The sequence below is a fragment of the Abrus precatorius genome, unplaced genomic scaffold (assembly GCF_003935025.1).
Source record: "Abrus precatorius isolate BTA unplaced genomic scaffold, Abrus_2018 Scaffold8, whole genome shotgun sequence".
In the NCBI taxonomy this organism is placed as follows: domain Eukaryota; kingdom Viridiplantae; phylum Streptophyta; class Magnoliopsida; order Fabales; family Fabaceae; genus Abrus; species Abrus precatorius.
Window position 1 is genome coordinate 28,375,873 of NW_020874428.1, and position 61,945 is coordinate 28,437,817.

General features: G+C 33.4%; 9 protein-coding genes across 23 annotated transcripts; 4 read left to right on the forward strand and 5 right to left on the reverse strand.

Annotated features, from left to right (window-relative positions):
• Positions 1-5,753: 5,753 nt before the first annotated feature.
• On the forward strand, positions 5,754-7,073 carry LOC113847737. Its single transcript, XM_027476994.1, has one exon. The coding sequence runs from the start codon at positions 5,843-5,845 to the stop codon at positions 6,746-6,748; it is 906 nt and encodes a 301-aa protein (XP_027332795.1). The 5' UTR covers positions 5,754-5,842; the 3' UTR covers positions 6,749-7,073.
• Positions 7,074-12,553: 5,480 nt separating this feature from the next.
• On the forward strand, positions 12,554-14,914 carry LOC113845918 (F-box/kelch-repeat protein At3g06240-like). The gene has a single exon (XM_027473615.1). It carries the CDS (start codon positions 12,603-12,605, stop codon positions 13,896-13,898), a length of 1,296 nt encoding a protein of 431 aa, XP_027329416.1. The 5' UTR covers positions 12,554-12,602; the 3' UTR covers positions 13,899-14,914.
• Positions 14,915-16,680: 1,766 nt separating this feature from the next.
• Positions 16,681-17,485, reverse strand: LOC113845920 (NADH dehydrogenase [ubiquinone] 1 beta subcomplex subunit 3-B). The gene is made up of 2 exons (XM_027473621.1): positions 17,258-17,485; positions 16,681-16,950 (listed from the first exon to the last, which is right to left on the reverse strand). The coding sequence occupies exons 1-2, from the start codon at positions 17,441-17,443 to the stop codon at positions 16,930-16,932; spliced, it is 207 nt and encodes a 68-aa protein (XP_027329422.1). The 5' UTR covers positions 17,444-17,485; the 3' UTR covers positions 16,681-16,929.
• A 151-nt stretch (positions 17,486-17,636) lies between these two features.
• LOC113845919 (2-C-methyl-D-erythritol 4-phosphate cytidylyltransferase, chloroplastic) lies at positions 17,637-23,677 on the forward strand. Of its 4 annotated transcripts, none has more exons than XM_027473618.1 (11): positions 17,637-17,874; positions 17,949-18,032; positions 18,137-18,192; positions 18,565-18,644; positions 18,730-18,821; positions 19,484-19,561; positions 19,918-19,986; positions 20,716-20,784; positions 20,868-20,914; positions 21,312-21,402; positions 22,268-22,618. In XM_027473618.1, exons 1-11 carry the CDS (start codon positions 17,662-17,664, stop codon positions 22,352-22,354), a joined length of 966 nt encoding a protein of 321 aa, XP_027329419.1. In that variant the 5' UTR covers positions 17,637-17,661; the 3' UTR covers positions 22,355-22,618. The 4 variants fall into 4 exon arrangements, with proteins under 4 accessions (XP_027329419.1, XP_027329418.1, XP_027329417.1 ...); XM_027473617.1 differs by having other exon boundaries at positions 18,730-18,812; positions 22,268-22,615; XM_027473616.1 differs by having other exon boundaries at positions 18,730-18,812; positions 21,312-23,677.
• Positions 23,537-30,854, reverse strand: LOC113845916 (protein STICHEL). 2 transcript variants are annotated; one of them, XM_027473614.1, is made up of 7 exons: positions 30,051-30,854; positions 28,502-29,963; positions 28,016-28,235; positions 26,706-27,257; positions 24,978-25,677; positions 23,941-24,019; positions 23,537-23,839 (listed from the first exon to the last, which is right to left on the reverse strand). In XM_027473614.1, exons 1-7 carry the CDS (start codon positions 30,608-30,610, stop codon positions 23,744-23,746), a joined length of 3,669 nt encoding a protein of 1,222 aa, XP_027329415.1. In that variant the 5' UTR covers positions 30,611-30,854; the 3' UTR covers positions 23,537-23,743. The 2 variants fall into 2 exon arrangements, with proteins under 2 accessions (XP_027329415.1, XP_027329414.1); XM_027473613.1 differs by having other exon boundaries at positions 28,502-30,854.
• A 4,105-nt stretch (positions 30,855-34,959) lies between these two features.
• Positions 34,960-40,943, reverse strand: LOC113847208 (PHD finger protein Alfin1). Of its 8 annotated transcripts, XR_003501763.1 has the most exons (7): positions 40,502-40,943; positions 40,389-40,421; positions 39,593-39,821; positions 36,589-36,715; positions 35,813-36,486; positions 35,493-35,643; positions 34,960-35,392 (listed from the first exon to the last, which is right to left on the reverse strand). XR_003501763.1 is itself a non-coding variant. In XM_027476169.1 (5 exons), the coding sequence occupies exons 1-5, from the start codon at positions 40,596-40,598 to the stop codon at positions 36,217-36,219; spliced, it is 741 nt and encodes a 246-aa protein (XP_027331970.1). In that variant the 5' UTR covers positions 40,599-40,930; the 3' UTR covers positions 35,289-36,216. The 8 variants fall into 8 exon arrangements, 6 of the variants coding, with proteins under 6 accessions (XP_027331970.1, XP_027331968.1, XP_027331969.1 ...); XR_003501762.1 differs by having other exon boundaries at positions 35,294-35,392; positions 35,493-36,486; positions 36,586-36,715; positions 40,502-40,930; XM_027476169.1 differs by having other exon boundaries at positions 35,289-36,471; positions 40,502-40,930.
• Positions 40,944-41,883: 940 nt separating this feature from the next.
• Positions 41,884-47,445, forward strand: LOC113847204 (GTPase Der). 3 transcript variants are annotated; one of them, XM_027476159.1, is made up of 10 exons: positions 41,884-41,948; positions 43,141-43,249; positions 43,370-43,508; positions 43,603-43,827; positions 44,053-44,312; positions 44,575-44,801; positions 45,364-45,489; positions 46,224-46,409; positions 46,694-46,831; positions 46,928-47,406. In XM_027476159.1, exons 2-10 carry the CDS (start codon positions 43,195-43,197, stop codon positions 47,237-47,239), a joined length of 1,668 nt encoding a protein of 555 aa, XP_027331960.1. In that variant the 5' UTR covers positions 41,884-41,948; positions 43,141-43,194; the 3' UTR covers positions 47,240-47,406. The 3 variants fall into 3 exon arrangements, with proteins under 3 accessions (XP_027331960.1, XP_027331959.1, XP_027331958.1); XM_027476158.1 differs by having other exon boundaries at positions 41,887-41,948; positions 43,138-43,249; positions 46,928-47,445; XM_027476157.1 differs by having other exon boundaries at positions 41,918-41,948; positions 43,138-43,249; positions 43,364-43,508; positions 46,928-47,262.
• Positions 47,446-48,661: 1,216 nt separating this feature from the next.
• Positions 48,662-60,214, reverse strand: LOC113847206 (UDP-glucose 4-epimerase GEPI42). 2 transcript variants are annotated; one of them, XM_027476162.1, is made up of 8 exons: positions 60,197-60,214; positions 50,015-50,265; positions 49,796-49,931; positions 49,607-49,708; positions 49,297-49,524; positions 49,143-49,224; positions 48,979-49,061; positions 48,662-48,902 (listed from the first exon to the last, which is right to left on the reverse strand). In XM_027476162.1, the coding sequence occupies exons 2-8, from the start codon at positions 50,257-50,259 to the stop codon at positions 48,720-48,722; spliced, it is 1,059 nt and encodes a 352-aa protein (XP_027331963.1). In that variant the 5' UTR covers positions 50,260-50,265; positions 60,197-60,214; the 3' UTR covers positions 48,662-48,719. The 2 variants fall into 2 exon arrangements, with proteins under 2 accessions (XP_027331963.1, XP_027331962.1); XM_027476161.1 differs by lacking the exon at positions 60,197-60,214 and having other exon boundaries at positions 48,663-48,902; positions 50,015-50,296.
• LOC113847205 (NAC domain-containing protein 35) lies at positions 56,965-59,542 on the reverse strand. The gene is made up of 3 exons (XM_027476160.1): positions 59,043-59,542; positions 58,466-58,734; positions 56,965-57,796 (listed from the first exon to the last, which is right to left on the reverse strand). Exons 1-3 carry the CDS (start codon positions 59,311-59,313, stop codon positions 57,158-57,160), a joined length of 1,179 nt encoding a protein of 392 aa, XP_027331961.1. The 5' UTR covers positions 59,314-59,542; the 3' UTR covers positions 56,965-57,157.
• Positions 60,215-61,945: the final 1,731 nt, after the last annotated feature.

Sequence of the window (61,945 nt, forward strand, 5' to 3'; positions counted from 1 at the left end):
GAAAAGCAAATTATTCTTGGTCAACTTGATTTGATCCTCTTGATAATTTCCAAAGATTTCTTGCACTTTGCTTTTTGATAAGATGCTGTTTCTTCTAATCATCCTACTCTACCCCAACCTGTTTTCCTAGGTGCCTTGTCTTAGGAAACAAGTGCTAACTTTGTTAAGCCAATCATTTTCTATTAACGAATCAAATTACTTAAATTGGTTTCGTTTTTTCCGTTCCCCTTTGGATCATTTGCTTTGGACATGCTTGTAATGATGAAGACAAGTTATAATAATTCCTTTCCGTTTAAAGGTAGAAACACATGTGTTTTAAATCATAGACTAGTGTTTGCTCGTTTGGAGTTTTTTCATTAAAACTTCTTAACGGAATTAGTGGTGGGAAGCACTCAAGAAAATGCATGTGTTTCTGCAGCACATATGAAATGTAGCAGAGCACTCTCTACAAGTGACCACCACCAAATATATTGGTATCATTCTTGCTATCTTCCTACTCATGGACAACTTTTCTCTTTCAGTGTCATAAGGGGAAAGGATCATTTTACACTCTTTCAAAAGCATATGCAGACTTCAAACCCTTTGCTTCCTTAACTTTTAATTGTTCAGAGTAACCAATTTCTTTCCTTCAAATCTTCCACTACCATCTCTAACCGCCAGACTGGACTATCATTTTACCTCTGCCTCTACTCATTCTCTATAAAATATAATTACTTTTCTCATTCTTCTTTCATACTACTTTTTTTTTAATTATTATTTTTAAAACAAAATATCTGATTATCATGTTGAATTGATTTGAAAAAAACTAGGAGTGGGTAGTTGTTTTGAAGCTGAGCCATGTCTCTATCACGTCCATATAACTCGTTGATTTGGACTCAAGGTAGGGTGTGCTTTCTGTCGTTTGGGGCCTCTGCCTCTGCCTCTGAGCTTATGATAGAATCTGGATGTGTTTCTTTTTGTTTTAAAAAACGACTGAAAAGCAAGGACTAGCCGTTGGGAACATTCCCACTGCTTTTAATTTTTGTCTCAAGTAGGAGAGTAAGACCCAAATGCCACACACAACACAAGTATGGGGCAAAATTGCAAAAGGACACTCACCCAACTTTCTACGTGGCCAAACAGTGGGCAAGGCATGAGATTCAAAGTAAAGCCATGGCCAATCAAGAATTTAAAATTTTAAGGAAAAGAAAAATAAGGCAATGCTTTTCCTTGTACACGGCTCTTTTATATCCCTTCCACTTTAATTTCCTATCCAACCACCAACCACCATCTTCCAGCTAACGTGGTGGAGAATGTGACTAGTGAAATTGAAGGAGAATATTAGGAAAGAAAGCCTCCAATCCATGTCGTTACAACTTTATTTGCTTATCGATATTCCATATTTATGTATCATCCTTTCGCATAAACTTTTCTTCAAATTAGAATTTTAATTTCTCTAATAATACCATCAACCCAGTTAATGCAGTTTCTCTTCTCATATTCCCGGATTCAATATGACAAGTTCATTTCCCAGGATTGAATTAGAGGGTGGATTTTGAATGCATATGCTGACGAAAAGTGGATAGAATTATCTTATCTAGACTTAATGATAAGCTCGAGTTTTGCATGAGAGAGAGAGAGAGAGAGAGGGTGATGGGTTTGAGACACTGACGATCTTGATTGAGTTGGGGGACCATAAACTACTCAAATCCCAATACTTGAATAATCTCATTATTGCATTTATGCTAAATGAAGAAAAACATGAACAAATTTATGTATACATATGAAGTCATTTACTGAGAATGAACTAGAGTAGAGCCTCCCTCAGACCATCGCCATTTACTTCATATCCTTACACTCTCTCAGTATACTCACAAATCCATCCAGGTTAGTCATTAATGCCTGATCAGTTCCCTTGTCCTTTTTCTTCTGAGTACGTCTATTTTTTTATTTTATTCTTCTAATGTTTCTCCAATCATATGTTTAAAAATTTTAAAAATAATTTTTTTTATTAAAAAATACAATATTTAATATCAGTAATATATTATATTTTGTGATGCTTTATTTTTTATATATAATTTTTTACTTATGTACACACAAATAAATGAATATAATTTTATAAATATTTTTAATGTTAGTTTTCCACTAAAATTAAAACTTTATCTTAATAATTTATGTAACAAATATCACTTTATCAATATAAAATTTTAATATTACAACAAGACTGAAAAACATTTATAATTCTTCACCTAAATTTGGTTCGTTAAAAAAGTCATTTCTTATTTAATACAATCACGTAATGACGGGGGACTCTACTGCATGCTTCCCAGTGCTAATTGGTGTTTATATAATAAACACGAATTAAATTCTTAATTTGAATTAATCGAACAAAGTAACAAAACGCCACCCTGGTTACGAGTCACTCGTTAAATTGATTATGTCATCAACTAACAAAGATTGAGTTAGTTATGTGACATTTAATATTAAAAAGGTGGATTTGAAGAAACAAGAGCATAAAATGATAGGGATTAGGGAGAAGTGGGAACGGGATCCAAGAACGCATGCGAAATGTGGCATGATCTACGAGCGAAAAAGCTTGTCTCTCTGTATTAATCTTTTTCATTCAAGTGTGCATGTTGGAGGGTCCCACCAGCTTGTAATATCTCTTTTCAATTTCAATATGTGCATTTCTTTTTCTTAACTAAAGATGGTGATTCAGTCACAGATATTCCTTCAATTTATTTATTTTTCAACACCACCCAACACTGAGTAACCTCACTGTCTTCATGTCCATAATATATATAACACTGTAGTACGTATTTACTTATTGTTCTTCGACTTTGCCAACACAATTACTTGATTGCATGCGGATCCAAGAACCCATTTTATTTTGAGCCCTCTTAACTTAACCGGCCCTTTTTAGATATTCATCATCATTATTCATTATCATGTTTCTTTTAAGAAACTATTGCAAATCACCACAATTGTAACTTCTTACTAAATTTAATTATTTGGAAACCAAGCATATTTTCTTGAACCATATTAATTAAATGAACCTTCAGGGATGAATTTTTTATCATCTATTTCTCATATGGGCATATACTGATTGCTCAAGTAACGTTTTCCTTCTGGCAAAAAAAACGCTTAAGACTCATCATCTTAGGCCAAATGAGTATGATAGACGTCATGTTATAATGCAGTTCAATTTTATTACTCAACTAACAAAAAAAGAAATCTGCATCAAGTGCTTAGCACTTAAGAGTGTGTAATTAAATTGAGTGAAGCATAATGACCAAAACCATAACAGGACCTAAGATTTTTGGCATGAAGCAATAATTAGCAACCGCGAGATCCGGCGGGCCATAACTATGAATTAGGCACTGCTGACTTTTTTAATGTATTGGCGATGGTGGTGATATATGAATGTTGATGTATGCAGAAAAAGGAGGGGTTCTACGTCTGCTGCTGTAGTACTTGCAATAAATTAAACAAATACAAAATCCAATTCCCTATGAACGATAACCCATCTCTACAATTAAGCAAACCCCGCAATTGAATGGGAAGAAAGGTTGTCTGAGTATGGCCACAAGGCACAAGGGCTTGTCATTGTAGCTAGGCAGAAGCAGAAATGAACATGACAGTAGTAGTGTTACCATAATGGGAATCTCATGCAATCATTTACTTAAAGGGTCTGAAAATTTTATGAGGTGGATGTAGCGTGTAAGAAAACCCCCCCAGACAAATGAGTGTGACAACAAAGTACATCTGTTTAAATTTCAGGCACTTTTGCATGCATATATATGTTTGTGGATGCATGCCTGTAATGTGGCTTTTTTCCATTGCTCTCTCTCTCTCTCTCATAAGTCATAAGCGAGCAAAGATCTCATAGTATTACACAACAGCTACATGACTTTGCACTTTGCAGTTGCATTAACATCAAAAAGTTGCCTCTAACGTATCCTGCCAACCTGCTCCTCACAGCAGAGTTTGGTAGCCAAAGCTATCAGAGCCGCAGACTTTTGACAAGTGAAATGGTAAAACACAAATTATTGCAATAGCAAGCTCCGTTGATTTTTCATTTCATGCATCTTATTTTATAAAAAGTTCAGTTTGATTTCGTTTCATGTCTGTTTAGATTGATTAAAATTAATCGAATTATTTTATTTAAATAATTCGGTTGATAAATTCAATTAACTTCTATTTTTACCTTATCAATGTTAAAAACTAATACTTTCGTGATATTTTATTTTAATTTTTTATGTTTCATTTAATAACATGTTTCAATTTCATTTACATTAATGATATTAACATAACACGACAAATGAGATGAATTTGAGCCTAGTTTAATTTGTGGTTTTTTAGAACTTCTATTACTTTAGCCGATGGAATAATAAATTTAATGAAATAATTAAAAAATAACAAGACTCGAATTAAATGAAAAGGCCTTTTCAGCGTGAGCTATGTATTAACTATTAACTTTTACTATTAAATTATCAATATAAAAAGAAAAAAACACTTGTGTGACCTTTTAAGTTCTCTAACTTTTTAAAATGGTGATATACCTTTAAGTAATTTTTAATATTAATAATATGTATATGATTATATGGTCAAATTAAATAATATTTTTTATGTGACACTAAAAAGAATAAATATTAATTACTAAATTTTGTAATAAATAATTAAAAATACACAAAAGTAATAGCATGCATAATATAAATATGTTCTATGCCAATTTCTTATATATGTTTTGAATGATAAAATGCATGTAGCTATATATTCATAAGATTATATTTGTGTTTTGTGGAATATGGTGGATGTTTAGGTCAAAAATCGATTTATAGTGAAGCTTTAGAAAGGAAAAAGCATGATTACGAACATGGAAAACTTTGTAAGAAGTAAATGAAGAAACTCTAAGAATTAGGCGTGCCCACTAGAGATGATAATATATATGGTTTGAGCAGGATTCTGTATTATTCTGTCTTATTATACTCATTTTTATACTAGTGAATAACAATATTGATCCTCATTTTTTATCTTTAAAATATTTAAATCACCATACGCTTTTTCACTAAATGAGAAATTAATGATTTTTTTTTCATTTTTTTATACGTGTTCATGCAAGATATTAAAAAAAAGAATGTTTTTATACATAAAAAAATATAAAAAATTAAATTTTACTATAAATGGATAAATAAAATATAAAAATCATCTGATAATTTTTAAAAATTTATGTAACCTTTAAAAGTAATCGTATGATTTAAATTTTTTTTAAAAAATTTACTATTTATATATTGTTGCGCACACAATTCAAATTTACATGGTATACTTTTTTGTGTAATTTACATGGATAAAATTATACATACACATACATATGAGGAATGTATCTAGTTAGAATACTTTTTAACATGAAAGGAATAAATAATAAAATGATTTGTACAATCATAACAAAACATTAAATGTCTTATAAAGTGAAGAGTAGCGTGTTATAGTATATTAAAATTAAAATCATATTAATATTATAAATTACAATACTATTTATCTAAAATTAAAAGTAAAATATTAAAAATAAGCTTTGACTGGGCTAATTGGTTCCAAGTCCAACAAAGGAGAGGAAGATGAGACTGAATAGTGAGTCTAAAACAGTGGGAAAGAATGTCCAGCGGCCCATTATGGTGAGTGAAGTTCTTTTTTAGAAAAAAAAAAAAAAAGAAGAGGAAGGTGACGAGTCGTGCACGGGTTGGGAGGGGGCATTATTGATTCAACGTTTGGAAGAAGCTTCCTCATTGGAAGATGCATTTAATGTTTGACCCAACCAAACCAAAGTCGATCTCTTCTTCCATCCAAATTTGGCGAGCAATCGGCAATGGGACTCGTCTTGTTCGCGTTCGCAGGCGTTGGCTTCATTCTCATCGGCACACACGAAGCCATTAATCAGTCAAAGAAAAGGCCTTCCGCACTCTTCTTCATCTCTCTCGTAACATTCTCTTCCTTCTTCATCATTAACTCCGCCGTGTCACTCCTCGACGCTCACAACTCAAACGACGCCGTCGGCACGGCCCTTCAGCTGCAGGTTCTATCCATAGCTTTGATTTTCCTCTTCTACTCCGTTCTGCCTCTCCTTCAGACGCTTCCCTCCGCGTTGGTGGGTCTGGTTGCCGCTTTCGCTTTGGCGGAAGAGTTTCTGTTGTTCTATCTTCAGAGAAAAGATTCGAACGGGGTGGAGAACCGTTACTACGACCTCCTGCTCGTCCCCATCGCCATTTGCATCTTCTGCACCCTCCTCCAATTGAAATCTCCCCACTCTAATATTCCCAAGTTGGGCCGTGGGCTGGGCCTCATTCTCCAAGGAACATGGTTTATCCAAATAGGCTTCTCTTTATTCTCGGGCTGGGTGGCTCAGGGATGCTCTTTGCACCGAGCCAGTAGGGGGAACTACACGCTGAGGTGCAAGGGACACCCCGAGTATCACAGGGCTAAGGCTATTGCCACGCTCCAGTTCAATTGCCACCTCGCTCTCTTCGTCCTCCTCCTCGTTGCTTTCTTCTCCTTCTTTTCTCCCACCAACGGAGTCCCTCTCGATCATACCACCAGGTATGCGCCACTCGGAGCTGAATTGCAATCTTTTCAGGATTCAGCCAACTTCACTCTCGATTCTGATGATGGTGATGACGAAGAGCAGATTCATCATGCCAGTGACGCCACCCAGAAGGCAATTGTTGTCCAACATGCTGCCAATGCCAATGGTAATGTTAATGCCTCTCACCACTGAGTCATGTGCTCTCGTTTCATTCAATGCTAGTGCTATTACTCCATGCTGTCATTGCCTTCTCCTGTTTTGTTATGTTAGGAGAACACAAATTTTCACTTTGTATAAAGGGAAATATTGGTCTGGTCCTATTCATTTCTTAGTTTGGTTTTGATTCCTTGTTACCTAAAATTATAATATGCCCTTAAACTGCTTCAAATGGAAAGGAATTATGTGATTCGCTTTAGTTGTAATTCAAAGTTCTTTTTAGATTATTGTGCAATGGTTAGCTACAATATATATAGCCTGTGTGTCTCAGTTGGTTCATATTTCACTTCGAAAATTTCGATTTTGACGCTTCGTTCGCTGCCATCGTTAAACTTATATAAAAATCAACTATACTATTTATTTATTCGTTGTGGAGGGAGAATAAAATTCTAGTTGGGAGACCTACCATATTCTGGGTGCCAACTTGCAAGTTAGTCATCGTAATTGCTCTGCTGATTATTGTTTTCTAGTGTTGGGAACGCTTGGACTGTTTAATTTATTTGTAAAGCTGTTTATCTGCATTAAAATGAATTTTCTGCCCTGTACGCAAGCAAAAATGTAGATGATCTAGATTGTCAATAAAAAGTTTAGGTTCTTGAGTAGGATTTTGGTGATGATGCAATTTTAACCTAACAAAAGGGATAATAAATACATTTTCTGCATTTGGCTGAAATGCATGGCTGGATATCAACAATAGAGGCAAAATGGGTAAACATTGCCGTAGGACATGACTGTGAATTGAAGCATCCAAACACTTGTGAAATTATGACGGAAAAAAAAAATGTTTTTGAATATGAATGGTAGATGGTCGTAATTCGAGTATCCCCTGTAGTAATTAATCAGTATATTTTAGTTAGTTTGTGTAAATATATTATTTTCTACAAGGTGAACTTTGTGGTGCATAAGCTTTTGAAACCTTGGTGAGTTTGCTGAAAAAGCAGAGAATCAAACAGATATTATGGAGCAGTTTGTGCTTCCCAGTTTTAGTCTCGGAGTCCCATGGTCTGTTAAAGGTATCCGTTTTCTGGGATAATCTTTCATCCCCGTAAAGAAAATTTTCTGTAAAACAAGAGTCATGTACATTCAATTCTCCTAGTTATGTAACTTGATCTAAGCTCATGATTATTGGTTTTCAATTATCAACTTGGCTACATGATCTATAACTTAGCAGGATCCATAAAAGCATGCCCGGCAAACTGTACTGTAGTGTCCAAATTCATAATTATTGACGACTCTTTCTTATGATGCTAAATCTCCGGGGGAGTCTTCATTCTAATTATTTTATGGTGTTATAAAATGCATACCTAAATGTTTCATTGACCTTGATTTCCTAGCTATGCTTCTCCGTTGTTTATGCCTCTATTTTGCATTGAATATGTAGGATGAGCTTTAGGTATCTGCAGAACTGATTTGGAGAGTGTTTCCAAATTTATTTGTACATAGTTCAGTTCAAATAATGCAACTTTCTGGGGTATCTACGTTATTCAACGCCTAATTAAAAAAGGGTGTGTTTGGTTTGGAGGGTGGGTAGATGTTATGTGGTTATTTAGCATAACTCACATTGCGATAGCGTTAAGTCTCGATCTTTCTTTTGTCACTGTTACAAGCTATTCATGAGGTGCTGGTGTTGATTTTGGGTAACTTTTCCTTGCTCAATTAGACCTGCTGTAGTGTACAAAGAGTAATCAGTGTGGCTGTTTACACTTGATTGCAAACATTTTTCTGGTTTGTTGTGTTGTTAGTTTGTTACGTGTTCAAGTTTAGCTACTAGACCTAATTTTGGAGTGGATCAAATTGATGAAGGGTGTCCATGCTATAAATCCGGGTTAATATCGTCAGCCATGTACGTGAATGGTAAATATAAAATATTAGTCTATGATATGGATATGAATTAGCTTTTGTTGACTGGTAGTAATTGACTCATGACCAATAGGAAGCTATTTCTCTTATTCCACGTATCAGTTTAAATTCAATCAGTTTCTTAATTAGCACAAGAGAGGACAATCACGTGTTTTAGAAAGTGTTATTTCTTGCCTCGTGTTATAATGCTTTTATATTTATATTGCTGTGAGTAATTACTCTCAAACAATGATAGAAGCCCCTCTTTTATATTGTTCAAGGCTTGTAAGTTTGATGTTCCAGTAATCATTAATTTGTCGTATATATATCATCATAAAGGATTTTATTAATTCTAATCCTAATACCATCCATGGCCAAAATTTCACGAGAAGAGGTCACCAACCGGAGAACATGGCATGTTAAAACTCTACCTTTTACAGTAATGACTAGTGTTGTGTGACTTATGAAGTGATCGATTAATGTACCAAACATGACAGACTATGAACCCATTTTCATAGAGAAAAGGAACATATTGTATTGCATAAACAAATAACCCAGCTAATTGATAATTTTGTTGATAACGAGTATACAATTCAACTTAAATGTTCTAACATGATTTTGTTTCAAAATTGAAGGCTTAGTGATATGTCGAGAATCTTACAAAGATACTTCTATTATTATGCAGATCCAACGAGTGTATATAAATTAGACCATATTTAAAATTTCAGGATGACAACTCTTTTTTGTATTAACACCTTTAAAAAAAGATTACAAAAGATGCCATTCATTAATTGAGTTCCTAAGTATGATGGAATATTCTTTGACGAAAATCTAGTGAGAAAGAAAGATCCGATTGTTTCCATTTCTTTTATATTTAAACCAATTTATCTTTACCTCTTCCTTTTTATTTTTTCGTTCATGACTTCCTTTTTTAACATGTGAAGATGGTTTTTTTAATTGGGGTTGGTCCAATGGGCTGGGCTACAAGGTCTTGACTAATATTTAATTATACTTATGGATCAGTTGTTTTAAGGTTAAAATAATTTTTTGTACTTTTTAATAAAAACGCATGTTTTAATATGTAGTTTAAATCAATTTATATACACGTCTTAACATATTTAACATTTTGAAATTAATTCTGCCTATTCTTATATCAAATAAATGCTTACTAGTTTCATAATTTAAGCAACACTTTGCAAAGTCTCGACACTAAACTTGTGTTTGATCTAATTAATTTTTTCAAATTATTATTAAACATTACATTTTTTTAATTGTAAAGAAAAATATTTTTTTTCAATAATAATGTAGATATTGTGTAGTTGGATAAAGATGCGTTTAAAAAAGAAATTGACTAAGGGTGAGTTTTTATTGGTCAAAACTTATGATGAGGAAGGGAATTAGTGGGATGTGAAAGTTGATGAAGGATTATAGTGTTGTTGATAAGGACCAAGCAGAAGTAAGGATGTGTCCCAAAAAGAGTTTATTGATGAATTTAATGGCCTAATTATTGAGTCTTCTTTTGGATGTTACGGAGCCTATTCATGCAGGATATGATCGAGTTTGATCATAGAAAAGATTCTTTACAAGTGAAACCAGCCTATCCTCTGTAGGGACAGACTTTGCGTGGTAGTCGGAATAAAGACACATTTAATTGTAAATTCAAATATGGTAGATAAGAGAAAATCATATATATGCGTGGCCCAATCAATAGTTCAAGTCACACACTCCCATAATCCATTTCTTCTTCGTAGAATTCCCTTCAAGTATTCGTGTATGTAAATAATAATAATAATAATCCAATTTTGTTAAATTGAAGAAAAATATCCAAATACATGTCTTATTCTTTTAAATAATCCATATTTGTAGCAATGAAATATATTCCTCCCCCAAATAAGAAATGATTAATTACAAATATCTATTATTCATATTTACTATAAAGGACCAGAAATGCCTTGCTTACGTATCATTGGAAAGTGCATTAACATAAGTACGAAAGTAAAAAGAGGTAATACAAAAGTATGCAAACTATAAAAATGAGTCAAGGTGGATTATCCTACACTAGAACTTCCGTGTAATAACTCTACCAAAGAAGATCCTATTACAGGAATAGCTTCGGGCACGCCTGTTACAATTTTGACTGTCCAATAACCAATTTGATCCCAAGGTAAGGAATAACCAGTTACACCAAAAGATGCGGTTAATACAGCTAAAACTACACCGGTAACCCAAGTTAATTCGCGAGATTTTTTAAAGCCACTTGTGAGATAAACGCGAAATACGTGCAGAATCATCATTAAGACCATCATACTTACCGACCATCGATGAACTGATCAGATTAACCAACCAAAGTTAGCCTCCGTCATTATATATTGAACAGAAGCAAAAGCTTCAGTAACAGTCAGACGATAATAAAAAGTCATAGCAAATCCCGTTGCTACTTGGACTAAAAAACAAGTAAGTGTAATTCCTCATAAACAATAAAATATGTTTACATGGGGAGGAACGTATTTACTGGTTATATCATCGACAATCGCGTGAATCTCAAGACGTTCTTCGAATCAATCATAGACTTTATTGAAATAGGTAAACTAAGGTACCCCCGAGAACTGTATATGAGAATTTCATCTCGTACGACTCAAACAAAAATACCCAAATACTGGTTGTAATGAAAACAGATATGTGTAATAGAAAACTTGAAACTTCTTAACTGAATCCTATGATTCCAATCTTTTTTTAAGATAAGAAAAAATAGAAATCCAAGATTAGTTAATCGTGTAATATAAAAAAAAAATTAATCAGTCCACTTTGTGAGGTGAAGAGGAAGAAACATGATTCTAACTCCAATTTATGAGCTCAATTTAAATTTATGAAAAAAAATTTTGTGAAGGAATCAAAACTTGGGCTAAATACTTAAAATATGTATCTTAGAAGTGACTTGCAGTAGGGTTAAGCGATTTAAAATTTTCATATTTATGAGCTCAATTGTGAATTAGATTAACGATCTTTGACATATATTGTTAATTCCTTTTTAAAGTTGTAACATGTTAGAATACTCCTTGTACTCTAAATTTGTCTTTATTAAAATGTTAATATTTAGTAAAATAAAAATAAAAATATTTGTATATTTAAGATAACAAAATGAAACTATAAAAATATTGAAAATTTTGTACCAAAATTGCAAAATTTATTTAACATTTAGTATTTAAAAATGATTTAAAATTTTCAATATAATGCACATTGTACAATGAATTTACAAAATAAACATAAGATGTAAAAAAAATATAAATTTAAGCTGCATTTAAAAAATTATTCATTTATAGTATATGTTCATGTGTATTAAAATATAAAATACATTCATTATAATTTTTAATTTTTTTTAAATATTGTTTTAATTTGAATATCTCATTACAATTAATTTTTTAACAAATCAAATATTAGATAAATTAAGTAAAATTTTTTAAAATTAATTTAATTAATTTAATTAAATAATTACATAAAAATATAAATGCTAGTCAATATTTTCAAAATATTGGTTAAAGAAATTAAAGAAATTAAAGAAATATAAATTAAGGTATTTTAGTGAAAGCAATCCATTTTGTCATAATGATTAAAGAAATTAATAATTTTGTTATATTCCTTCCCCCCTTTTTAAAATTAATCACTCTGAGATATTGATAGAGAAGTGACAAATAAAAGTAATATTTTGATTTTGATTAAAACTATGATATAAATTGAAGAAAGAAAAGGAATGAAAGGAGGAGGCTCCTAGGTGTCCTAGTGTAAAATATAAAAAAAATGACTTTATTAAAATATCTGAAAAGAAGTAAATGAAATAATTTGCAAAAAGATGAATGCAGGGGCGTAAAAAGGGGGGTGGTTGGGGGAGGGGAGGGGATGGGTTAGGCTATATAATAATAATGTGGGTAAAAGCAAAAGAAAAGAAAAGAAAAGAAAAGGGAAAGGAAACACTAATAAATCAAATCGAGAAGAGATGGAGAAGGAGGCATTAGGGTTACCTCAAAATGAAATCCACATGCTCGACTTCCCACTTCACATACTCTCTGACATCATGCTCAAACTTCCACCATACTCCATCATTAGATGCGCCTGCGTCTGCACCACCTTCAGAAACATCGTAACTGACCCTTCCTTCAAACACCTCTACTTCTCACGCGCCCCAACCACCTGCGTCCTACTCTCCGATCACCACCGTCTCTCCACCCTCCACTCCTCCCCCCCTCAGACCTCCCCTTCCTCCGCCTCCTCCTGCCTCGCCCGCATCCATTCCTCCGCCTCCTCCCTCAGCGGCATCGACCCAATTCTCCCCCACCCCAAAAACCCCACCCCCGACACCTCAAGGTTCATCTCCTTCCAGGGACACATGAAATTGGTCAATTCCAGCCACGGCCTCCTGTGCATGCGCTCTCAATATCCCCTCTACATCGTCTGCAATCCCTTGTTCGGCGAGATTCTCTCCCTCCCTCCACCCCCCACCACCTCCAACCAATTCGTCCGATTCTCCGCTTTCGGCTTCGATCCTCTCACCAACCGTTACAAACTCATTCAGATTGTCCCCAGGCACGATCAAGTCGTCGCTGAATTGTACCAATTGGGAGACGACACCTGGAGGACCATCGAGAATGTTCCATCGCCCAGGCCCGACAGCGCCTTTGACCCCTCCCTCAACGGTGCCCTTCACTGGGTCACCGACGCCACCCGAGTCTCCGAATTGATATGCTCCTTTGACCTCCATACGGAGAAGTTCAAATCGGTGCCTCCGCCTTCCCACTTCAATGCGGAGTACGCCAATCACGTGTTTGGCACGTGCGTTGGTGTCTTCAAGGGTCGACTGTGTTTGTGCTATGTGAGTGAGGGTGCGCGCTTCGAGACTTGGCTTATGGAGGAGTACGGCGTGGAGGCCTCTTGGACTCGGGGCTTTGCTATTGACATACAATCTTATTGTGGTCTTAGACTCCACGACAAGCACAGGCCCATTGGGTTCAGCAGCTGTGGGGACATGTGGCTCAAAGCTGACTCTGATTCCGATCCCCATTCCGAGTGTCTCGTCTCCTACACCGCCGACAAGGGTGTTTTCCGCCACATTGATATCGGGGGAATCGCTTCCAACAATGTTGAAGCCGTTCCTCATGTTTTCAGCCTCGTTTCGCTCAGGAACCTAGTTGACGTCAACAACCCGCATCTCACTTTCCAGATTATAAGACCCAAAAAACGCCCCTGTTATGCACCTCTCGATTTAACCATTGGCATTAATCATTATTATGTATGATACTTAGATACAACTATACTGCAATTTTCCAATAAACTTCTTTAAGAGTTGATACTTATTATTATGCGCTGTTCCCTGTTTAGACTGAGCATGGTATGAAGAAATTAGAGTAAATCTTGGGGGGCGTTAGGCCCTATTTCCTGGAACAATATCTACGGAGGCTTCATTTTTTTAATCTGCGAATACACATGACTCGATGCATTTCTTCTGAAATGTCAGATGCTTTCCTTGGGATCAGAGCCTGTTGCTCTGATAAACGGGTCATTCTACAAGTTTCTGCAGAGAGTGATGCCAGATGTATAACATGCAAAATGTCTGTCAAATACCTCTTTCTCATTTTTAGTTTTTTAATACATTTCTTGGACATATACAATCAACTTTGATCAGTGGCGTTATTTTGAGATTGTCCACTGGTGAAAAAAATCATGACGAATCAGTTTCATAAGGAAATTGTGTTCAACTATTCACCCCCATACCAAACCCAGCCTAAGCTGTAAAACATGGCTTCTTTGTGGTACACGCCTGTGCCTTTTTTGTTAGAGAACTCTGAACACTACACTACAGGGCCTTCTTTCATAGCTTTGTCGTACTAGGAGAATGGACCTGCCTTTGCAATTACCTTCTATCCCATCAGGAATCAGGATTGACTGCGGTCAACGGTAAATCATCTCAGTGCTAGAAAATTTCATAGCCATACTCTCCATATCATACCTATTATTGAGGCAATTAGGAAGTCTGTTGTGCAGAAGTTGTTATAACTGTAGGGGATCTATATCCCGACCTCTGGGAATTAGGAAATAACGCGAAAAACGAACTGTATCGCCTACATTAGTACACGGCTTTACTTAGATTAAAAATGCCTAAACTTTTTTGGTTCTGTCACAAGTACAGCATCTGGAACAGACTCGGCAACACTTTGCAAAAAGCTTCTTTTGTACAACTATAGCCAACACTCCCTGCCTTCTTTGATTTTGTAAACGAGTATATAAATTGACGGGTGATGATATACATTTTGTTGACACACATACAAATTAAAAAGTTATATTTTAATTTTTATATAATGATTTTGTTATGTTTTTATTCTTTTAATAAAGAAAGTAATTAAATTATAATAAAATACTTGTATAGAAATTAAAATACAACTAGTTTATAAATATGTATTTCAACTAATTATAATTTAAAAATAATATAATATAATAAATTTACTTATATAATTTAACTTTATATTTATAATACTTTTTTTTTATTGATGAAAAAATTTACTTAATTGTATATTTTATTTTTTTATCTTAATTTTTAAAGAATGAATAAAATATTAATGTTAATATTTTTATTATAATTTTGTAACATGTAACTATATCAATTCATATATAATTTATAATTTTTTTGTCAATTGTTTGGTGCCTAAAGTACTTTAATTAAGAGTTTGCAAAACTTTCTAGAAAAAAATACTTAATTAAATTTATATTTTTATATAATATATCAATATATCAATTTCATAATATATTTAAAAAATATTTTTTATATAAAAAATAAAATGTTTATTATATTTGAAATGTGAAATTATACTACCATTCAAATTTCTAGAGAATCGATTTTATTACACAAATAAATTCATAATTTTTTTTATCATGAATAAATGTTTTTTAACTGTAATAAAAGTCTTTATCACATATAAATTATTCTTAATATTTTATTAATTTATGTATTTACCAAATCAATAAATTTTATCAATAAATATGCATAACCTTAAACCATAAATGATCTTTGACTTAAATATGAATTTTCAATATTTTTAAATTTTATAACTATTTTATATAGTGGCTGATTTATATTTTTTTTTAATAAAATAATATACTTCATATGGTTAACACTTAACTATATGGATCAATTATAAATTTTTTTCAAAAATTTTGATAAGTTTGTCCAGAGAAAATAAAAAAACAGCCACCAAATAAAAAAAAATCATGGAAGTTTAATAATATTAATATGAAATGATTGTTGGTTCTCCCAAGGACCTAGGAGTGCCCCTATAGAAATGAATTGATTCTCTTACATTGTGGTGGTTCCGAACAATAATTTACCAATTACAAACAAACGGTTCTCATATTAATACGATTTACCATTTGTTTAAAAAAATTTGACGTTTGTAAAGTTATGTGGATCGATTCTTTAGAAGCAAATATTTGGAAAGTCTAAAGAACATCAAACAGGAGAAACCAAAATAGTGCCTGACGACCAAGATGCCCCCCTCTCTGTGCTTCTGATAACAAAGCCGAGGAGGCTAAAGACAAAAAAAAAAGAGTTAGAGCCTCAAATTCAACAGCTCAATCAAACAGAGTAAAGAAACCAAGCCCCCCACAGTGGTACTACTCCCCTAGTTTATTTTTTCCTCCACACAAGCCAGAAAGATTTTTGACTGTAACTCTAAACTGAATTTCAAATGTATTGAGCGAAAATGGGATGATACTTCAAATTGATCCCTCAAATTGGCATCACTAAATTTAATCCTCATCAACGTTACAAAAAATAAATTTAATCTCTACCTTCAACATTCGTCTATCAATTCGTCTTAAAAATAAATACCACAAGTCAATTTGATTTCTAATAAATTAGTCACTCAATTCAATCCCTAATGTTAAAGATCAAATTGATAGATACCCAAATTAAAGAGTAAATTTAAGTTACCAACTTAATAGCTTTTTTATAATAAGAAGTAAATTGACTCATAAAGGACTGGATTTACCTTTTTATAAGGTCAAATCAAATTAGCATATGGTGTTAATTTGAAAAGAAACTGATGTTCCACAAGCGAAAAAGGGGCAGATAGTAGGGCACAGTGAAAGACAGGAAACGGTGAGAAAGAAAGAAAACAAGTAAATTGTCAATGTAAGGAGGCATAAAATGTAGCCATAGACGACACACAAAACATAGTCTGAATTTTATACATTCAATACGAACATAAACACAAAGCTTCTTATTATAGGGAACAGTGAAAAAAGGGGAAAGCGATTATGGAGTCGAACAGTTGTCAGTGCTCCCCAGCCTTCACCTGCATAAGGAATTAGCAGAGAGGAAATACTGTGTGTGAGAGAAAGCTGCACCAGTTTCAAAATAATATTATCTCACAGTGCGCAAAAGATAACCATTTTCAAATTTATAAAAAAAAAAGAAGGCATTGAGCAAGTGCGATCCCCAATCCCTCTGATTCACAAGTTATAATGCACGCAAATAACAGTAAGTCGGGCATCCATAGTATAAAATTTGAAGTTAGAAAAACAAATATTGAATAGCGAGAAAGGAAAAAAGGTATAGAAATAGAGAATTGAAAAAAAACCCTAGGGGGGGAGGAAGAGTACATGAGAGGAAGGAGAATGAGCATAGACTCTGTCGTAGATTTGTTCGCCGACGAGATAGATGCCGAAGGCGACAAGAGCGATGCCGAGACCAGGCGTGGCGTGACGCAGCTGATTCGACAGCATCGGATGCTTCCTCCACTCGTCCCTCCTCCTGAAAAACTCCGCTGTGTTCTTTCCCGATCCCATTCTCTCTCTCTCTCTCTCTCTCTCTCTCTCACCCACACACCCACACACACCCACTCACGTACCCTTTGTCTTTTTCTTTCGAGACTTAATGGGCTCGGCCCAATAAACATAAGTCCAGTGGATGAAGCCCAAGCCCAGGGTGAGTGATGAGGTTGTTTGTTCTGGTGGTCTGAGTGTCAGTCACCCCTCGGCGTGCTTATGTGCAGTGGAAGGGAGAGATGGCAGTTATTCAGTTTCAAGCTCTCCCATTTCATGCTCGTTTCTCTTCTTCTCGTTCTCGTTCTCCTTTGGCGTTCCCAAACACAGGCAAGTCTGTGAATGGCTTCTCGAATTTTTCGTCGGGGTCAGGTGGTCATGCATTAACAATCCGATCAAAGAAAAATGCAAAACCAGGTGTCACTCTGTGCTCAGCACAGCCACAATCGGCGCAAGTGAGTTCTTCCATTCGACATAAATCATTATACATTCAATGATGTATGAATATTCAATCATGATTGTTACGCAGGAGGAGAAGGAGGAGCTTGGTATTGTTAGAGAGAGAAGCGTGTCCGTTGTCTTACTGGCTGGAGGGAAGGGCAAGAGGATGGGAGTCTGTTCTATTCTTAACTCTCTTTATTCCAAATTCGACTACTCTTTCCTTCCCAATTCAATTAAATTCAACTCGGTATTTGTTTGTTGTCTTTGTGTAAATAGGCCAACATGCCAAAGCAGTATCTTCCTCTTTTGGGTCAACCCATTGCTTTGTTTAGGTAATCAATCGCAACCTATTCTTTATTTCAACAATGAACACATAACAATTACATATAAATGCTTTCTGCACTCCATCACTACATAATGGAATCGTGACACTATTAGTTTTCCTGATTCCATTTCCCACAACCGTGACTGCAAAAGGGATTGCTGACTTTCTCAAAAAAGGACAGCCTAAATCTTCCTTAGCCTGGAAAATTCTCTATTCTGACTTGCCTGGAAAATTCTCTATTCTGACTTCTAACAAAGTGGATAATTTGGCATTCTGTATTCATTTTACTTTGCGTGTAGCTTTAGTCCCATTATCTGCTCTATATTGTATTTCATTTCTTTCTGACGTAATTAGATACAGAAATGCCAATCCTTTTCAGTTTTTACACTTTTTCTCACATGGTTGAAGTGAAAGAAATCATTGTTGTTTGTGATCCTACTTACAAAGACATCTTTGAAGGTATTTCTCCCCCTTTATTTTAGCTTTGGATTCTGTTCTAAACCATGTATTTGCCTCTTAGTTATTGCGGTTCTTTTTCCCTCAGATGCACAAGGAAATGACCAAGCTGAACTTAAATTTGCACTGCCTGGAAAAGAAAGACAGGATTCTGTTTACAGTGGCCTTCAGGAATGTGCAGTTGTTTTTTTTTTTTTTTTTTGGTTTTAAATCTTCATGATGGACTATCTTTGCGCATTCTATGTCATTTTGTTTATTTCTTAGATATTTATTCCCACATAATGATTGTTGGTTGGGGACGAGTAACCTGACACCATTCCCCGCCCCCCCCTCAAAAAAAAAGAAAACAAAGGCACCTGAAATGTGTCTAAATAACCAAGATCTTGCCAGTAACCAAAACAATTTTCTTGGAAATCTCTTGCGTTAACTATGTAGTCAATTCATTCATAAAATTACTCTATAAAATTTCTGGATCAGGTCATCAGAAGCATTGAGTCACATTGCTGGGTGAATCAATCAGTGATGTAATACGTATAAAATCTAATCAATTTACATATCAACATATCAGTTTTCTAGCCATCCACATTTACAATAAATTTCAAGTTTTCATGCTCTCAAAATAATAAGCTGTTAAAAATCTTTAAGTTGAAATAAGATATTAATTTAACTGTTAACACAGTATGTGGTTTGGATGTTTGATTCTTAGCTGCATAAGTTAAAATTGGGAACTTTCTTTAAGCACTTTGGTAGCTCATCTTAATGTTGTCTTGTTGATCCCTTTAACACCCACAGCTCCTTATATAATCATTAATGCTCCCTTGTTTTGTTTTTCTCTTTTGCAGGCCGTTGATTCAAACTCTGAGCTTGTTTGCATTCATGATTCTGCAAGACCTTTGGTATTATCAGGAGATGTTAAAAAGGTTTGGGTTGAATAAGTGTATCTTGCACAAGTTTAAGTCCATTGCTTTTAATTTTCTTAAAGTTAAATATTCATGAAGACAATTTCAACATTCTTACATTAATCTTGTGAGAGTGAAATACAAAAGAATTCTCGTCCTCCAGCAGTGATATAATCAGGAAGATATCAACTTTACATTTGTGTAAGTCTTAGTGTCAAGGAAGCATGTACACTTCGAGAAGATAGTAGCTGTTTGATGTTGGCCGGTGCCAAATATGTATTCATATTGGACAGTTCGACACTCCTAGATATCAATTTACAATTCAATGGATTCATATAGGAGGATGCTTAGATTACTCATTTGTATTCTGGTTATAGGTCCTTAAAGATGGATTATTGAACGGAGCTGCTGTTCTTGGCGTCCCTGTGAAGGCCACAATCAAAGAGGTATTCACCAGTTGTTAGCATGTGTATGTCATTTTCTTCAATTATGTTAAGTGGTTGATGAATTTTTCTGTATAAAGTGAATTCACCATCCGCAGAAAGAATTATGAGGTAAATTTCAAATTCGAATGTGATAAACCACTTACTACAAGAATCCACATCTCTATATTTCTCTCCTGACAACAGAGCACTGTTCAACAGGGTTGCTGATTGGTGCATATACTTCAGGACCAAAAGCAATTAATCTTAAAATAGTTTCTGCTATGATTTCCAACAATTAATATTTATCTTCAATTTTTTTTTCTTTCCTTTCAAGTAAAGAGTATTTGTCTGGTATTTTTCATGGTTATTTTCTTTCACCACTTCCCTGTTTGTGTTGGATCTGTGTTTTCTTTTCTGGCAGTCAATGCACAAGCTTAATATCTAAATTTCTCCTTCAAAAATTATTATGATTCAAGTTTAGGTTCCAATTTTGAGTAGAGATTGAATTCTTCTGTTCCCTTCGGAGTTATGTAACTGCTGCACAACTATGGACAATTTTATTCTCGGCTGTGCCTCTGTTTACACTTGATAAAAGTGGCAATAACTATAGGCATACTTATGCGATCAATAATGTCTTCTAGTATATACATCGCAATTTTCATTCTAAACAGGCACATATATCTATAAATTGAGTTCCTTTCCTTTAATGGGCTTGAATGTGATGAAATTTGTCTAGCAATCTTTCTGCAGGCAAATAGTGAATCGTTTGTAGTTAGAACACTGGACAGGAAAACGCTATGGGAGATGCAAACCCCACAGGTCACAATTGCAAAACAAAATAATATATATCGTTTTTGTTTGACAACTTGGTCAATTTCTTAGATGCTTATCCATTTTTACAGGTTATCAAGCCAGAGTTGCTGAGGAAAGGCTTTGAGCTTGTAAATAGGTAGTTTCTCATTTTTATGCTTAGTTTAATTGCTACTATTTGTACACATTAAAAGTATCTTATTCTTCGGTTATGCACTGACTCTGAATGAAAAAATGTTGTCCTAGTGTCATACTTTTTTCCATCAAAATTAGAGTTTAACTCAGTGAAAGGTTAATATTTAAGGTTATTACGAGCTCCTGCGGTGAAATTCTAATATTGGTTGAAAAACTAATGTTAAAAAACACTTAATTGCACCCAAGTTATGTCCCTCTATGAACTAGAAAGTAATATAGACACATGTTAGACAGCTCGATGAGTCGCCCACTATTAAATTGGAATATGGAGTAACAAATGCAGATAATTTTGTTTTAATATTCGCATCTAACTCGTATTTTATGCACAACCCTCTATACAGAGAGGGTCTTGAAGTTACAGATGACGTATCCATTGTTGAGCACCTTAAACATCCTGTTTATATCACTGAAGGATCTTATACCAACATCAAGGTAGTCAAACTTCCTATTTCTTCTCTATTGGATGCTACGTTGTTAGCCACTTATTACATAAAACCTTGTTTTGGAAGTTGTAACTCACATCATCTGCTGCCATGAAGAATATTTTAAACACACTCTTTAACACACTTTTATTATTTATTAGTTTTTAGAAAAGTTAAAGTAATATTTTAAAATTAATTAATTTTCGAAGCAAGTGTTTTGACTTAAAAAAAACTAATTAAATACAATAGATTAAAAAGTGTGTTACTACGTTATTTATGCTTCAATATGATGTGCTTCTGATACCATGTTGCTGGCACGCGCTTAGTCTAACTAAGCCAGTCCCAAAACTAGAAGAGAGATGTTTCTTATTAAGAAAGCGAATGAGCATGAATTCACGTGCTTTTATGTTTTTTTCAAATTTCGTTTTGTACCATTTACTATTTTCAAAACTGAAAAAAAAATCCGGGCTTAAAAGAATTTGAGCCGGAAAAACTGGGCTCTTGGGCGTAGGCATAACTTATCTTAGGTAAATAGAAAAGAATTTGGGCTTGGTTTGATCAGTTATAACAAGTTAAATTTGATTTTACTTATTTTATTGTGAATTTTACTCGTTTGTTTTAGACAAAAAGAAGACACATTTTTTTGTTATAAACTTACCTCCTTTGACATATTTGGTATCCCGAATCGCGTGCACTTTAACATATTTGACTTTAAAAATAAAATTAACTAACAACGAAAAATTTTCTTGAATTCATTTTTTCTTTACGTTTGGCTTCGATAAAGAAAATTACTTATTCTAGCAGTTGCATTGAAGCATGTAGGCCCTGTTACAAAATACTAGAGATATAAACTTGTATTGGGAACTGTTTTGCAGGTTACTACGCCTGATGACATGTTACTGGCAGAGAGAATATTGAATCTAAATTCTGGGGAAAATATAGTTTTGCCGTTTCACCTTTAAAGGGAAATCGTTCTCAATTAATTTTTCCATGAAAGAAAAGTTACTTTTGGTCCTGCAAGGTGTAAACCATCTCACAGCACAGAAAACGGTAAAGAAATTTTTGAGTGGCTTTGTATCACTTATTTTGAGATTTGTGAACACACATGGTGCTTGCTTGAAACAAGGAAAATGTCCCCGCATGGGAGCGAATATCCACTTCAATCTTCAAAGCTAGTTTGGCAACACACGTGATGAAGTCACGTTTATCTTGAATTTCTGATTCAATAAGGTTTTTCAAGATGAAGGATTCAAATTATTGCAATAAAACCTTCAAAAATAAAATTATTGCAATGAATAATTTACAAACGAAAACAGAACTTTGTTTAATATGAATTATGATTGATATTTTAATTTTTTAATAAGTTTATACTCAATGAAACAACAAAACAAAACTAAATAAGGAATATTGAATTGTCAATTTGACAAATGCCATCATGCAATTTTTTGCAAAATTTTGGTAGTGCATCAGTTCTAGTGGTGTAAACATTCAATTTACAGTAGTGACACAACACATGACAAGAAAAAATCAATCTGATGGACATTATTTTTTACATTGTTTTGAAAAATAGTTTATAACTTGTTATTATTTTGGTAAAACTGCCTGCCATTCTAGCATAGAGACAACAAAAGGACAAACCATTGGACTTGGTGTGATTGATACCCCCTGGTCGAATCGGCAATGACAAAATTGTGCAAATCACAACAAACGAATAACAAATATTTCTTATTAAATTTTTTTAATTATTTTAAAAACTAACATCAATTATTTAAGTAAATATTCTTAAAATATTGATTAATATTTGGGTTCTCAATAATTCTCTGAATTTACTTACGAGTGGTTTTAAGTAAATTAAACTGTTAGCTGTAAAACACAAGATGCTTGAAGAAAGACCAGCAATTTTACCCGTGCTAGGCGAAGTGCCTTTCTATGCCCGGTCGCGCACGCTCACTAACACCCCGCCAGTTCTTTGCTACTCCAACTCATTTCCATCCTTTTTTTTTTCCCCATTTTACTATATATCCTATACACAGAGTTAGTCCTAAATTTCATTTGTACGAGATGCTTGGGTGCGCTTCAATTTGGAAGTATAGAAGTAGCAAGAATTATAAAAAAGCAAATAAGATTTCGTAGAATGGAAACTAGGAAGGTTTCAATGTTTCTCTTTATTAGTTCTTTAAATAAAGGATGGAGCAAAGGGAACACAGAAGCTGAACCACATAACCTTCACATTTCACACTCGCATCCTTCAAGAATAGCTCAGAGAAAGAAAGAAAAGTAGGAAAATTTTTGGAAAAAAAAAAGAAAAGAAAAAAGAAAATATATATTGGATGAAGGTCCTTAATCCCTCCTTATCTTCTCCGCTCCTTTTTCTTAGGCTTACCGCACTCACCAAACAATGCAAAACGCCCAACTTTACGCCCTCTAACTGGGGTGCCCCCTTTTACCTGCTTACATTACAACAAACAGTGTTACATGTTTCCTTAGAGCCTCAACAAAAACAAGTTATTGAGACAATTTTCAAATTAAGAGTACAGAATTGAATTACCTTTATTATCCTTCTTGGCTTCGACTTATTCCAACATAAAAATCCACAACCTCCAGCTCCCGACCCCGATTCATATCCCCTACAACAGTATGCAACAAATAAAACAAATTCATCTTTTGAACTTGCAATCATTTTCTGTACGCCTCTTTTTTCACTCGCATGCAATATTTTATCATTTCACTTTAAAATATTAAACCAATGGTGCAAATGAGAGGTTTGAGAAAAAAGTTCATGTAATGTAAGTACAAAAAATTTTCATTATATCGACCACTTCAAAACCACACTGCAGGAAGCTTTTGTTTTAGGTTTGAATTAAAATCAAGATTCACACTGAAATTGTCTAGATTAAGGAATACAAACATGTTAATATCCTCATGATATAATTTATAGCTAATTTCTAAAAGAGCCTCTAAAAGCAGTTTAAAATATACAATCTATAATCTCGATAATGGAATGAGTGCATGAGTGCAATCATTTCCAGATATATAAAGAGAATTAGAAAAATATTAACACTGAATTAACAGTTATCAGGTCAGATGTCAGAGTCAGACACCATATATGGGGTCCATTCCAGATGGATGCCATGTTAAGTGGCAAAGTGCAAAGGCTCCAGACAGAGCTAACATGTGTGAGAGAGTGTATGTGTATGTATTGACTGCACAAATCACATGATAAAGTACAATTTAAAATACTATAATCATGTATGTCAACCACAATAATTTTCAACTAGGCATACATACCACAGAATCAACTAGATACAATCCAAAAAGTCCAAACAAATATTAGTAATTTTACCCCAATATTACCATTCAAATTCCAATTTCTATAACCACATAACTTGTTAAGAGACAAGTTTCAATAGCAACAGTGAAAAGCTTTTCCTATGCAGGCAATGTAATCCATCCAAGATGCATCTTGTAGCCATGACAGATACTTTATCCACCCAGAATAATGCAAGGCATTCATCATGCAATTTGCTACAGTTTCTAACCATATGGTACAAGAGAGATGGATAGTGAAATTGAAAGAAGACTTACAGATTGTCTTTTACAGAAATTGTTGCTAAACTGCTGTCATGCAATAAACTTGGGGACATGGGATAACAATCTGCCCTTTTACCAATCTGATCCTTCTGTAGGACCCTTCCATTTTTAACACTCAAAACTTTGACTTCATTATTCGGGTCATCTTCCCAATGCTGGTGAGAGGAAAATCTTGTTGAATCCATGGACTCCATTTGGTTTACACAATACACACCATCCTGCGGCAGGACTTGATTCTTCTCCGGTCTCAAACGACTTAATGATCCAGGGGAACCTTTTTCTACAGCCTGTAACCAGGCAGTTTCCAGCCTCTGCTCACGAATGATGGATTCAATTCTCTGCATTGGATTATCATGTCTCCTCTCCCTCACACCATTTCCTTCTGCCAGAATATCTGATGAACCGGAGGTAGATTGAAGATTTCCATCCAGTAAAGGAGGCAGACTAGAATAAGACTCTGTTCCATTCATATGACCACCTCTTTGTTCCTTTTCACCTGCCATGGTTGACTCTGCCTGCTTTTGGCCCAGTAGATTTACCTGATTTTCACCTTCACCATCTGGCAAGTGTATTATTCTGACCTCCACATTGCGTCTAAGAACCATTTCCATGGAATTTGTAATGCTTCTTAAGAACCTCTCAGCCCTAACTTTAATATCTGCGTCTCTGAAAGCAACATAGGCTACCAAAATACCTGCAAGAACTAAATTAGTAGAGAGGGGGTGCACAATGCATTACAAAACAAAAGCAGATTTCTAGTAATAAGATGCAAAATAGAGGGGAAAGAAAAAAAGGGAGATCTGTGCTGTAAAGAAACAAGAAAGACTGAATGAAGATGAAAATATTGGATAAAATCCCTGTTAGATTATCTTCAAAATATCTTAGAGGGAGAGAATGATGCATAATCGACTAAGATAATTCATGTTATTTTAATGATAATCGTGCTACTTATTTTTAAGAATTTTTAGGAACTTAAACCTTGTTCTTGGGGAATCTATCTTATCTTGTAAGTTATTTGTTAACTTGTTAGATTAGGGTTAGAGCTTAGGAATTCTGTACTTAACCTAATTCCTAGTATAAATAGGGATTGGTAACAGTACTTGGTTTTGTGCAACACATCATAATACACAATATTAATATCTTTATTATTTTGAGTCTCTTTTCTCTTTTTTCCTCCTTTACCTAAATTCTATGATTTCAACAAACACACTGAAAAAATATCTATTAAACTCCTATGAATTGCACTTACAGCCAAAATGATTAAGTTCTATTCTATCCACAAAACACATTCTACCCATCATCAATGATGTGGATCAGTTTCTGGACAGTATAAATTCAATTCAAGTTGACTTTCTTTGTCCATTTTATGTAAATCATGTGTCAATTATCTTCTTTTAATAATAGAACTAGACATAACTGAAATGAAAAAGGGAAGAATGTAGAATAATTTCTAAAATCAAGTAAAATATCCCTTTGATTAGTACATACAAGGGCAAACAATTAGCCGGCAATCATTGGGTAGTTATCATCAGTAACAACAGTGCATTGGTGAATATTGGCTTCTTCTGTATAGACTTCGAAAACCATAGCTATAAAAAGCATCCAGTATCTATTTGTTTAAAAGTAAACAACTTAATATAACTAAGTTTGTCAGAAATGCTTCTAAATAAATAATCTTAAACAAGCAAGTTCAGTTTTGAAACAAAAAAATTATTAGCATACCTTCTACTTCACATACGGACACAAGCTTTCCATGGCTGTGTAGCAGCTGCTTCAATGTCTTAGAGTGACATCTCCCAATACAGTGCACCCAGATTTCACTTAACTTCCCTGAATCTATGCATCTAAACATTGTATTCCCAACCATATGATCATCAGATGAGACCACTGTGGAGCCATCATCTATAACTGGCTTGGATTTCAAGCTGAAACCATCAATCTTTGAGGACATATCCTTTTGATGGCTGGAATTGTCATTTACCATCTTTTGCTGGGATGCAGTGTATGTTGACTTTCGAGGCATATATTGAACATCTGACTTGTGCTTGCAAGAAGTAACATCTCTTGAAGCACTTGATGGATCATCCTCAGTTGTCTTGCAGCTCTGCCTCCTGCTGCTGCCCGATTGAGTAAGATCAGGAGAAGGTATAGAACCAAGCTGTAACAGAGTAGCAGTGAACCATGTTGAGCGTTCACTGGATGTCCTTATCTGCTTCTCAGCTTCTGAGAGAAGCTTCAAAGCATTCTTTAACCTCTCCAATTCTGATTCATTCACTGGGCACGAAATCCAAGTGTGCATTTCAGTAATCACCAGAGAATGATAGAATTTTCATTATTATAACATTACAACTAAAACAGATAAAAAGTGCAGTGAACGACCAGGAAAGAAGCCACAAATGCCAAAAACATATACGACTTTTCTGACCATTCAGTGTGCAGATAATGTGTATCAAAGCCCAAGGTCACAACCTAAAAACAAGATTTATGAAGCAGACTCCAATGACATTGAAACACATTAAACCAGGGGACTTTTTTAAAATGAGAGAGTTTTTCTGGTTGACAATTGTGAAGCTCCACCAAATAGAAAAGTAAAGTAAAAAGAACATTTTAAAATATAGAACTGAGAAGTTGTGCATTATAGATCAATACCCAGCCTTCACTGTTGCTTCTAATTAAGAACTTAACCTGAATGATAAACAGTAGCATAGATCACATCTAGTAATGAAAAACAGTAAGTCATGTCATAGCAAACTATTGATATGTTTCACTTGGCCAAACATGCACTGAATCTATAAGCTCATTGTATAACAGCATTATGTAGAAACACAATGCTCTTGGTTCAGGTTTGCCAATATCCTTTCTGATTTAGATGAGTAAATGAACTTATCAGTCACTCTAAACTTTTGAAAGGGAAAGGGCATTGCACTAAAGTTATACTGTGTGCTTCATAGATTTTTAACCATACTAATGCCAAATTAAGATGAATAAAAAAGATAAAAATCTTATCAAATCTAAGAAGGTATTGAACTCACAACTCCGTCCACCAAAGAATGAATCATCAGGTTTGGCATCAATGACTGTATATGACCCAGCAATTATGTCCATAATAAGGCCGGCTAGTTGAGACATCAAAACCATTGGATCAACTCCAGAGTCCATCAGTTCTCTGGCTCTTTTCACTGTCTCTACAGTGTCTGATGACATTGCTAACTCCAAAAGTTCCAATAATTTTTCATCTGAAACAACTCCAACCTGTTGCAGGTAATATAAAACAACAGCATTATGTTTTAATGATAACCATGGGACCAGAAAAATTTATTTTAATGTCAAAATCATTATCAGAACTGTTAATTTTTTTTTTAATTAAATAATTGTTTAGATTAGCTTATTTTGTGCTCTAAAAGGTTTTTTGTCAGTTTCTTGAGAAATCTTTTTTAAAAAAAGATTATTTCCTCATAAATAAGTGTTTGAATTGAAAACATGCACAAGTCAAAGAATAACAGTAACAACAAACTCACAAGTTCATTGACAAGAGCAGTAGTAATTCTTTTCCCCAGCAAACCAAGCTGTTCCAACATTGTTTCTGCATCTCGAAGTGAACCGTCCGCATTCATAGCAATGAGGTCCAGTGCATCTGCTTCAACATCCAGGTTCTCATGAGTAGATATTTTCCTCAACCTGGTCACAATATCCCCATCTTTAATTTTATTAAAGAGGTATTTCTGGCATCGAGATTGTATTGTTCGTGGCACATTGTCAAGATCAGATGTTATGAATATGAATACAACTCGCTGAGGTGGTTCTTCCAGAAATTTGAGAAATCCCAGCCACGTCTTGGAGGGCAACAAGTGGCACTCATCAATAACAAAAACTGTATATCGTGAGGAGACTGATGATGGCCCAGCTGAAAATCTTTTCAGTAGATATCTAGCTTTATCAATTCCTTTCTTATTGGTTCCATCAACTTCCAGCAGATCACTGCTCTTACCAGAAATGAAATCAGCACACTCCCTGCAGTAGCCACAAGGCTTCCTCTCATCAGGACTCACACAATTCAGGGCAGCAGCAAATATCCTTGCTGTTGATGATTTACCAGTCCCACGGGGACCTTGAAAAAGATAGACGGGAGCAATTCGTCCCCTCGAAACAGCGTTGATAAGAGACTGAACCACAATATTCTGTCCAATCAGTTCACCAAAAATCATAGGCTTATACTTCTGGCTGAAACTTCGACTATTTTCTGGTGTGCCTTCATCTTCCCCTTCTCCTTCCCCATTAAGAGCTACAATCTCCAGTCCCTCTTGACTCCTACAACTTGACGACCACCTTCTTCCATCCAACCGGCTCAATCCCTCAAGATCAAGCTCCCCAAAGTTTGTGGAAAGTTCATCATCACTTCTACCAGTTCCCATAGACGACCCTTCTCTAACATCACCACTGTTAGTGAGCAATGGTATAACACCTCGAGCACTCCTCAAAGAAAGTCTCCGGTTATGGGAGGCAGAGGTGGATCTGCGATGTCCCGGATAAATAGTTTGACTGCCACAGAGAATGCTGCTTCCTTTCCTCCTCAAAGTGTCCGACAGTGAAGGAGAATAACAACTCCCACACATTCCTCTATGTTTGGGCGTTCTCTTGGACCAATAGCAAGGAATTCCGCATCCTTGGCGGCCAGGCAAATCCAAATGATCATCAATCTCATCATCACCATCATTCACTGAGGTGGTGGTGCCATCCCAGGATCCAACAGTGCTTGGATACCTGTGACCGTACCTATTGTAAGAACTGGTTGACAATGCAGGGGTGCTATAAGAATAAGAAGAGTCCTCTTTTCGGCTTCTCCTCATAAACTTGGAGGAAGAACGAGACCAATTCTTATTTTTGAGTTTCAGAAGCAAAGGGGAAGTCCCAGAAACCGGTCTCACATCCTCAGAATTACAGTAATCTTCAGTATCATCAGAATGTTCAACAGAGTCATCCCTGCCAAAAAAAGGCATCGAAATGGAGGGATGCCCCTCCAACAACGCCTTGGAGCTGGAGTTGACAAAATTTCTACCTAATCTATGCCTATGGTGTTGATACTTTGCTAAAATATCAAAATGGGGGTTGCTTTTCTTACTCTTCTTCTTAACCGGGGCTGTCCTTCTAGCTGCGGGTGTGCCCAAGGAAACAAGATTCGCATCTCCACATCGGAAAATGGAAGAACGAGTGCCACCACCTAAGTAAGTATCACTTTTTGAATCGCAACCATTGCGAGCATCGCTCAAGCTCTCTCTGTCCCCGAGAAGCGACGACGATCCACCACCATCATCTTCTTCTTCTTCCTCCTCCTCCTCCTCGTTGTGTTTCTCACTGGAGGATTTGTAGTTCTTCCAATTGCACAAGAAGACCCTCTTCTCCTTATCTTTGTCATTGTTGTTGGGAAGTGAATGGAGTTGAGAGTTGGGAGTGAACCTTCTGCTGGCACTGTCTCTGTTCCATGCAGCAACGGATCTTGAGGAACTGAGTGGTGACTTCCAAGAAGAAGTGGTGCCAGGATCTCTCAGTACTCTTGCAGCCTTCCTGATTTGGGTCAGCTCCTTCTTCAAATGGAGCTTACTTGGATCAGACACTCGCATATCTGACATGTTCTTCACCCCTCAACAAACCTGCTAACAATGACACACTCCCATTTGCATTTACTCACAATACGCTCACACCCACTTCAGGGTTCTCCTTCACCCGTCTATGCATCGTGTAAAAATCACAACTTGTTCAACGAGTGAGTGGGAAAAGAGAGAGGTGGTTTCAGCAGAAGCAGATCTGACAGAGAGAGAGAGAAGAGATAACTGAGTAGAGCGTGTGAAAATGAAATGGGTGTCTTTTTTCGTTGACTGTATCTCTCTCTCTTTCTCCCTCTCTCTCTCTTCTTCTGTGTGTTTATTTTCTTGTTATGAGACGTTAGGGTTTTTCATTTTTATTTGGCGCCCCAAGTGAATTCTTGAATTGAATCTGAGACACAGTGTCCGTGTGTGTCTGTTTGTGTGTGGGATTCAATGGGTCGTTTGGTTGCTTTTGATGATCATCGAAAGTACCAACAACATTAACATTTAACAACATAGCATGGGAGGAAAATTAAAATTAAAATTAAAAAGGAAGTGGGAAAGCTCCCTCCTTCAAACACGGGAACACTCCCCATTCATATTCGGGGTGTGGGTGGGAATTGAGATGAGAAGAGAAGAAAAGAGATTCTTCTCTTTCTAAAATGTCTTTTTTTATCGCCTTTGCCTTTGGAAATGCCTTTGATTGATTTGTATCTCGTTTCTCCAATTTTTGACTTTCTGTCCATCTTAATTGCGGTCATTATCTTGTGCCTCATTTGTTTTTCATTAACATCATTTCTATAAAGAAAAAGTGCTTTTATGAGGAAAAAAAAGTGTAAAATTAAAAAGAGATTAGGTATATCTCGGGTAATTTACCTTTTTATTTGTGTGTTGTTAAAAGAAGAAGTTGAATTTTTAATTATGGATGATTATTGATTGTCCTTGCCCGTCAACAAGGAAAAAAAGCTAGCTTGAAGTCATAATTTCAATTCATGCAGGTTCAAATAAATAAATAATAACGTATGACCCATTTGACAACTTAAATTTTATAAGGACAAATTCATCTAATCACACTTGAGTCTCGTTTGAAGTACATATGGGAACTAAGGTCACATTCAAATAAGAATTATACTATATTTGAATGTGCAAGGACAAATCATGTGAAATATCTCAAAATAAATGTTGACGTTATATATATTTGGAACGATTCCTTGTCTCGTACATATAAAAAACCCCGGTTCTTCCAAGTAAAAAAGTTCAAAAAGGTAAAAGGCAATTACATGAGAAATTTTCCTAAGAAAAGTGGACTAACACGAGTGCCATGTTGGAGCTTGTGGCTGTGAGAAGTGATCATAAAGCCTCGTAAGTGATGTCATAATCCGTATCGCCATAACTATTCTGAATATTGCTGTGGGCATTGAAGTGGATTGGTGGAATAGTATGGAAGAGTGGGTGTTTAAGTTTAGTTGTATCACCTTCCATTATTCAGCACACAGCTGTTATTGAATGCACCGTGACTTGGCAAAGACTTGCACCTCTATTCATCAGTGTTGGTTGAAGCTACCTAATGATGTGAAATTCTTGTGACACTTTATGGTTTCTTTCTGCCCTCACAACGTAATTCTTGTATTATACCTTTGGGATATCATAACTATTTTCATTTGTTGCTACCTCCCAATACCGGCCTACCAGCTATTCATTGTTCTACACAATAAATTAGGCACACACAGTCACTTAGCCTCAAATAATTAGGCAAAACAGTGATAATGACAGGTTGATAGTGAAGTATCGTGATTTAGAGAATTACTAGTCTTTATCTTTCTGTCCATTTGTGAGAATTGAGAAAGTGGGGCATATGATTGGGATACCTTACTCTCTCTAACCTCCTTCCCCCACAAATGCCATTTCTTTGACTCAAGTCTCTCTCCGTTTATCTTATTCTTATTCTTATTTTTTAATATCCTCTTCGGATATATACTTCCAAGTTCCAATCAACGACAATATCCATGAGAAATTTTATATATCAAGTAGCTTCAATATTCTGATCAGGTTATTCACATAATAATCAAATCTGAATGTTATGATTCTTTTTATTAAATAAAAAAAACACTATTGATTACTGCATCCTGCCTTAATGAGGATGGTTGGTGGGTTTAATTTCACTCTCACTCTCGAAACATGCATGAGTTGCCTTAGCCAGATCACTGTTGACTGAGTATACCTTAGACATGTTATCCCTGATTTCAATACTAATATTTTTTTAATAAGGAATTTTTATTAGTCTAATTAAAGCATTGTCTTTAAAAAAATAAAATTGAATCGACCTGGGATATCCATGGAATTAACAGAAAAAGAAAAATAGTGCATGCTAAACCTACTCACCCCACCTCTAGATTTGAGAGTAAGCGAGACAATGATGCAGCAGGTGAACCAGGTTCATTACAGTAGGCAGTAGGCACTGCATTAAATAGATTTTACATAAATTATTCAGACACAACCAATTGATTGTATATCATCGTTGCTATTTTACCAGCACAATGACATTGTCATTATTGGATAGGCCACAAACTACCCTTGAACAAATGAAATTCGATCATGTTAGCTGCAGAGATGTTTTCTTATTGCGGACATTGTATGATTGTTCCTTTTTCCAGGCTTCAATCAATTAAGGACATTCTCTCCCTCATCTGTTTTCATTTTTCATTCGCTAGATAACAAAACCATTGGCCACATTCATTACATATGTATAAAAAAAAATTACCCATTTCATTTGTTAGATATATATCACATTGATCTAATTGATCACCGGAGATAATCGATTTCCAACCAAAAATAATAATAAAGTCACATATTAAAAAAATAATGAAATATTTTGTGTTAAAAATAAGAACTTAAATTTATAATATAAAGATTGAATAATTTTACAATCTATAAATGATTAGATATTTTAGATTATGATACTAAAAAGATGTGTGAATGATAAATGCATACGGTAATTCAATAATGTACAAAATATTTGTATACTTTGGGGTTTATTTTAATCGCAAATCTTGTGTCAATCATAATATTGATTACGTCGAATCAGGATACCAAAAGCAGTGTTTCATGGGATTTCATTTACCAAATGTAAGAATCCAACCAAATCGCATCGAGATTTCATGATGCAAAGGCAACTATGGCGCTCTCTGCACGTTAGCATGCTAAAAAAAGTTTTGGGCCCTTGGTATCCAGTAGAGTCAGTATCTATATAAAGCATCTTTTGAAATGAATCGAAGGTGAAACCCGTCAAATTGTCAAATAACAGTTAACCAAAATAATCTTTGAATTGGAGTGTTCACAAATCACAATTCAATCGTTTTTTATTAATCAGCTCTGTGTTTAGACATGCGATAGAATTCAGTGAACGCACTGAAGTTACTTTGTATAGCGCAGGAAAAAAACGCACACATCTACCATAAATCCACGGGGAACTAAATACACACTCTATCAAGTAAAAATTAAAAATAAATAACACTTTCAAATATTTTTTGTTGACATTTATCTTAGCATCACCCGTGAGAATTCATTACCAAAAGACCCTAAACCATAACCCAATGCCCAGACAATGCAAACTTCCGAAAAGGGCAAATACTTTTATCTAAATCTTATGGGGGACCGGCTATCGCACTTGATTAAACTTTGCATTAATGCATCAATAACTATATGTATATTCGTTTCCCTTTCAACAAAATAAAAGTAATAGTCATGATCAGCATTGAAGAAAAAATCATTCATGAAAACATGGGTTTGAAAAGGCTTCTTCAATAAGAAAACTTGCTAATTAGTCTACTTAACTCGTAAAATCAAACCAATGAAAAATCAGTCAAGACTCAATAACTAATTAAACCAGTGAAGAATTGGTTGAACCAATTTAGATTTTTTTTAAATGAAATATTAGCCCATAAGACACGAAATAGTTTGAAATATTCTCATGTTTATACTTTTTATAAACTATAATTATCAACGTTTTATGAATGTTATGACTATTGTTTAGTTTAGTATGCAGATGTTATATATATCTTGACTACTTCGAGTTTGGAGAACATTTTTGAATTATACAAAAATACTAGTTATTACGATTAAGACTTGTTAGTAGTTGGGTTCATGATTTGTTTTTTACTGTATAATATACGAATTATACAAGTAATAAAGTAAAAAGTAAAAATTCTGTTTTCTCACCATGAAAAAAAGAAGCAATTTCTAATTAAGCAAATATCAAAGGAAGTAGATTTATTTGATGGATGCCTCTTATTAGGGGAACTTGAGTCAGTAAATCACGGATGTTATTTTACAAAGAATTGTGTTTGTAAGTTGTGTTCGATTAAAAACGAAAATAATATAATATTTTATGTAAGGATAATAATTTTATATTAAAATTTATTACTAACTTATGAAATAAAAATTTACAAATATATATCAATTACTTCAATTTTCATTTTAATCAAGATAATATAAAAACATTAACATTATCCAAAATAAAATTCATAGAGGCTAATTCAAACAAACTAAATGTACAAAAAATTCTATAGCAACTTCTAGTGGCTGTGACGAGTATAATAACTGCAGATTTCTTCATAAAACGGCGCTGACATCACGACGAAACAATGCCCAAACTACTTAAAAATAGATAAAACTTTTCTGTCAGTATTTCATTTAATTTTTCACCCAATTAAATTGGGTGCTGACTGTCAATTTAAACAAGCAAACTGCCTTGAGGAAATGTCAGACTGGCCAAGCGTTGAATTTGAAGCATACCTGATCATTTCTCACCAATATTCAAATTATGTTCTGGAATTCACAAGAGACGAAACATGAAAATGGGAAAGGATAATATAATTAGAAATGATTTCATTCCAACACGAGAAGACTCGAGAAGAATCTTTCTCACCATCAAGAAGAAGAATCTTTCTCCATCTAAGCAGGTCAAACAGTTGGAACCTTCATGCTTCAGTTCCCCAAAAGATTTCTTCAAAAACCTGCTAACAGGACCCTAACCTCCAAAGATAAAAATGCTACAAGTGTGACACAGTTACAGTACCCTGACATTTAAAATTACGTGCGAGAGGAGTTAGAGAACTTTCAAAATTCTATTATCCTCTATTTTTAATAACTCCTAAATAAGGGTAATTTTATAAAATAAAATAAAACCCCACCCCCCCCCCTTCCTTTTCTCCCTAAATTAAACTCGCAAGCCTAAATGATGTGCACCTTGGTTCCCATGCAAAGGTATTCCTTGCCCAAGAGCCTTGGCTCGAGCAGCATCAAAGTCTCTTTGAGGACTATTAATGCTGAAACTGAATCACATTGAAGCCGGTTTACCACCTTGGTTCCCACATCAAAATGGAGAAATAAATGAAATATTTATTGAAATAAAAACCAGGAAGTGCAGAATATATAATATCTTTGTTGCCAATGACTACTCAAAAACACAATTCCCAAGATGAGACAGTATGAATGAACAGTACCAAAACCTGAAATTCTGTCTACACAGTCATTAAAGTGCATCATTGACTACAACAGGCAACAATTTTCACTAGTAAAAATGTTATCAAACATTTTAAATTTTGTCTGTTCAATTGGTGATTGATCCAAATTCCAAAGGTTCAGAGCTTTTAAACTCTTGCCCTCTTGCTACTGCAGCTTGGGCATTTGTATTGCTTGATGTGCTCAGCCTTAGCAGGAGTAATTTTAACACATTTACCATGGAACCATCTCTCACACATATCACAACAGATCCAGAATTCATCATTGCCATAATTATCACCGCAGGCACCACATGTTGCACCTTGTTCATCCTCCTCCTCGTCCTCTTCTTCTCCACTCTCATCCTCTTCTTTGGGTGATATCTTCATTCCTTTGGTCGAAGACTCAGACTGACGAGACTGTTAATAAGAACCATCCAAAACAGGAAGACCGAAGTGACTTTCCACAAAAGGGCAGTGATAGAAACATAAACAAAGAAATGATTGAAAACTTCATACCACCTTTCCACTTGATTTGCATTTGCTACCATTGTTGTGAGCAGCCTGTTGGTCCTTTGATTGCTTAGCACTTCCTGTCACAAGTTCGAAGATAGTTGGCAGATCATTTATCATCTGAAAAAGCCTTTTCCTGCAAATATCCATTTGAACCAAATCAGAAGAACCTCCTAAATATGATATCATAAATGAACTTTGAACCCAACATTCTCAAGATGTCTAACAATATACCATTTTTTCTGGGGTTCTTGAGAAATATGGCTGATTCATTTTTGTCTTTTTACCCTCCCTACCCCAATATTTTTGTGAAAGAGATATGATCTCTCCCAAATCTTCAGTATTATTCAATCAGACTAATTTTGTACTAAATTGAGATATTCAATTGGGTCACTGTCAACCGTATGGTGAAAAAGGGATTCAATTGGAGACTCAAATATACTCTAGAAGATAAGTAAATGATCTTTGTTAAAATATATAGAAACTATTCAATAATATTGTGATTGCATCTAAGAATAATTTAATGTCCCATAAATTATCTTTCAGGATCAGTGTCCATAATGTTTTACATTTCATTGTTGTTTGCTTATTACATTTCTCACCATCACATACTCCAAAGCTTGTGTTTCCCCTTCAATGCTACTTGAACCTAACACTAAATCCCTAATCAATTGAAAAAAATAATTTTAAAATAGGGAAAAAATAATCATACATTCACAATTTTAATGAAAAGAGTATTTACTCCCGGAGGACTGATTTTTTTTCCCCCCAAAATTGGAGGGAATACTTTTGTTATAAGAACTAAAACCAACATTAGCTTATCTTTTAGCACAAAAGCATGTGATAAATAAAGAAAAATGATATTTATACACTCACTATGTGTATATACCCAATGTGAGATAGGAAGAAGAGAGAGATTAGTGAAAAATGTGATAAGTGAAGTGATGTGACAAGAAGAGACAGATAAGGAGAAAAATGAGGTGGAGGTACTGTGTATAGGTGTATGAATAACATATAATGCATAAATAATTTAGCTTAGCCACATATACATGATGACATAACCATAGTTGTCAATTGTGCGCAATTGTGACGCAGTAGCGGTGGTGCTTGGTGGAGTAGCCTTCGGCCACAACAGATCTGGCATAGCGGCGCGTTTTTTATGTTGCAGCCATCGTGACCAATGGTGGCTGTATTTGCATCCCAAAATGCGGCCATTTGTGGCGCAATAGTGCCATCACAAGGAAAGATATTAACTTTCCTTTTCTACCCTCAAAATGAAGGAATTTTAGGGTTGCTTTAAGGCTAAAAGGGACTTTTAATATTTAATAAATAAGCTAATTTTCCCTTTTTACCCTTATGATGACACAATATTTAGGTTTTTTTAAGGGCAATAGTCTTCTCAGTTTTCAGACCTAACCTCACTTTCTCCTGGGTTTTTTTCTTCCTTTTTCTTTTCGTCACCCCCTCCTCTCATCTCTAGTGCTGTTATGCTTTGCAACTAGAGACACATGACAAAACCCCACTTTTTCTACCCTGTTTTCTTATCCTCCTTCTCTGTTCAACTCTCCCTCCTCCCATCTTTGTCTCTGTTCTACTTTGCAACAATCTCCAATACAGCAGAGCCACTCATCTAGGATGACTTCTATGGCAAAAGCCACTTCCTTTCTTCTCTCTATTCTATGATTTTACAGTCCTGCCTCTGTTATGTTATGCTATTTATGCATATTTGTTTAGCATTATTATATACATAATTATCTACATATGAATATATTTTATATCAATATAAAAAACTTTAAAATAGCAATAATTCTGCTATGCACTTGCCCACGATAGCGTTTTGTGGGTCGTCCGCTACACCACGCTATCTGAGATTAACAATTATGGACATAACAATCCTTTATAACATCACCGCTTAATAGATTTCTTATAACATTATGGACAAAATGTAAAAATTTCAATAAAAAATAGAAATCATACGGAAAAAATTAGGGACTAAAACCAAAGAATGGGTAATTTTATAGGGATGAAAAAACCTATTTAAGCCAAAATTTGTTTAATAGAGGATCACTAAGAAAATACACTATGCCAAACTATCAACCTATTCAGTTATTTACTTATTCTATTCAAAAAATAATATCGATTTCCCATAACCTGAAACTCAAAATTCCATTCATACCTTATTGTTATATCACCAGTCACCACAAACTAACCAAAAATATATAATATAACTTTCACATTCAAGAAAAAGACAAAAACGAGTTTAATCCTATATATTAACCAATAATATATCACCAACTCCCAAGTTTTCACACTTGACGGTGAACAAGTTGAAACCTCAGAAAGTTTCAAGTTACATGACATGAAGCAAAATAGTGCAAGCAACAGAAACTAAAACTGAAAGTGGACAAATATTATAAAAAGAGAAGCCAAGCCAACAAAAAAGAAGATGTTCTTCAATTACAAATTTAATGAATAGATATATTATTTTTACTGTTAAAAAATTTATCAAGATATAAGATACATATAGTTATTGCACATGAAAGGGTAGATTTGCAACGAAGTATGCAAGTGATGTATCTTATATCAGTATGTAAATCTCACATTTCTTTCTCATGCAAATGTGATATATAAGCAATATGAGCACAAACATGTCAATTCAGTATGTAAAAGGACAATATTAAGTCACATTTGGAGACAAGTGATCAATTGATAAAATAATTTTTGAGGGAATATATTGAATTAAAATTAAAGTGTCAGGAACCAAAAAACAAAATTAATAAATAGAAAAGGTGGAATATCTTGCATGTGTATTTTCTAAACTATTCCATCAACAGTATGCTCTTCCTGCAGAGTTGAAAACTAATATTAAGTGCCCACACACAGAAACCTAGTTTTTCCTTTGGTTTAGTGTTTTGAGTGGAAAACAACACTTTTAGCACCAAGCCATCAATGAGTACACACAAAACAATAAGAAATTACATAAATTGCAATCTATAGAGAACAGGATTCTTACCTTTCATTCTTACCAAATCCAAAGCGGGCACCAAAATAGAAAGCAACGGCAAGCAGCCATGAGTCACTGTGAACTGCAACCAGTGATAACCAGTCCTTCTCTTGCATGCCATCCCTAGCAAAGTTTATACCTAATGCTGGCTCAGGAAGTTCAGGAGGCACTTCCTCAACGGGCAAATTCACTTCCCATGTTTCATTTGGAAACCCATATAGACACAAATTCTCCTTCTCTACAATGAGAACAACATATTATTAACAAGTGACAGATTGCACATAGCACTTCAAAGAAACTTATTCTGAGTTCTTCCTGTTTGGAACATTATGAAGGGCAAATTACGTAAATTTCTTTTATAACCAGTCAGATATGTCTAATTCAAATCAATTTTTTTATTGTTGATATTGGATTTTGACATAGTAATTTATCTGTAAAGGATAGATTTGCAGCGAAGTATTCAAACCAATACCTTGCTCGCATTCTCTTCTTTTCTGTTCCCACTATTTAACCATTAATTACTTAACTAACAACTTCCAATTGTCATGAAGCCAAAGAAAACGATAAGCCATTAAGTCTGATTGGACAGAGTGACAAGCATTCAACCTTGCAGATGTAATGGTTACAAATAATGATAACTAACGAGGGTAAAGCAACACAAATGGGGATCAATCAAATGTTAGAACCACTACAGACAAACCAGACCTTCACTTGTACTGTTGATTAATTATTGAAAGAACGGTCAACATCAATTCAAGAGAGGATACAGAAAAAAAAAAAAAAAAAAAAGGAAGGAAGGACACACCAGGATCGCAGAGCTGGTAAAACTTTTCAACGTCTGCAACAACAAAAGAAGAATTGAGTAAACAGAAGACTAATAAAAACGAGAGAGAGAGAGAGAGAGAAGAAAAAGAGTACCGGTAGTGAGAGCCTTAATCAAACCAGCACGTCTACCCTTAAAGTCGCTGAAAACTTCTTCCACTGTTCTTGGGATAGGGTGCGGTATTCCTTCCATCCTCTCTCTCTCTCTCTCTCTGTGTCTCTGCTAAACAATTTAAATTATTGACCCACACCAAGATTTTGGATTCAACGAGGTTTTTTCTTCTTTCTTTGGGTAATGAACCGTTATTGGCTAGGGTTTTCTTTTTTCCCTACTGGAAATAGGGAAAGGGGTAGATGGTGGTGCTTATGTCCGAATTTAAATATGAAGCTTAGAAGAATGGAAATTGAAATAAGAAAGAAGCGTTAGAATTGAAATTTGGTGGAGCAGAGACTATATAAAGAGATGAGGTTCAAAGAACAATAACGTAACAGGGTTCTGCCCCGGACATTATTATTATCACTTCTCTTCCTTTGCCTTAACAATACCTTCCTTTTCTCCTATTTATTTTAATTATTCAATACTTGTTTCAAAAGTAAATAATTATAAAGGAATAATTTTTTATTTTAAAGAAATTTATTTTAATTCAGTATCTTTTCAAAAATATAAATTAATAAATTAATTACTTTTTTATTAAAAGATGTACAATATTTTATTCTAAAAATGAAAAAATTATCCTCCTCTCTTCTTAAAAATAATCTTTCAATTAATTTTGTGAAACTTTGTTAACCGATTTCTTAACATGTTAGTTAATAAGTTAATAAAAAAAACTATTAGAAAAACACATTTAATAAATCATAAAGCACAAATATAATGCATTAATAATATTTTAATAAAAATATTTTTATTTTTCAACTAATATTTTAAAAAATTATTATAAAAATAAATAAAATTCATCTCATAAATTAAAAATAATTATTTTTAAATTTTTAAAGAAATTAAATATTTTCTTAAAATAGACAACATAAATTAATTTTTACTGATAAAGAAATTATTCTATTTTATTACTTAATTTTTAATATATAAAAATCAAGAAAAATGTTCAAATTTTAATTAAAAAATTTTAACAATCATAAAATAATTCTTATTATAGTATTTTTTTTCCTCACAATCACATCTTTTTTTAACCAAAAATCCATCTTATTTTTAAATATATTTTATCACCTAAACTTAATATGTTAGTTTAAATGAAAATTTCAAATGTTGGAAAATATATAAATTATTAAAATGATTAAACATTTAAAAAATAAATTGATAAGGAATGTATCTTATGACTCGTTGTTATATATATTTATTTATTATTATTTGCATTATTTGCAATCCGACGTTTCTGTTTTGTGTTACTAGGGCTGGGCTGGATCAATCATTCAACGTGCACTGATTTGATAATATTTAAGTTAAAATTGAAGATTGAATGAGGTTTGCAAAGGTTTCATTTACCGTTAGCTTACACGCAGAACTGGGAGGAACAGAGAGCACTGCGGAGTAAGCACCTTAGCTTAGACCAGATTGTTACCCTTCCTGTTTTGTGCGTCTATTACTTCTATTTCTACACGATGCTATCCGTCTTAAATTCGCTCTATCCACTTCTATTTTTTCGTGTTCAATGTGTTTGTTGAAATGCTCGTTGAACTCATTTAGTCAAATCACTGACTTGTAAAAAACTGAAATTTTTGTTTGTATTAGTAGTAGTATAACAAAAATAGAATTAAATATTGGTGAAGTAATATGCTGTTGAACAAAGGTTGCATTTGAGGTTCTTATTCACAAGCTATAACAATAATCATGGAGTGCACAGTTTGCTTTGTTGGGTGAAATTGAGTCCGGAAATTAAAAAGTATGGGGTATACAGTTCCTAGTCAACCATTTTCTTTCTTTCTTACTGTTTTTCTTATTTTGATTACATCAAAATCCTTCTTGGCTTGCAATTTTCGGAATATGCTCTCATGCCCTGCCTTAGGTATGATTAATCAATGTCTCAGACTACAAAAGTTGTTTGCCTCTGATTTGGAACCCCATGAAGGAATGTGGCAACTAGCAAGGTAGGGGGAGCCATGCGGACCCCAAGTGTTAAATAAATATATTGGACTTGGACGCTTGAGGAACTTGTATGATGACCAAAAATTTATTTTGTGATGGATGGTTTAAGTCATGATTTGATTGTTGAGTTAAACCTTTCTAGAAATTTCAAAATCTATTATTCTGAAAATTAGTTGCCTTGGGTGGTATAGGAATGCCTCAGCTTGTAATGGAACTTTGTCATTTGAAATCAACATGACTTTGTACAACTGTAGGTTTTAGTTAATATCATGGTGTGCTCTTTTTACTGATTTGCAAGTTAGCCTTCAAAATATTTTAAATGGAAAGGAAAACAGTATTTTTCTTATTGTCATATTTTAAATTCTTTGGAAGAGTAGCATGTAAGGCTTTAATTCAAAAAAAAAAATTGAGAATTGTATTTCTTCTTTGTTCATTACCAGCTTCTGTTTGACATATGAACTGACTTTGCTAAATTGAAATCCTGACAGTCTAGGATTGTGGCTGCTTAATTTTAGTTGTAGGTAATCAAATTGCAGAAAAATAGTCCCGTTTTAAAGATAAGAGAAAGGGTTTTGTGGTTAAAATTTCATGATTTTAGGACTTCCTAATTAATGCCCATTTCTGTTTGAAACAGAAGGAATTTGCAGGGTGAGATATGGTTTTTGAAATTCACTTAGCTACATAGGCTAGCATGAGGGATCAAATGATCTGGATCCGGAGGTTTATTCATTTCCACAAACTCACTTGTAACTTCCTTCATCTCTGGTTCCTCCTTTCATTTCCTTTTGCTTCACAATATATGCACAACTATGAACTCTCTTCACCAAACAAAATTTCTCTCTCTCTCTCTATCTCTGCGGTTGCAGCAGCACATTTGGATGTCACGTCGAGGGGATTTTGCACCCTCACTGCACCTCTTGATTTTACTCAAATTCAAATTTCTCGCCTCCCCACTGTCATCATTCTTGGGCGACCTAACGTAGGCAAGTCTGCATTGTTCAATCGGTGAGTTATTGAAAAACACACACACACTCGCACATGTGTTGATGCTTGCTTAGTCATAGTTACCCAGCCAACTATTAATTATCATTGGTTTTAGTCTAATTCGGAGGAGAGAGGCTCTGGTATATAATACCCCTGATGATCATGTTACCCGTGACATACGAGAAGGAGTTGCCAAGTTGGGTGACTTACGATTCAGGGTCTTGGACTCTGCCGGCTTGGAAGCTGAAGCTTCTTCTGGTTCTATCCTCCACAGAACTGCTTCCATCACTGTAAACGTATTAGCAAGGTCTCACTTTGCACTGTTCCTCACTGATGCAAGGTTTGTTTCCAATTTTCTATAGTGGACACATACCATGCTTTCCTCTCACTATGCCTTTAGGCCAGCCAGAGAGACACCTTTGTCACTATTCAATGCTGCTTTTTACTCAATATGGGATAGAATGAATGAATTTACATATGTTAGATGGATGTTATGTATGTCTATCCCTCAATATGATTTACTAATGTGAGCCATTCTGTTTGTGTTCCTTTGAGTGGTCATCAGAGCCGGACTTCATCCTCTTGACCTGGAGGTTGGAAAATGGTTGCGCAAACATGCACCTCAAATCAAACCTATTGTTGCCATGAATAAATCTGAATCTCTGTTTAATGATAGTGGCTCTCTTGCTTCAGCTGCTAATGAAATGTGCCGGTTGGGATTTGGGGATCCTGTTGCCATATCTGCTGAGACTGGACTTGGTATGCCTGACTTGTATAGGTCTCTTAGGCCCCTCCTGGAGGACTATATGCTTCGTGTCTTGAATGGTAAGGGATATGTCATTCGCCAATGAAATAATGATAACCACAAACTATATGCTCACTTATTATACAATTGATAAACTTTTATCAATTTGGGTTCATGATGGTAGGGTTTGATAAACTAATTATTTGTTAATGAATTTTTTTGTGATCACTCAAGGAGAAAGATCATGCAAGTTTGAACTTATCTACAATATCTTTAATTTTGCAGTTACTTTGCTGTCTAATCTCTTATTCTAATTCTGCATTCGATTGTCACTAATCATAGATGAAGGTGCTCAAGATAATAGCTACAACGAGGATAGTAGCTTCCTTGATGTTGACAAAAGTAAGCTGCCATTGCAGTTAGCCATTGTAGGACGCCCCAATGTTGGTAAATCAACCTTGTTGAATGCATTGTTGCTAGAAGATCGTGTTCTTGTGGGTCCTGAAGCTGGTCTAACAAGGGATTCAATCAGAACTGAGTTTGAGTTTCAAGGAAGAACAATTTATCTGGTAAATATCTATGAATGTTTTGGTTCTGGACTTCTGGTATTATTGATAGAGATATAAGTAGGTATGTTGCTTGTAAGAGGGAAACATTAAAGTTATTTGCTTCTCTGACTTTCAAGTTAGATGATACTGACATACACTTCTTTTCCATTCATGTATGCATACAAGCACCTGTACATGTATCTCTTGTTCTAAAATGCAGTCTTAAAAATATGCAAATCAGCAAGATCTCTTTAAAGTTCATATAAAATATATTGTCATAATAACTATGACACAATTTTGTCCGGGGATCATGATCAACTCGATATCAACTTGCTATAACTCTGATTTTCCTTTAATTCTTTAATCTTTATTCTTGGTACGTTAATTGTATACAGTATACTAAATTGTCTGAACATGACGCTTAGCACGGTTGTAAGCGTCCAAACTTATAGTTTGACAGAGGGTACTTAATAGGCATGCTGAATATGTTTTGCTTCAAGGGTAATAAAGTAGAAGTAAACATTTAATATTGAAATTTCAGTTACATTTTATAACTATATAATCTTATTTTGCTGTCATTCAGGTTGATACTGCTGGTTGGTTACAGAGGACAAAACAGGAGAAAGGAGCAGCATCCTTGAGCATTATGCAATCAAGAAAGAGTCTACTCCGAGCTCATATAATTGCTTTGGTACTAGATGCAGAAGAGGTATATCTGCTACAAGTATTGAACTTTTGGATAACCACACAACTGTGATATTATACATAACAATTTTTTAGCATGTAAAATTGCAATTTCTTGAATATTATTCCAATTTAGTTCACATATTTCAATTAATGAAACTCAAATTTGAGCCTATTAAAATATAATTGTTCTGGTAATTCATTTATTGGGGAGGAAATGTTGAATTTGTTACTTAGGTTTGCTAATTTTGGTTTGAAATACTTCTTTGAAGATTCCCTAGTGCATGTGCGGCATGTTCTCTTTTAGGACAGCAACTGCATCTTATTTCATCCCTCTCTATTTTGCATATCCCTTTTAGGATCTGGATACTCTACAGTTAATTTTTCCTACAGTCATTGGAGTCAGTAATCTCAACCATTAATTATATTTTTTAAAAATAAAATATTAATAAAATAATGTAATTAAAGAGAATGAATGTTGAAAGATGAGACTGCACATCCTGCAGTCATTTTGCAGGGGATCCACATTCCGCCTTTTATTAAGCCTGTCAATTGTGATGGCCTTGGTTCATGAATGACTATGAAGCACATGGAAGTGTGCAGAACATCCTCTTATAACAGCATGATAAACAGAATGATTTTTCCTCCCATCTCCCTTTCTGTAGTTACTTATTAGATTTTGTTTTTTGGATAATAAGAAAATGTAATTACATTTTGTATTGATAAGTTTTTTTAATTGAAAGAATCTATATTAACTAGATTGTGAATGCAAGACGAAGTATGAAACATGCTGAAGTAGTTATAGCCAGACGAGCAGTGGAAGAGGGACGGGGTTTGGTTGTGATTGTGAACAAGATGGATCTTTTAAGGGGCAAACACAAATCATCATCCTATGAGAAGGTTATGGAAATTGTTCCACAAGAAATTCAAACAATTATACCTCAGGTTTGTCAATGAATAATAAGCTCAACTTTAAGTCTTGCTGTTCAAACAATTGGACTGTCGCACGTCTTGCTTTTAAGTGTTATATCTTTAACATGGATTTCAAAATTATGTGTTTGGACATGATGTCAATATTGGTCATGGTTGAAACTTGAGAAAATATCTGTGAGGCTGCCAACTTATCATACAGTCCTTACCATTTTCTTTCTTTGCTTTTCAGGGCATGACTAACAAATTTTACTAATTGTATGGGTTGTGATTTAGCATTGGATTTTGGCATTCAACAGGTAACAGGAATACCGGTTGTATTCATTTCAGCATTGGAGGGACGGGGTCGAACTGCTGTCTTGCATCAGGTCATTGACACGTATGAAAAATGGTGTTCAAGGTTACCTACTGCTCGTCTTAACCGTTGGTTGCAGAAGGTAATTACTCCATCATCACTTTCTGTTGTAACAGTAAAATATGCACTTGGTAGTAAATTTGCTTTCGTATTTCTCTCTTACATTGGTTTTGATCAGGTTATGAGCAGGCATTCATGGAAGGACCAAGCAGCACAGCCTAAGCTAAAGTACTTCACTCAGGTCAAGGCCCGGCCACCTACATTTGTTGCGTTTGTGCGTGGGAAGACTCAACTTTCTGATACAGACATTAGGTTCTTAACGAAGTCATTGAAGGAGGACTTCGATTTGGGTGGAATTCCTATACGGATAATGCAACGTTCTGTCACTAAGAAAGATGCTAGAGGAACTGGCAAGAGTAGCCATTCCGCAAGCACTGGCAGAGTGACTGAAAGGGTCGTGTCTGACAAGAGAAGCGTCTTAGTTGAATAACAAATTTGATTTTTCACTAAAGGACAGGAGCATCATTCCGCAAAAAATTGCAAAAATGAGATTAGAGTCTAGTTAGATGCTTAGAGTAACTTAACTGTAATTTTATTGGCAGTTCAGAGGAGCTTGATTATTTATTATTATTATAACAATATAATATAATATATGTTAATAATATAGGATGTGACAGTCCGGTTGCGTGAACTTTTTTAATTGGTTCTAGTCCTTTACTTGGATGATAATTGAAATGATGTCAATCAATCAAAATTTCAACAGTGATCAAAATTTTCATTACGGTGAGATAAAAAGTGGGGAGGGAGAACGAGAGAATACCATGAGAATCCAATCCACCCACCGAGGAATCTATTTAGAGACCAAAATGATTAACTTCAAAAAGGGGACCAAATGAAGCTCCACAGACTTAGTTACCTCAATCAATCATTGTGGTTGTGGGCACTGCACCACATGCTTTTTAAATTTTATTCGATGAAAAGATTAGATTGTATGTAACACCTCGTAAGTCTAATCATTATTTTGAATGGCTCAACAACGCACAGTGAATCTAAACATTGATTATTCCCTGAGAATGGCAATAATATCACAAAAATTAGCGTCATCATCGGATATAAATTACAAATCCCGACAACTCATCGAAATAAAAGGGACAGACTCCTACACGACACGATGAACTTTCCGCTTATTTTGTGAAGTGAACCAAAAATCAGCAAACCGTGTATGTGGGAGCTTTTTGCATGAGATCAATTGATTAATTTTTATAAAACTATATTTACAATAATTTAATATAAAAAGTGAATTTGATCAATTCAATCTTTAAATTTCAATTTTTCTTAATTTAAATCTAATTTCCAAAACTTTATAATTTGAAGTTAATCAATACATTGTTCTATTACTTTATTTCAATATTTAATATATTAGGAAGACAAAATTATCATTATATTACATGTTTATAATTATCACACTTATACGCATAGGATGATTAAGATAATATCATATAATTTAATGATTGGATTAATATTTTTTTATAAAGTGTTGATTAAAAGTATAATTTTACAGATAATTTATTAATTAGTATCAACTGATTCTATCATATATTTTCTATAAAAAAAAAAAGAAGGTATATATAATTTTTTAAAAAATGAGGAAGGGAGAGGCTAAAGTGGTAGATCCACCCATACCTCTGAAATTAAAAACAAATAAGCTATACGACATTTTAAAGAAAATATTATCGTTTATAATGATCTGGACGAAGGCGAAAAAGCATAGATTTAGTTTCATCAAAAGGCATAATAATAAGACAATGACTTGTGCTAACATAATGCAAAGAATGAATCAATTATATGAACAAAAGATACATCAAAAATTTATTTCGGAAGATGATATGGTGGACGAAAGGCCTCAAAAAGGGAAGAAAAATTTGCAGCGAAAGAAAGCATGGATGGAATTAAAAATTTGTAAAGCTAACTTAATGCTTCCCCTGGGCCTGATATCCCCATGGGTTGTTGCTTGCCCAATTCCATTGGTCCCTACACATCTCCTCTATGCCATATTTTGCCTTCCAACCCAGTTCTTTCTCTGCTTTCTCTGTGGATGCATAGACAGCAGTGGCATCTCCCGCCCTCCTCGGACACATTTTTATTGGAATTTTCTGGAAAAGGGAAGAGTCAGAATATGTTTTCCAAATACATACATACATACATGTACAGATACAGATGCAAAATCACCTTGCCCGAAGCTTTTTCAAATGCAGCAACCATTTCAAGGACGGAGGTGCCCCGACCAGTTCCCAAGTTATATGCAGTACAACCTAAGGAGGGAACAAATATCAGAATTACATTAATTTAAATAACAACAAAAAAAGGCATTAATTGATAATTAAGGGAGGAACCGATGTTGTCAGTGGCAAAAAGCTTTCGCAGGGCAGCAATGTGACCATCTGCCAAGTCCATGACATGGATATAATCCCGGATCTGACAATTAAATTAAAGTTGTATTAGTCAGTGGTTGATTTAACGGAGGAGGTTGGGTTAAGGTTGTCTAACCGCGGTGCCATCTTTGGTGGGATAATCGTGACCGTAAATGTTGAGCTGGGGCAATCTTCCGACAGCGACTTGTTGAATGTAAGGCATGAGGTTGTTGGGAATCCCTCTTGGATCTTCCCCTATCTGACCGCTGTCATGGGCCCCAACTGGGTTGAAGTATCTCAGCAGAATTATCCTCCATTCTCCCTCTGCCCTCTCTATGTCTCGGGCTATTTCTTCAACGAACAACTGCACACATATAAACGCTGCGTTTTAATTCAAACATCTACTACCTAGTACCTCCTACCTCCTACCTCCTACCGCCTCCTACCTTGGTTCTCCCATAGGGATTCATAGCGTGTAATTCCATGTCCTCCACACACGGAATTTTATCCGGTTGCCCATAAACAGTGGCCGATGAGGAGATTACTATCTGTTTCAGTAATACAAGTACATAAATGAAGATGAAGTAGTAATAAATGTAGGCGTAGTAGGAGAGCGGCATGCATGGCATTGTTACCTTTTTACAGTTAAATTTGGCCATAACTTGAAAGAGGTTGATGGTGCCCACCAAGTTGTTGTCAAAATAACGGCGGGGCTTAGCCACGCTTTCTCCAACGCCTTTCAGCCCCGCAAAGTGGATCACCGCATCGAACCTGACAATAATTAATAGCAGTGTGTCATTGTTATGTATACAGGTGAGATGAGAAGATGGAAATGAAGGCAGTTAACAGTGTACTTGGTTTTGGAGAAGAGTTTCTCCAAATCGTGGGTGTTGCGGAGATCGCCGTGGTGGAAGAAGAGGTTGTTGGAAAGGTGAGGACCCACCAAGCGGCGAACCCTGTGGACAGCTTCGATGAGGGAGTTGTCGAGATTGTCGATGATGGAGACCCTGAAACCCTGTTTCAGAAGCTGAACCACCGTGTGGGATCCGATGAACCCCGCCCCACCCGTCACCAGAATCGTTGACATTGGGGACACCATCTTCCTCTTTCCTCTCCTTTCCTTTGCCCCCTCCCACTCCACCCATTATCATTTAATAAATACTCTCCCTCCTTCCCTTCTTTTTAATATGCATTTTTCATTTTCAATAAAAATAGTTACACACATACAACATTACAAGATCTTCTACAAATTTTAAAAACTTAAACATATTTTTAATTCTTATTTCATTACTTTTTTAAAAAAAATTCCTTAATAATATCGGCTCTATATATTTGTGTTACTTAAATATATTATTTTTTTATTAATGCTATTACATAAATAATTAATACATGACAATTTTTTTATTAATAATATCATCATTTAACAATTAAAAAAATTAAGCTGAAAATTCATAAAAAATATTTTTTAAAAACCAACTACATATATAAAGTGGTCACTTGAGAACGAATGAATGGAATTGGAAAGAGTTCAATGAAAAAAATATTTAATACAATGACTGAAATGCCATCAGTTGAGTGGGGAAAAATTATATAATATTGACATGTAAATGGGAAGGAACTTGAAAATATTAAATAGACAGATAGATACACATTTTTTTTTATATAAAAAATAAGATAAAAGGTGATAAATACAACAATGATTGTGTTAGAGCAATAATTCTAGAAGCTTGACATGTGAAATATGCAAAGAGGCTTTGCCACGTAGTAAAAAGCTGACTTTGCCAGTTGCCACTAAAACAATGGAAATATGCAATGAGGTTAGCTATAACATACTTGTCTTAATAAAACTTAATCAGTATATTACACTGTGAATTACATAATCTATTATTTGATTAAATGAATAGTCTCCATTTAATCACATAATTATGGATCACTAGATTCATAAACAAAAGGAGAAGAATCATATATGAACGATTGTGACTGTTTGATGAGTAGAGTCACTTGAAGTTTCTATACAAATTAAAAAGACACTTGTCCCCTTATGTCATATGCTACAGCTTACAACCCAAAATCCATCGTTTTCTTTCAAATTAATAATCCAAAAGCAACACTTGATCGCTTTGTGGTTTTAGAAAAGTTTATGGTAACTCATCCAACTAAGACGGCAGAACCTAATGTCTCATCATCGATGCAAGTGTTTGGATTCTACCTTTTAGGCTTCATCTTGTCCTTACCTGTAACGTTTCAAGCCTTGAATAGCATCCATTTCAAGCTATTTTCATATCGTTTCTGCTTCTTCATTAAGCTAAATTGTATATTTACCGTTTGGTGAGAGATCAATGAAAATTTTTGAATGAGCAATGAGGTTTTTGTTATTCAGTGCTAGAATGTTTAAGAAATACCATATATTATTGTATTTTAGAATATGATCTTGAAATAAAATTTGAAAAACACTCTTATGAGATTGTGAGATATTTTAAGCAACAACAATAACATTATGAAATGTTTTTAATATATTTTAACAATCAATACTATTTTGTGTACTCGGACTGAATGAGTATTTTAATTAAGTTTTATCTTACTTTAAAGATAAATTGTCGTGTTTAATTACTTAGATACCTATTCAGGGTCATTTTTGACTTTTTTAAGACTCTAGGCAAAATAGAAAATTAAGACCCTTTAAAAAAAATTATAAAATGTAATAAACAAAATAAAAGTATATATTAATAATTTTATTAAAATAATACTTTTTCTTAAGTAGTTATAATTTTTTCTAATAAAATTATAAATAAAATATTCTTTCATTCAACCAACTATTATATTATAATTAACTACAAAAATACAAAAGATCATAAAAAATAGGTTCTATGAGCATTTTGAGATACAAAATTATCAATGATAACATTAACATTAATGTTTTTTAAAAATTCTTTATCGATTGATAAAATTGTGAGACCATTCAATGGTTCTTATAACATTGATGGCCTTAGGTAGATTTTGATTAACTTTTACTTTAAAAAACTTCTTTCAGTTGATGATATAGTCACTGAGACTGTAAAAAAAAATTGATTAAAACATTTAAATAACAATCTGTAAATTTGACAAACTCAATAACTATTTAATTTTTTGGAGAAAACTAAAATTCTCCATGAGATTTAATGTTAAGAATAGTAAAATTTTAGAATTAAATGAAGTTTTGAGTTTACAAAGGTCAATAAGTCAACTACGTTTATAGCAAGTGAAGTGTGAGAAATTAAAAAAAAATAAATTATTTTTCTATTTTTTTCAACTGCCAACTGTAAGAACTAAAATTTTTTTTAAGTAAAAGTAGGACACGATTTTTTACTTTGAACTTAGGTCTTAGGCGATTGCACCTCTAAACTACCTTTAAAATTGGGCCAGTACCTATTGGCATCTTCTACAAGCTTTATTTTACTACATTTTCTGAAAATATTTTATACCCTTTATCTATGGTTTTGGGTACCTAATTTTGTACACATCTGACTTGGTTTTCGACGAAGAGAGATAAAGCAATTTAAGCTGTTGATAAGTTGAACAGATGGTGTTACTTTTCCTTGTAAGAAATGCACTCTCGCTTGCTTGCATAATGCAGTATTTTGTTTGCCCATCATATTCTGAATCTTATTTAATGGATTGGATGTTTTCTCAAATATATAAAAGCACCTTTTCTGCATACAAAACGATTGCAAATCTGTTTTTATTTTGTCATGATTGCAAAATATGAGTTTTTGGTCAACAAATCTATTTGGGCCTTTTGATCAATTGCAAATAAAAAACTATGTTTGATCAACAATAACAGTACTCTACGGGGCCTTTTAAAAGTAATATGTTTAATTCTATTAAAATGGGGTGCTCTGTTTTATTTGCACGCCAATTTAAAACCATAGTCCTAGATCGTATGATTTTCAAAGATTGAATGTAAGACATTTTTTAAACTAAATTACTCGTGATAAACTATATGACAATTTTTTAATATAAGTTACAGTATATAATGAAATAATATTTTTATCGAAGACTATAATATTTAATATCATTAATGCATTAAAATTACTGAAATTAGTCTTTTATTTTGAGAGATATAAAATGAAATATAAATGCCAAGCATATTATTTCTTGTCCCAAAATGTTTTATTATAAATTTTTAATCATAGGGCGTAATTAACAAACATTTTTAGTATATATGTTGATTTATTTTAAACAAATCTCAGAAGGAACGTACTCATCTTCCCTTAATAAAATATATTTTTAACTTTCAAATTGAATCTGACGTAGAAAGTAAAATTTAAAATAACACACTTTTCTATTCTCACGCCATACTTTTAGAGTAATGAATGTTCAAATACGACAAAGCTATTTTTATTTTTTATTTTACTAAAAACAAGTATTATTAAATTTATTATATCAATAACAATCATTAATTTTGTAGTGATTAATTTTGATAGATTGTTATAGTAAAAATCTCCGGGGAGTTTCAGAGACTGAACAAAACATAACTCTAAATTTGTTAGATGAACTAATATAAATATTTAGTATTTAATTTCTCTTTTTATTTTCAGAAGCCTCTATTTTAAAAAAATGTTAAAAAAAATATAAAATTCATAAAATTTATTGTCTATTTAGCTAATTAACCAATATTTAATTAACAATAATTTTTATCTTCATTTGTGAAGTCTTAAAAGAAAAAATATTCATTTCAATCTCTCCCTTCTTTTATTTTTCTGTTACATTCTTTTTCTTGTATCTTATATGGATAAAATATTTAGGCAAAAAAATATTAATATTTACATTACAGAATAAAAGTAAATTTATATTACTATATATATTATCAAAAAAATATTTACGTAACATATGAATTGAAAGTAAATACTTATATCAATGATATCTGAATTATAAGAGTAAGCATTAATATCACAAGGGAAACAAAAGCATTGTGTGTAAATGTATTCATATCATGCATCACAGTAGAAGTTATTAGTATTTAACTTGAAGGTTTAGAATTTTTTTTAATCATCAAACAAAAGGATATAGAAACTTTATTTAAAAGTATATTAATATTTAAATTAAATTTTTTAAATTATATAAAGATGAATACCTCACATGAATGTACAAAAAAAAAAAAAAATCTAATTTGTAAATTTATTCGTCACACAAGGATGAGAAAAACACAGACACGCAAGAGTAAGTTTTTAGACTATACGAGAATGCAAAATTTAATGTAAGTAAACCAATGTAAAAAAAGGACATAATTCTGAAATAATAAGAAAATATAAAAAGTAATCATTGTATACTTATTACTCTAAGAAACAGTTAAGACGACACTGTATTTTTTTACTATATATATATATATATATTATAAACTTCGCTTCTTTATTGATTTTTAATTAAATAAATTTCAAGAAAAAAATTATCAACTATTAAGTTTCTCACGTGTTGGATTGATATGTATTTTTTATTTAATTAAAAATTATAAATAAAAATAAGTAGAATAATATATAAGCAGTCTTGTGGCTTAATAAGTTTTTTCTTATATTAAGTATCTAAAAGATAAATAGTCAATATACTAGAAATCATGTAATTTAGGAAGGAAAAAGAATAACTTTTAATTTTTTTTAATTTAAGAGAAACGATTTAAATTTATAATATAAATTAAAAGTAAAAAAAAAAAAAACTTTTCCCTCTTGAAGTGCAACAAACTAAAGATAAAAGTTACAGCTAATGATAGTAGAATATTAAAAACATGAATATAAAAAATGAATCTTGAAAACATAAGAAATTTTTATAACTGATAAATTTATTGTTTTCTAAGGATTTTAGGACCAATATGTGATGTTAGACAACTATTTTGGCTCTTGCTTAACTCTTTGGATGAGGTGTCTCATAATATATTATTTACAAAGAACAAATATAACAAACTTTTAAAATAATTCTTTTATTTTTCTCTATCATATCATTTATTTCTTTCTTTTTTTATCTTTATTTGATTTGTAAAAAGAATACAACATAGTTTTTGTATAAATAACATTTTTCTTTTTCTTAGCTACTTAACAAATGGTACCAAAGTAAAGTCGAATTTCCAAACACTAGTGATGAAGAACAATTCTTCATAGCAGGGGAAAGGGAGATAAAAACCAAAAATAGGAAGGAAAAAAAAATTGATATACACTCCATAACTCCATTAGTGTCTATATTTAGTAAGAGATAAGAAGGAAAGACAACTGTGAAAAACGCGGTAAGTGTTATAATCAATATTATAAGAAGATATGAATAAAGAAAAATTAGTGGATTTTTATATACTGCACTGCAAGGTATTATTAAATTAAAATAATTTCTTAGGATAAAAAACTAAAGTTATATTATATCATTAAGTTTAAACTTAAATAATTTTTATAAAATTTTTAAAATGAATGTTTTAATAACTAATGATAAATATTGTATAATATTAAATAAGGTTAAATTATAAATAAAAATTTTGAAATAAAAAAATTATGAAAGTAATAAATTAAAATTAATTCAAGAACTAGACCTCACAATTTATATATAAAAGGAGATTAAATGAAAATATTGTATTCGTGTATACAAATCAAAACTCTTAAAACTAAAATGTGTTCTGATTGATATGATAAAGAAAAAAAGAGAGAAAGAGATTCAAAGATATATTAGATATTTTAAGATTCATGAACACATTAGCATCCATGATTATTTACCCTTGATTTCTGACTGTGATAAACTTTATTTTTACAACTCTATTTTTCTATATTCTAAAATTTGAATTTATCTAACATCGATATCTATTTTTCATTGATAATTTCTTCACATATGTACCATTCTTTTTCCGTTTCCCCCCCTTCTCTCTCTTAAATTCCAAAGTATTATGGAGTGTCAAACGACAGTCGCAGTTAACTAAAACTTTCAACCTACTATAGTAAGTGCTCAATCCAAAGATGGCCCTACACTGCTTCTATAGATCCAATCCAAAATGCCTTCACTTTCCAGTTCTTTTGCACAGATCGCACAACAGAAACGAAGTTACATGTATGCGTGAGAAAGCGAGGAGGATATATCCTCGACTTTGGAACCCTAATCACATCTGTCTTTTGCTTTTCTACATTAAATAATAAAATTGAGGTTGAAACCTCCTTTAATGTTTTGTTATCCCATCTACACACACAGTATTTTTATCTGAACAAAGCTATGCAAAACTAAGTCTTCTGTATGCATGTTTTGAATTATATTTAATCAAAGTAATATTAATAATACACTCTTTAACATATTTTTAATTATTAGATAAATTTATTAAAAATTATAAAAATATAAGACAAAACATTAAGTTAGGAGTGAGAAAAAAAAATACATAATTTTTGTAATTTTCAATAATTTTAGCCAATAATTAAAATGCATTAATAAATATAATAAAAAATGTGTTGGTATCCTTCTTATATAATTCCTCAGTTAACAAGGAGGAATGTCAAACTTAGTTACTCTAAAAGAGAAGGAAAATATTTGGTAGAAATTTCTATGCCTTAAGAGATATAGAAATAGAGGAGAGAGAAGTGAAAGATGATGTACTAACGTGTATGGTCTTTATTTTACATGAAAAAACGGCAAGAAATACCGTCCTGCCTATCCATCTAGTAGGAACATGCCAACATTTGGTACAAAAATTTAAAACCTCAAAAACCATGCATTTTTATTTCTAGTAGTTCTTGTGAACAATAAAGTGCATAAATTATAATAATAAAAAGGCTTAAAACGAAAACCCTAGCAGTGCTACGTACCCACAAATACATATTGATGATTGATCAACATGAGTCATACAATTATGTTATTGAAATCTAAGATAAGATAGCAGATTAATTAATTAGAGTAACGGAAACAACCTAAATAAAGTTTATAGTAGAAATTAGCACAGATAAATGTCTCTATCTATATATATATATATATATATGTATGTGCAGTTCACAGATATAATTGAGTCATTACTTGAAGGACATGTTGCTGTACTCTTGATTTGGCTCAGGAATTGGATTCCACTCCCACAGTCGGTCAGAGAAGGTGGTTGGAAGTGGATTTGGTAGCGAGTTGAGAGACATTGGTGATGGTTGCATCAGCAAACTGGAGAACTGATTGGGATGGCTTTGAACATTGTAGTACTGCTGTTGGTAACTCACAAGCCTATTCAGATCATCCATCACTGCATTGTTCGAATTAGAAGGGCCAGCAGAGAAGATGGTGGCAGCTTGCTTGGCTTGTTGTTGTTGCTGCTGCTGTTGCTGCTGCATCATCATCAACGCTTCCTCGTCCATTGGAACCACTGGTAGTCCCATTGTAGTGCTAAGTGCACCCATTGCAGCACGGTAAGCATTGTACTTGGAAAGTCCAAGAGTTGTGGTGACATCACTGCTTGCCTCCGTTTCGTTCATCTTGTCAACTATTTGTTCAGTTGGCTTCGATTGTCCCACAAATCCCATGTTGTGGTGAACCATTATTTCATTGTGCTTCTTATTGTCTGAATGTGATGCTCTTGATGAGGATGGCCGGGTCGGGAGACAACGAGGGAGGGAGGGATGATCCTCTACTCCAGCTCTCTTGTACACCCGGCAAAGCGATATCTCAGCCTTCAAATGGAAAACAATTCAACTTTGAGTATATATAGAGAGAGAGGGATCGAGAATTTGGCATTTGATGAAGAGATTTTGGTGAAAACAAATGGCTGAAAGAAATTGAATAAACTTCTAATACTATAAACGACCGTTGTCTTTATGTCATGAGAGACATGATATGAATTTATGGTCGATATAAGAATTTTAAATTCATGCATGTAGTCATAAATGTGTGCGAGAAAAGGATAAAGATAGTGAATTAATGACAAACGGTGCTGGTTGTTTTGAATTTCATCCAACTCTTTTATTTTAATCCCTCTTTTCTATCACGTATTAATTGTTCCCTCTCGGCTTCTCCCGCGTCTTGACTTTAGACTCCGTCTGGCTGCAAGTTTCACGCAGCTAGTATTTTGGTGTGCCATAGCTTTGAATCTAGCTAGCTATGATTTTGGTGTGCCATACCGAATATATAAAAGCCATCAAAAGAAAACGATCGAAAACTAAAAATTTCAAGGTGAATTACTCTAGGTTTAAGAGTAGCTAGGGTTGAATTTTAAAACCGAATATGCATCACGAAAGAAGAATGAGAACCAAGAACTGATTATTATATTACAAAGCGTGATAATCAAATATGTATGTATATAGTAGCGGCAGTAGTAGATATGTATGATGCATACATGGTACCTTTTGATATCGTTCAGTTTCATGTTGCGGCAAGCGATACTCGTTCATAATCCAACTGGTTCGGATACCTTTGGGAGCTTTCCCAGAATAGAAAACTAGGGTTTTCTTGAGGCCGATTGAGCGAAAGTTCTCTGTTCGGATCATCCTGTCAGCTCCCGTTGCCTTCCAATACCCAGAGGTAGTGACACGATTGGGACGATCACCGTTGCGATACTTTCTATCTCGGGGCACATAGAAGTACCATTCCTTCTCACCTATAGCTGCCAAGGCTGTTCATGAAACACGCATACATACTTCATATATATGCATCAAACCCCCTCAAAATTCAAGGTTATAACAACCATATGACCCGAAATAAATATGTATGTATATAAACATGGGACTTAAACTTGCACATGCCCATATATATGTGCGGGGATTATTATATAGACGTGCATATATGAAGCGAAGAAAAGTTAGCTAGCGAGGAAAAAGAATTAATATTGAATATAAAATTGAAGGGAGATGGCGGAAGAAAAGGGGAGTGGGTTTCCAGAATTGCTTCAAGAAAAGGGAAGTTGTGATATTATATATATACCAGGAAGCTCCCAAGGGTCATAGCGATAAAGATCAAGGAAAGTAATGAGTTCCACATTGAAACGCTTGCCCTCAACCTTACGGCGAAGGTAGAATTCAACGAGCTCTTCTTCAGTTGGGTGGAAGCGAAAGCCAGGCATGACCATGTCGTGCTCGTGATCGTCGGGTTTGTTGTCGTTGGTGGTGGAGGTGGTGGTGGTTGTGGCATCCTCTTGGCTCTGGCTTTGGCTCAGGCTCATGGTGGGTGATGAGTTTGCCGCTGCAATTGCCATTGACTCTTATATGTATATAACTAACAAGTAGTTAATCACAGGCAGGGGCTACAACTACTCTTTGGTTTGGCCTCACCTCTTTATACTCACAAAAGTAATATTTGTACGAATTTGGTGGTGCACTAGAGAGTTAGGCAAAGATAAGAGATTGATGGTTAACATGTACTAGTATGTGCAAATGACAAAATTGAATTAAGTTTTTATTTATTCATTTTTTAATTAAAAAAAATTCTCTTTCTCTTTCTCTCTCTAGAAAATGGGACAAATTTAATTTAGACTGAGAAAAGGAGAAGAGAGAAGAAACGAGGAGAGTTAATAGAAACATCTACATAGCTTTCAGGCCCTACATGGTAAGAGGGTATACGCTAAGGTGTTTTTAAGATGAGAAAATGACTTTTCAAAAAGAGGACAGGGTGGCTACAGCCCCAGAGCGGTGCCCTTGGACCTTTCTTCCACCACCTATATGCAAATTTTGCAATCAATTTTTCCCTATAAATATATATATATATATCTTCTTTTATATTTCTACCTTCACCAACGTATATTGTAAGTTTGTGTCACGAAACCATTTCTCACCTAAAACACTCGCCTCTGTTTTAACCTCAATCAAATATATTTTTTAAAAATGGAAACACTCGTGTGCTTTTCTCTCTCTTTTCTGTCCCTTTCCAAAGATTATGTTAGCTTTAGAACTGTTATTAACCAAAACCAACCTTTCATTCAATATAAATCAAAATCTTCGTCTTTCCATATATACATATCTAAGAATATTAATATTTTTTTCTTTGGGTCTGGGAAGAAGCTTTCAAATTATTAGGTTACTGCTTGGACTTTTATCTGTTCCATGCAAATGGTTGATTGTGTTGAAATGTTGGTTCGTTACTGCGTTATTATTATTTCCGTTTTCTTTCGTACATTAGCAGTTCACGTGCACCACATGAATCTTGTAAGTTTCATAAGTTATACGATGAAAATATCACAAAACCTTTGAGTTGGTCTCCGTATAATAATTAATTATGGAATTTAAAGCTAATTAATTAAAAGACATTATTTGTTTTCTAACATTTTCTCAATTGCAGGGAACAACTCACTTATTCATATATAAATGTATACAAAATACATATATCCCTCAATAAATTAAGCTTTAAAATTAAGAAATTGTTAGTTAGCATATAAATGAGAAATCAAATTAGACCCTTCAAACTTAAACTTGACAAATAAAAATGAGAGAGAGAGATTGATTTAAAATTTTAAACTTGATTTGTTTGAAATATGAAATTCAAATTTGATTCCTTAACTTATTTATAACTACATTTCTTCTCTTTTATCAGTTTTTCTCGAATTAAATTTATGCTTAGTAATTAAGTATTTAGCAACTATTTCTTTTTGCATATATAAAGAGAGAAGAAATTTATTTTATAAGTCTGTTTGTAGCAAAATTTAAAATAATATTAATTATTATTCTTACACTAGCATCTTTTCTGTTCATATAAAATATTAATTTATAGCGATTGAGTAAATCAATAGTCAAAATAAGACTAACTAATAAAATATAAATTAGTTTAATTAATATTATATTTAATAAATAATTAGACTATTTAATTATGTAATTTTTTTATTTCTTTAAATAAATAGAAACATAGGTAATATCATTTTATATTCATAAAGTTGAATTAAGACTAAAACAAATTTTTTTATTATAGAATATTTTGAAATCAGGTAATGGTCTCTTATTTTTAAATATAAATTTACATTGTTTTAATATATATTTAAGATCATACAATAAAATTTATATATAATAAATTTTAAAAAATATAAAATTTAACTCATCAATAATATTAAATATTATATTTTTAATAAAAAAATACTATCATTTATTATATCGTTAGACACACATAAAATAATATATATCAAAATATTTTAAATAATTTACAAACAATTCAATTCATTAACATTCTTAGTCGTGAATATTAAAATAAACGGTGTAATATTCAATAGGGATGTTCAAAAAATTAAGATCTCAGTATGAGGCACAATAATATTTACTTAATTATCAGCTGGCTACTTAAAAGAATTCTATTTTTGAATTTTGTTGTTAACTTTGAATCTAATGTAAATGATAATTAATTAACGTATTAATTTTATTAACATTAAAATTTAAGATTGATTTTAAGATACTAAAATAAAAATATAATAAATATCCTGTTTAATTCCTTTAAAAATAATTAACTTTGTAATTGCCCATAATTAGTCTTTAAAATTAATGTTAATAAAAAAATTAATTTATTAATTGAAGATTGAGCTAAATACTTGTGAAAATATTAGGGAATGAGTTGCTATTTTGTGAGATTATAGCAAACCCAAATAATTGAGAAAATGTGAAAGAACTGCCAATAGAAATATTATTGTCAAGGATAACACTAAGGAGAAATGTTCCATTCTTCAAATTAATATAATCCCTCTTATAGTTGTTTTTTATTTTGTAAATATGATTTTTTAAATTTCATATAAAATTAAATTAATATTTTTTAATTGATATTAATTTACAGGAAGTATTTTTCTTTCTTTAGTTGATGCTGAAATTTCTTCAAATAATATTATTTGTAACGAAATACTTCATAAATTATTAGTA

Bases quoted from the DNA above. Each gene is read 5' to 3' on its own strand.
- LOC113845918 (XM_027473615.1), top strand. From the start codon at position 12,603: ATGGAGAAGGAGGCATTAGGGTTACCTCAAAATGAAATCCACATGCTC.
- LOC113847206 (XM_027476162.1), bottom strand. From the start codon at position 50,259: ATGGTGTCCCCAATGTCAACGATTCTGGTGACGGGTGGGGCGGGGTTC. The intron at 49,525-49,606 runs GTAGGAGGCGGT...ATATGTGTGCAG, and splicing joins ATCCCTATGGGAGAACCAAG to TTGTTCGTTGAAGAAATAGC. The intron at 49,062-49,142 runs GTTCCTCCCTTA...TTCCCTCCTTAG, and splicing joins TTTTGCCACTGACAACATCG to GTTGTACTGCATATAACTTG.
- LOC113847208 (XM_027476163.1), bottom strand. From the start codon at position 40,598: ATGGAAGGAATACCGCACCCTATCCCAAGAACAGTGGAAGAAGTTTTC. The intron at 40,422-40,501 runs GTACTCTTTTTC...TTGTTGTTGCAG, and splicing joins GATTAAGGCTCTCACTACCG to ACGTTGAAAAGTTTTACCAG. The intron at 39,822-40,388 runs GTGTGTCCTTCC...TTCTCATTGTAG, and splicing joins TTACCAGCTCTGCGATCCTG to AGAAGGAGAATTTGTGTCTA.
- LOC113845920 (XM_027473621.1), bottom strand. From the start codon at position 17,443: ATGGGATCGGGAAAGAACACAGCGGAGTTTTTCAGGAGGAGGGACGAG. The intron at 16,951-17,257 runs GTACTCTTCCTC...TTCCTTATGCAG, and splicing joins CTCATTCTCCTTCCTCTCAT to GTGAAGGCTGGGGAGCACTG.
- LOC113847204 (XM_027476157.1), top strand. From the start codon at position 43,195: ATGAGGGATCAAATGATCTGGATCCGGAGGTTTATTCATTTCCACAAA. The intron at 43,828-44,052 runs GTTTGTTTCCAA...AGTGGTCATCAG, and splicing joins CTGTTCCTCACTGATGCAAG to AGCCGGACTTCATCCTCTTG. The intron at 44,802-45,363 runs GTAAATATCTAT...GCTGTCATTCAG, and splicing joins AAGGAAGAACAATTTATCTG to GTTGATACTGCTGGTTGGTT.
- LOC113845919 (XM_027473616.1), top strand. From the start codon at position 17,662: ATGGCAGTTATTCAGTTTCAAGCTCTCCCATTTCATGCTCGTTTCTCT. The intron at 18,645-18,729 runs GTATTTCTCCCC...TTTTTCCCTCAG, and splicing joins TTACAAAGACATCTTTGAAG to ATGCACAAGGAAATGACCAA. The intron at 20,785-20,867 runs GTCACAATTGCA...CCATTTTTACAG, and splicing joins GGGAGATGCAAACCCCACAG to GTTATCAAGCCAGAGTTGCT.
- LOC113847737 (XM_027476994.1), top strand. From the start codon at position 5,843: ATGGGACTCGTCTTGTTCGCGTTCGCAGGCGTTGGCTTCATTCTCATC.
- LOC113847205 (XM_027476160.1), bottom strand. From the start codon at position 59,313: ATGGCAATTGCAGCGGCAAACTCATCACCCACCATGAGCCTGAGCCAA. The intron at 58,735-59,042 runs GTATATATATAA...TTTCATGAACAG, and splicing joins TGACCCTTGGGAGCTTCCTG to CCTTGGCAGCTATAGGTGAG. The intron at 57,797-58,465 runs GTACCATGTATG...TTCCATTTGAAG, and splicing joins AAACTGAACGATATCAAAAG to GCTGAGATATCGCTTTGCCG.
- LOC113845916 (XM_027473613.1), bottom strand. From the start codon at position 30,610: ATGTCAGATATGCGAGTGTCTGATCCAAGTAAGCTCCATTTGAAGAAG. The intron at 28,236-28,501 runs GTGAGTTTGTTG...TACCTGCAACAG, and splicing joins CTGCTCTTGTCAATGAACTT to GTTGGAGTTGTTTCAGATGA. The intron at 25,678-26,705 runs GTATGCTAATAA...TAGTTCTTGCAG, and splicing joins GTCCGTATGTGAAGTAGAAG to GTATTTTGGTAGCCTATGTT.